Source organism: Phlebotomus papatasi, chromosome 2, assembly GCF_024763615.1.
Source record: "Phlebotomus papatasi isolate M1 chromosome 2, Ppap_2.1, whole genome shotgun sequence".
Taxonomy (NCBI): domain Eukaryota; kingdom Metazoa; phylum Arthropoda; class Insecta; order Diptera; family Psychodidae; genus Phlebotomus; species Phlebotomus papatasi.
The window spans coordinates 43,954,764-44,015,711 of NC_077223.1; the positions used below are offsets into that span (position 1 = coordinate 43,954,764).

The 60,948-nt window shown below is 32.9% G+C and overlaps 1 protein-coding gene across 5 annotated transcripts; it reads left to right on the plus strand.

Moving 5' to 3' along the window:
* Positions 1–47,659: 47,659 nt before the first annotated feature.
* Positions 47,660–59,789, plus strand: LOC129801214 (steroidogenic acute regulatory protein-like). Of its 5 annotated transcripts, none has more exons than XM_055846045.1 (11): positions 47,660–47,830; positions 47,916–48,189; positions 50,439–50,563; positions 50,631–50,791; positions 50,865–51,023; positions 54,266–54,319; positions 54,387–54,665; positions 54,880–55,032; positions 58,251–58,816; positions 58,891–59,014; positions 59,081–59,278. In XM_055846045.1, exons 3-11 carry the CDS (start codon positions 50,503–50,505, stop codon positions 59,156–59,158), a joined length of 1,635 nt encoding a protein of 544 aa, XP_055702020.1. In that variant the 5' UTR covers positions 47,660–47,830; positions 47,916–48,189; positions 50,439–50,502; the 3' UTR covers positions 59,159–59,278. The 5 variants fall into 5 exon arrangements, with proteins under 5 accessions (XP_055702020.1, XP_055702021.1, XP_055702022.1 ...); XM_055846046.1 differs by having other exon boundaries at positions 47,666–47,830; positions 47,949–48,189; positions 59,081–59,789; XM_055846047.1 differs by having other exon boundaries at positions 47,666–47,830; positions 50,442–50,563.
* Positions 59,790–60,948: the final 1,159 nt, after the last annotated feature.

Consider the following 60,948-nt stretch of genomic DNA (forward strand, 5'->3'; position numbering starts at 1 on the left):
GGGCTCACCTAAATAAAATTAAAAATTTATAAAGGGAAAATGGGGAACTGAGGCTGCCACCCTTATATCAACTTCCTGAGAGTGAACTGTCCACCATGGTGGCTGATGCTCACTCACTGAAGTACTGATGTTAATTGCAATAAGCAACAAGAGCACTATATAACAACCTTCAGCACCTACCTTGGGATGATAGGGGTTAGGCGTGTGAAAGAAATTAAGGATTTGGATTGGTGGGATAAAGCCATCGACAGGGTTGACTTGTGTCGAATAGGTCGTACGCTCTACAAAACAGTTTTCAAAGCAAAGGGATTTAACTTAATCTCATAAGGTCACTAGTTTTCAATTCTAAACCAAAAACAGGATTACTAAATTTTTAGAGTCTGAGAGTGTGAAGGATTGATGATTGAGTTTCATTAATTATTATAAGGCGATTTTTCTCTAATGGTGTCTACATACTAGAAGCAATTTTCGTCAAAAATTGCCTTATTTTCAAATCTGACGTTTCTGCCTGTAAGGATAGGGGAAATTTTCTTTAAAAAGACATTTTTTAAAGAAATTTCTACCAGTGTACACACTAGAGCAATTTATGTCCATATTGAAGCAAATTGCCTATGTTTGTGTAGGAAAAGTCTTCAATATGGACATAAATTTCTTTAGTGTGTAGAGGCCATAACGAGGAGAGTCCTCCAACTCGATATTGAGTTGGTCATTGAAACTTGGTACATCCCATAATTTGGACCCAAGGAATTCATTGGTGATAGTCCTAGATTTCAGAGATTTTTTTGTCCACCTTATATGACAAGGTCAAAAAGGTCAAAAATTCGTTTTTTGTGTAAAGACTTTACATGGCGAGAGACCGCAGCTTGAAAAATTCTTCGTATTCCCTCACAAGTTGACCCTAGGTATCTAAATATGATCTTAATTTTCTCCCCACACCCTCCTTTTCTCTAAAAATATGTTTTTTCGAGATATTTTTAGAACGATCCATAGGATTCTGTTCATTTTGAGATGTTAGATAGTATTGTACGTTTTTAGAGGAAAGGAGGGCGTGGGGGGAAAATTAAAATCATATTTCGATTCCCAGGGTCAACTTTGTGGGAGAATATGAAGAATATTTCAAGCTACTGACCCTCACCATTTAGCGCCTTTACACGAAAAACGCATTTTTGACCTCTGATCTTGTCACTTGCTACTACTACAAAAAAATCTCTGAAATCTGGGACTATCACCAATGCTCTTCTTGGGTCCCAAGACCAAATTTCCCTAACCAAATCGGTTTCTAGTTGGAGGACTTTCCTTGTAAGAAGCTTTCTTATTAGGAAAGTAGAGCGGAGAGTAGGCCTATTTTGAGCTGTGGTACTACATTTGCTATACGTTATTTCGGGTCCCGGTCAAAATCCCGAGAGCCAAAATCCGGAAAGGGATAAAATTATATGGGGATAATGTTTAGAATAATTTTCCAAGACACAGAAGATTTCCTTTTGCCTTCAGCAAGCGCGGGTGCAATCGTGAGAGTAGCTATGACACTTTTAAGAATTCGGGATTTTGGCCCATTCGGGATTTTGGCTTTCAGGATTTTGCCGATTTGGATTTTGGCTTTAGGGATTTTGACCGGAACCCACTAAGATATATACCAAGCAATTGTGTAACTATATAAAATAATTGTAAGGCCCAGTTTTGTTTGGAAATATACGAAATAACGGGTCCCGGTCAAAATCCCGAATATTCAAAATCCTGAAAGGTATGAAATTATATGTTTTGTTCGGAAATATACGAAATAACGTATAATAAATGTAGTACTACAGCTCAAAATAACCCTACCCTCCCTTCTACTTTTCTAATAAGAATTTAGAAATATGCGAAAACATCATTTGAGGCGCTCAGAGTAAAAAACTCTAAATCGTATGAATTTCCCTATTAAAATAGCGTTTTTCTGTTCTGAGCTCTTCATATGTCAATGTAGCCCTACAGCTCAAAGTAGCCCCACGTCCCCCTATTGAACTTACACTATGTTTCTTCAATGTTCTCCCGACTAGAAATTTAGAATGTCTGCCAAAAGTTACTAATTTCTAAATAATAAGAAATGGTGTAGTTTTTTTTTTGAACATCTGACAGATCCAGGGACATATCAATTGTCTTTAAATACATTATTCTAATTTAATTGATCTTTAAACTACAACAAACCCTTTTTCTGAAGATCGTGTAAACCCCAGGACGGGCCTGAAGTTAATTTTTGTGTTAATTCTCTTCTGAATTATCAATGAGAAAATTTTCAATTCAGTGTATTTCTGCTCAATTAGTTCTTAATTATTGATTCATTTTGAAGTTATTCCGGAACTTCGATTTAAGAGCCTTGCTGAACTTACTTCAGCACTAATTCATTAGTTAAAAGACCAACTCATTTGTAACGGCCCGTGGAATTCTGTTGCCTGAAAAAAAAATCCTCTAACAATTTGGCAAATAATCGTAAAATGCACCTCATCTGTGCGCTTGTCAATTGTGAAATTCACAATATAAATTCCTCAAGAAATGCATCTGGGCAGTAAAAAGATGCCAAGAGCATGTGCGTAAAATAAGGGAGCTTGGGTGCCCAACAAAACCCTTCTTCCACGGACTATTCTCGGTGTCTCTTGACATATTCTACGTTTTTAGCCATGGTACAACCAGTTGATATAGTCAGTGAAATGCATCAGCCTCTTGGACGACTGCATTCCTGTAAACCACTGACCGATGCTCTGTCGCAACTCTTTGATCTCCAATCTTTGTAACAAAGTGCTGGTGTAACCACTTACCTCTCTCCCCCTCCTATAGAGGCCCAGAAGGAAGTTCACGACTTTTCGCAGCCGTTTTCATTCAGTTGCTGGAAGTTAACTGGTCATTTTCCAACCAAAGTGCCATCGTGAGTTGTGGATAAGCCAATTTGGCGCCTCCACTAGCTCACCCATCCACCAAAATTGTATATAATTTGGTGTAAGCGCGTTTAGTATAATTAATAGACGTCCAATTTAATCACAGCTCATCACTAATAATTAAGTGTTAAATTATCTTTTGGACCTAATTACTTGATCAAACAGTCAAAGTGAAAACAAACCTGTGTTAGATCTAATGGTAAATAATTCAACACTAAATCAAATAATTATATCTTTTCCAATACTTTTTACTCACTAAATGCTCTTTTTCCTCTCTTCCTTCTCATTGTGAAAAGTTTAGCACAATACACAATGACCATATAGAATCTTCTAATAATATACATTCTTCTACACATATCGGTCTCATCCGTCTACTTGGAACTACTGGTGCCATCTGCCCAACAGTAGAATAACCACAGAACCGTGTTAAACTGGTTCAAGTCTCTGCCATTGTATATACTCTGCACGATACTTTCCCATCCAAATCTCCTTCCAGTGTAAGAACATACATTTTCCTACTCTGGGAAGCTTTAAAAAAAAAGCCCCAATATCTCTGAAAATTATCAAAAGAAATTAAGCAATTAGAATGGTGGCGCCAAGATGTGGGATATGTTCATGGGAAAATATGCTAAAAAGAACCCATTTATCTTCCGTTTGCCCAATGACTCGCACGAAAATTCTTCTCCTGGATCCATAGCTGATGAATTGAATGGCTGGGCGCCAAATTGAGGAAATTACTCTGAGAGTTTGTTTACGAACTTCCCGTCTCCTACCCCAGCTCTTAAGTGCAAGTGCCCAATTGGAGCCTAATGGATAGCAGTATATGGTCAATTCATAAAGCCAAGAACGTGCGAATAAATTGTGCTCTTATGCACAATTTGGAGCTACTTTGGCTAATTTGTTAGCACACGGAGAGAAATTTGATAAATTGCAATGTGTAATGAGATTATGAGATTATGGCAATTTACGGTAGACATCGACTTAGAATTTTCTTCTAGTTTCCCAAATTAAATTATATTTTTGAAATTTAGATGAGGTTGTTTGGCGAACCCATTCCAATTAGCTAGATTAAGTAGATTTTTTCTGTGTAAGTAACTCTATTAAACTTTTTTATTATATATATTGAGTCTAACCTTTTTCCGTTATGATATTTATTTACTATACTTTCGTTTCGAGCAAAAATGTTCTATGTACCACTTTACTTTGTTGCGTATCTATTTTACTTATAAATAAAATGACTGGAATATTCTTTGAAGTCTGTGGAGAAAATGACTGAGAGTGTGATTTTTGCACAAAATATAATATTACAGTGTAAAAACGAATTGAAATTCCTCTATTAAATTCCAAAACCTAAAATAATAATCGTTGTAACATTATTGTAAAAATAAAAGAAATATCATGATAAAAGTCGCAGTCATAGCAAAAAGCTACTTTTTTTAAGCGAAAGTTGAATTTTGAATCAATTTTATCATTTTAAAAGTGAATTTTTTAGTGATATTTTTGTGGAATTCACTTATGAATCTCCAAATGGTTTTTACTGTGTCAACTAAAAAGGTTGTATTCCAAAAGGTGCTATTGTAAAATTTAAATTTCACTTCGAGTGATAATTCTTTTATAAAAAAAAATTATTTATAAAGAAAATTCTTTTCAATAGTTTTAAATGAACAAAGAATTTGTACTCCTCGCATCCAAAATTGTTCTTGAAGCACGAAACACTCACTAAGATAAATGTTGGAAAATATTTCAAAAAGGATATTCGAATTTTTCTATATTCCTTTCTCTTCTAATAATAATAATAATAATAATAATAATAATAATAATAATAATAATAATAATAATAATATTTATTGATTCATGCCCATAGTACACATAAGATACATCTAGGACTATAGATTCTAAGCCCTTGAAATTTTGACAATTAAGGAATATAAAGTTTTCCTATTAATAATAAATTTATTCTCTGTCTTCTGGCTTCTCTCTTAAAAAATGTTACAAAAATTATATAAAAAAAGAATATTAGATACAGAATATTGCGTTGAATTCGAGGATGTAAGAATCACAAAATTAAATGTTATATTGACACTTTTTCATTCTGCATTTGGTAATTTTTCTTTCCAAAATCTCATCTGCAAGCATTTCCAAATTCCAAATAAAATACTAAATTTAATTAAAATTAGTTTCATTGAATCCAAGTAGTATAAACAATTTTATAAAAAAATAAAATCAAACTCAGTTGTTAAAATTGTGAAAATTATCCTCTTGTAAGTAATTAAACATGGAGTGGAGGCCCTACATCCGCAAATGTACTGGTTGATGGAAACGACAATATTGGTAAGTCTACTAATATATAATATTTTGAATTACAAAACAAAAATTAATTAATTACAACATATTATATATTGCATTCAATTTTAATTCTTGATTTTCCTAAAATTCCTAAACAAGGAGTGATTGGACTGATTTTCAAAATTTCCTGGACAATGGTTTTATTTTTATTTAAAATTTTCCTGTGAATATAGAAAGATTTTCTCATTCATTGTTAGTTTTAATAGTATTTGAAGTACAAACCGCTAGTATTAAATTATATTATAGTTTTTTAAATTTTATTTGCAGTACTTCATTAAAATCGTTACACATCTTTGATGTTTGCGATGTAATGTCAAAAAATTTGATTTTTAAAATTCTAGACTTGAATAACTCTTTAAGGACAAGAGGATTACCGGTGACTCAAAAAATCATTTTTTCTTATTATTTAGAAGACAAAATACTTTTTAAAGTCAAAGGTTCTTACGGTCTTACTCTCTTAATTAAAATTTTAAAGTGATTATCATTAATTGTCGCTATGTCGCTATTAAACATTTATAAATGTAAAATTTCTTTCAAACACTTAATATTCAGAGTTTGTGACATTTATTGATAAAAAGGTAGACTTAGATCCGCAAAAAAAATTTTAAATTGATTTACTACATTAAGAAAAAACCTAAAAGATTGATACAACTCTTACAACTTTATTGCTGAGTTGAATTAATTCGACAGATATCGATAAGGATATCTAAGTATCTATTACTCTTTTTCGATGTAAAATTTTATCTCGATTGAAGTATACGCTTAAATGTTTTCAATTTTAGAAAATAGTTTTGTCAAGTTGATTTTCCGTTGGAAAAACTTATATGTTACATCAAATAAAAATATTCCTAACTCTTTTTTTAATTTAAGTTTTTGGGCAAAACAAGCAAGAGTTATTCTGAATACTCTTGAAACAACTCTTCTAAGTATTGAATAGAAGTATTATTAGCTCGAAAATATATTTAATAGAAAATCACATCGAATAAGAGTTAATTCTACATCGATTTTAGTAAGTTTTACTCATTTTTTTCTGCGTGTAAATAAACATACTTGCACTGAACTTACTGAATTAAACTATAATAGTTAATTGAAAAGTATACACTTTGGATGAGCAATAATAAGCTCAGGGTGGCACAAATATTACACCCAAAACACCATCTATATTTTTATTTATTTTAAAATGTACTTAAAGTCATTTTACAGAAAATAAAAATAGCAAGAATTGACGGAAACACTAGACCTTTCTTGACTTTCGCAATTTTATTCTACGACGTTTCGAGGATGAATATCCTCTTCATCAGCTATCGAATTTTGTTGGGAAAATCACGTACAGGCGGGAAATGGTTACACTTTTTTTGGACTTGGATCACAGATTGCACTTTGAAGTTCACCATTCGACTGATCGACACAGAAAATAAAACTGATAAGCTATTTACAAGGTTACAAATAACACTCCTGAAAAAAGAAGAAACATTTTTGGAGAAACACATGTTGATCTTAAACTTAACGCTTTAGTGCTACAACGCAATTATGACAAAATTTGGTACAGTTCCTTTAGCCTAATTTTGAAAAATCCAACAGAATTTAATTATATTCAAAAATTTAAAAGCTAAGAGAGAAGACCGTTTTAATCTTAAAATCCTTAATATTTTGAGCTGAGATTATACGCATGTGAAGCGTAAATTTGTTTTTGAATTGAGAATAACAAATATACTTCTGATACCTCTGATACCAAATAACTTGACATAAATCTTCCAGCATTCCTTTTATATATTTTTTGATATATTTTAAATTTTTTGATAAGAATCAAAACTATCAAGCAAATTATTGCATTACCAAAGCTATTAACTAATTTTAAATTAAATTTCAAGCAAGACAATCCAAAGAAACAAAGGTGTTGCTATCGAAGGTGACCTGTGAAAAACATTTTTATTTGGATTGCGAAAATTTGTTTTAAATAACTTCTTTATTATATTCACGAACATTTAGTAAGTACTTTAATCGAATGTAAAATGAATTCTTATAAATATGAAACGCTAAGCGTGTTACATTTCATTTTAATAATTATTCTTATTGTAATTTTGTCCATTTTATTGCTATAAATTGCGTTTAATAACTCAATCTGTAGTGTACTTTTCAATGTTTAAATTTTTGGAGTATCTTTATTAATGATTGTAATGAAAATGAATTTGTAATTTATGTTATTTACTTGTATCATTTGCAATGGACTGAAATAATGATTAATCGAGCATCAATAACAAAACAAATATCAGTGAAGTGTGAAAAACCAAAACTAAATAAAAGAGAAAACAAATTCTACTTCAATTAGCGAGAACTGTAAATTTGCATGCAGGGAAGAAAAATCATTTTGATGGGATTGAAATCACTCAAGTGTGAGCTTTTCATTAGTGTCTGGTGGTTGAATTTATTCGTCTTTTTTTCTTATATTTGCTCCTGATGAACTCACGGGAAATTCTCACGCCTTTGAGAGCAATTTGTGTTGCCTTTTCCTTCCTCGACCTCAGAAAAAAAGCACTTAAAAGAATGGAAAAGAAGTAATATTCCACCCTTAAATTCCAAAACCAATTTGGGTTTTTGTGCATTGAGTGGGTGGTAGGCGTGAAAATCAATTGCGAGACAATTTTCCTAACCTTATACGTGTTTTTTCCGCTTCAACGGATTGATTTTTTTGTCAATAAATTGATTTTAACTGAAGACAGTTATCAATTTGTTCGACATACCGAATCGTGTGAATTGATAGTGGTCAAATATCCTGCAGCTATGAGTTGATCTAGCCCTTGAGAAGTCATACATTTAGTTAGAACGATCTATCAGACATAAATGCATTAGAGCCTAGAATATATGAGCTGTTATGTCTCGACCACGACTCTTGACGCCTTGTGCATATTAAAATGAATAATGTTCGTCAAGAGTTCTTTTCCACGGATGGAAAAATTTTTCGATAGAAAATTCTCATTTCACACGGGTAAATGGTGCTAAAGAGCGGCATTTGCGACGTGTTCGTTTTGTACATTTGCCTTTTGATTAATAACCATAGAAAAGATTGCGAACACAAAATTGCGCGCCAAGATGAAATATCATTTTGCACTGGTGCGCCATTATTTCCCTGGACGCTGGGCTCAAAGGGAAGAGATAGATATTCCCTCCGTGGTCGTCTTTCTGCCATCAGATCTATCATTGCCAATAGCTTACGTGAAACACATCGTTAACGCCAAAAGAAAAGACATAGAGTGTGTGAGAGGATAAAGCTAAATCCTTCGCCTCATCTCACTCTCATACTACCTATATATTGGGCGTTCGGATACTGCAAATATCGTGATTGTTAGTGGTTGATCCGAACACTTGGTAGCATGGTCAGTTTTCATTTCGTAATATCCAAGATTGAACTTTTGGCAAATTATTTTAAATCTACCAGAAAAAAAAGAAAAATGAAAAGGCGGGTTAAAAATTAAGTCCTAACAACTAGGTGGAAAATCCATCTAGTGTAAAAGTATGATAAAGCCTATAATGTGCAGGATAGACTTACCTTTGCTTCAGCCACTGAAGAAGGCTTGGAGACCGAGCCGAAAGCTCTGCGATAAGTTGATGAGTTTTCCCTGAGTGAATTGCATTTTCCGACGATTTCCGGAATCCCCACGTAGATAGATTTACGACTTAAGCCGAAAATGGATTAACGTAATTAAAAACAAAATATTCAAAGGACTACATTTCCATCAGTTTCCCACTAGCCGACTCTTGATTTAAGCCGAGGCGACTCTTTTACCTTCAGAAGACACTTTTATTGCCTATGAGTCAACACTTTTACACAGGGATTAGTTTAAGGTTCATATTCTTTAAGCAAATGAGTTTTGAATAAAAATTCAGTAGCGTGAAACAGCCTCAGCATCGCCCCTATTCCAAAAGTCAAAGCTCTGAGATTTCTTTCATTGGATCAGCAATTATTGTAACAAGTAGGTTAAAATAATTGATGTTTAAACGACGATTTATTGTCATAAAAAATTAAAAATCTAATAAACAAATTCAGGCTTTTTCTGCATATCATTAAGTTATGCTAATAAATTTTTAATGAAAAAAAGACCGTTTTTGTTTCTTGAAAATTTATGCTCATTAGAATCGGGGTCTAGTGTTGTGAAGTTAATGATGTTGGAAAGTGAAATGTTTTTAATAAAATATAGTAATTCTAAAATTCCTAGAAGCGCGGTTAGTGAATTTTCAATGATTTAGTTATTAATATGTATTGAATTTTTTAATATCTATTATAATGCTGTGGTTCTTGTTATTTATACGGATGATAAAAATGCATAATGTACGAGGAATACCTGAATTGAGAATCCAATCGATGATGTAATTATCTCAAGAGTTCAACAGCGAGTTTAGTAAGTTGAATTTTTTTTAGCTTTTAATTTCAACGACAAAGTTGGGGATTCATTTTTAAATTATTGTATTAGATTATGAAAATATTTCCAATCAGTTTGTGTTTTCACTAAAACGAATCAGTACAGGAAGCTTTCCAAACTAACATCGACATCTAGTATATTTTTATAAAACTCAATCTGAAAAGCGTGAAGGGATCTTTTCATAATTTTGTAACAAAAGTTACAATTTTCGTTAATTCGGCGATGGTTACATGGATAATGAAATCAAATATATATTCATTCAATTTGTGTAGAAAATCTATTACTTGTGTTTACTTCTTAAATGACTTTTGGGATTTAAAGTAGAGCTGATAGTAAATTCTTATATTGAAGAGAATTTACCAACATTTTAAAAGAGCACTATAAATTATTCATCTTTGTTGGATGCTGGATAAGCATGGCTGTATGGCTTTAATACTATATTAACGTAAAATATATAAATTAAGGCGAGAATTCCTATTAATTTTTTACTTCCTGTACAAAGGTGACGGTTTTTTTGTTTGTTTTTTTTAAAATTCAACATAATATAATAAAATAACAGAAACATTCCTTTAAATTCAATTTTTTTTAAATTTTTGATTCCTTATGCAATTCATTAAATTAATTTTTACTTAAATATGTTCAAATAATTACCTTAAATCGAAGAAATATTGTTTTTACTGTAAAAGGTTTCTATTTTGAGACAAAATGTGTCTATATTGTAATGCTGCTTTTTCAAAAAATAGAATCACTTTTATTTAGGGTTAAAAGCTTTGAAATTTAAAAAAAAAATCAAAATTTTATTGTAATGTACTTGAAAATTTGTTGGCTTGACTACACTCAGAAAAATAAACGAGTAAAACTTACTCAAATCGATGTTAAATTAACTCTTTTTCGTTGTGATTTTCGATTAACTATATTTTAGAGTTAATTTTATTTCTTTTTAGATGTAATATTCAGAAGAGTTGTTTCAACATTTTTGCCTTAAAATTTACATGACAAAAGGATGTAAATAACTCTTTTTAAGAGTGAAAATAACTCGTTTTAGGAGTTAAAATAACTCGTTTCAAGAGTTAAATTTTTTTTTAGAATTAAAATAACTGTTTCAAATTTCAAAATGAATAGATTTTGCAATTTTGTGTTTTTTATGTTTATGTTCCTCATATTTTGTTAGGTATATTTCTAATCGATGTTCTACATGAACTTTGTCACACGAAAATCTTCTTGACTGAAGTATATTATTAAACCGAAAACATTTAAGCATATACTTCAGTCGAGATGAAATTTTACATAGAAATAGTAATATTTACATCGATATCCGACGAATTAATTCAACTCGGTGGTATAGTTATTTCAATTCTACAGTTTTTTTTCTTAGTGTACCAATTTCAAAATGTTGAAAATGTAAAAAAATTGTGTTAGAGGTTCTGGTAGAGTTTTAAAACTACGGGAGCGTTACATAGAATGATTGAAAGTAAAAAAAAACCGAGTTAAACTGCAAAAATCGAAATTCTATGATGCAATATAATGTTTTTGTAGATGTAAGATTAAAAAAAGAAAACAAGAACAGCTCAGGTTTTTAATCAAATTTACTATGAGAAAACTCTTCAGATAGTTTTTCAAGTGTTAGAAATATAAATTACGGAGATTGACTTAGCCGACAAAAAACGCTAATATCGTCAATATTGCCGACATTCTGAATAAAATCGATAACCATTGAAAAGGTGCTCTGTTTTTAGGAGGTCTGATGTGTTTTTTTTTTTGAAGATTCCCCAATTTCAATCAAAAGTCACAGCAAAATTGTGTTCAGAAATCAAATATTTCCTGCTTGGGTAAAATTTTATAGTAATAAATCATAGAATATTAATATTACTGTATAAAATATGCTACACAGAGGTGAGTGCAGAGTTTTAGTTACATTTGCATTTACTCCTATACTTCATGTGAGCAACTTATAACCATTATGAAATATGTCCGGCTGTGAGTGGTGTCATGAGTCAATTCCATATACCACGAAAATTCTGTGTAAGAACACGGATTTATTAATAAATAACAATTTTATAGTTTTTTTTATAAACTGTCTATAGTTTTTCTTATGGAGGTTCTAATTATTTAAAATAAGTAAAAAAACGACATAAAAGTGTGTTAAGAGCTTATCGGATTGATTTGGCCATTAGTGGTGACAAGTGGCCATATGTGATATTTTTAGTTTAGCTCTATATGCTCAAGCTATTCACGTCGTCGTATTATCTTTAAATGGGAATTAATACTTTACAGCAAAATTTCACGTAATTTCAATATCTTGTAATGGTATTTAGACTTAGGACTTGTAAGATCCTTTAGCATGATCCCTAGTTTGTCCATGCTTTGTTGGTTTCCACACCTCTTTGCGCCCTTTTTAGTGGTCTTCTGTGGGCTTCTTTGGCAACATTCTGCATGCTGCAAATAAACATTGTTGGGCTACACGCAGACTGACAACTTACACAATAAGAAGTAAAAAATCATGGCAAAATTACAGGCTTTGAATGCCGAACGAGTGATTTAACTTTTCCTTTGCATCCTCCCAAGACTGCTCATCGGGAGTGAAGGGTGAAAGAAATGTGTGAGAGAAAGAGTCTGAAAATCGTGAATTCTTCGTGTTTGGCACATATCTCTCTGCAGATGAAATCTTTTTGCTGTTTCTTTCCATGCAACTCCCCTCGAACATGCACTTTTGTGCAATTCCTCACGTGATACCCACTATCGGACAACTTTTAATTAGTTCTTGTGAAAAATGCCTCTTCGCATGTGAAATATGCGAAATGGAGTCATTTGGAGATATGCGAAGGCACAAGATGAATTTATCTAACCAATAGCGTGGTCGCTCCAATGCTTCACCGTGGCTTTCGGGATATGTTGTATGGTTTTAAATGCGTTTTTGACTGTTTTTACTTTTTTCTGTATGCTGTTCACCTCTCTTGTATACCCTCACTAACATTCCTCTCAAAATGGTTGCCGCTCCCACGCCTTAAAGCAACTCACAACTATTGAAAGATACATATAAAATGTATTCACGATGGATATATAAAAAAAGAACGACAACCAGCAGAGCCAACACCACAAAACGTGAACAAAGAGTGGTTTAAACAAAAAGTCTTTCACAACAAAATTCTGATACAAAATGAAGTCCATCAAGGAGTTAATGAAGACAATGGTTAAAGGGAAGCTGAGGGAGGAAAATAATAACCCTTTTACCATTTTAAATGCATTTCAAATGTGTGTTTGATGCATTAGCTCAAGTCCTCGGGCTGATTTAAGTTTTTCAACAAATGCAATTGATAGGTATGAAAATGTATAGTTAAACAGATCACAGACAAAATATACGGGGTGGATAATTCCTAAACTAACGACACTAGTCATCTTCATTTTTCAAAACGTTGTTATTTTAAACAAAATAGAAATGAACAATATTTTTGTACAATTAAATTTTTATTTCTGTAATATTAAAAATACTGTTATGATATTGGATGGGGAGTAGAACCCTTCAACCCTCCTCAACCACCCTCAATTGAGTCACAACCAGAGCGAAGGCGAAATGAGCTCATAGGTCCAGGAAAAATATCAGAATTCTTGTATCCTTTTTACTTAACTACTACACAAGTTTTAATACCCGAGGGCTGAATGCGTCACTTTGGACACCGGAGGTAAAGTGGTCTTCAGATTAGAGGTTTAGCCCAGTTCCCGAAGGTTTCAAAATCATAATTAGCAATATTTTTTTTTTGGTTGTCGAAAATCTTTTGAATAATTTGCTCTCAATATTTATTCGTAAATCAAAATTTTCGAAAAAACCTTGATCGATAACCAATTAGAGAACTTAAGCCATTTGGCTAAGCCTTAGACACCCGTATAATGATGTTCTCCCCAGCGCGATGACTATCAGACAAACTGGGGTGGATCATACACTGAGTAAAAAAAAGATGATGCGATTAACTTTTTTTCCTCAATTTTAACACTTTTTAGGTGTAAAAATATATCAACATTTTTTAATGTTAATTTTACACCTTTTTAAGGGGAAAATTAACATGAAAAAGGGTAACTTTAACCCCTAATACACCTAAAACGCATAATATTTACACCGATTTCGGATCAATAATGCAGGGTAAAATTAACATTTCCGGAATGTTATTTTAACTTTTTCGGATTTCTCTCAGTATAAGGACTTCGTCCACATACAAACCGGAACAGATCTCCAGAATTTTTGTTTTCCAAACCCCAATCTTTTTGAAACTCATTAAGTGAAATATTGCAAATCTTGAAAGCATTTATTAAAGCTTTTAAGGGTTTAATGATAATCCTGTAATTAGTGAAGTTCTTGGAAATTCCACCTAGTATAATACAAAATCTTCTGTCCTTTAATTACGCTTAAATTTTTTAAACAAAAAAAATTCCTGGCCATTCGACCGTACGACCGTCAGGTTTTTCAAACTAAACAACTTCAAAATTTAGATAGATATGGACTTGCGGTGTTTAGAAAAAAATATAACGACTGAAAATTACAACTTGCTGTAACTTGACTCCCCCCTTTGTTCCACAATGAAGAGCTCCTTTTTAAGTTATCTAAATGGTTCGCCCCCATTGATTGGCATGATCTCAAATTTTAGTGTGTTATAACTTGGTCTTGGAACTTTCGATTAAAATACTTCAGCCCTCATGACCCCCCTGACCGAACTAGAAGGGGTCAAAATCTGCTTTTTAGTCATAGCTTCGGTTCTAATTGTCAGAATTCAATTTTCAAGAATAATTTACAAAGGTCTCATAAAATTCCACATCACATTCTAAAACAGAAATTCGTAAAACGACAGCTAAAATGTTAAATTTTTAAAATATAGCGGCGTTTCTCTGGGCTACTGTAGGACCGGAGGGTTTCCGATCAAAATCCCGAACGCCAAAATCCCGAAAGCCAAAATCCCAAAAGCGAAAATCCCGAATAGGCCAAAATCCCGAAAGCTAAAATCCCGAATTCTTAAGTGTCACAGCTACTTCCACGATTGTACCCGCGCTTGCTGGAGGCAAAGGGAAATCCTCTGTGTCTTAGGAAATTATTCGAAACATTTTCCTCCATTTAATTTAATCAGGATTTTGAAAATTCGGGATTTTGTCTTTCGGGATTTTGACTTTAGAGATTTTGGCCTTTTTAGGATTTTGGTGTTCGGGATTTTGGCTGCCACCGGACCGGAGATACGAAGAGTCAAAATTCCAGATATTTAAAACGGCGTATCTTCGGTTCTGTTTGACCGAATTTGATAATTAAGGGTACAATTGAAAGGTCTCATACAATATTACATTTTCTTAGAACGTTTGAACTTTGTAGTACCACCTCTAGGAGCGCCTTTGTTGTGAAAATCAATTTTCGTAACTCATAGGGGAAGATAGGGCTACATTGTTAAACGAGATTTTTGAATATTTCTAAAGGAAACTCGTTTTTAAGATGATGTAATTTGAATTGACAAAACAATTGTGGATCTAAATGAAATAATTGTAAGGACCAGCTTCCTTTAATAGTAGGTGAAAAAACCATAAATCGGTGTAGCCCCACCTCCCCTAATCTCAATCATTTCGACTCCCGCCTAGTCAATTTTGATGATTAACTGCAGCATAGTATGTCTATATTTCGTTCATACATCATTTTTTGCTCAACTACGCCATTTGTCCGATTTTATTGTGACCTCTGCATCTACCAAAGGGGCAGTCGACCTAACCACGTTACGTCTTTTTCCTCAAAACATCAAATACGTAAAATTATTTTAAAATATAATCCCATGGGGGAATATAAAATTAAGAACCTTTTATTATCCAAATGTTGTTACTATTGATTTCTTTAATGATCCACCCCTAGGGAAAGGCCATTTTATGCACGATTGAAAATTGATGAGTTCAAGAGCACATTGCAAAATGCATAAATGTCATAAAATACCTCCCGATAGCTAAAAGCTAAATCATATAAATAAAATCTCATGATTTTACGATTGATTTCCCATCAGATGGGCAGATAAGTTTGCACGGCAGACAAATTCAAAAAGTGCTCATCCGACTCCACTAATGCTAATTGACAAATACAAGACAGGTGCTTTTTCCTCTCCCCTGCACATCAATCTTACAAATGAAGATTGAAAATGCTCTAATTGCTGTAACGAAAGAATAAACTTGCACAAAATGAGTAAAAATAGCAATAAATTACACTGTGAAATGTAATATGTGTATTATGAGTGAGTATTATTAGCATTTGCATGTTTCAAATATTATAAAATAAAAATGTATTAAATGATGTTAATTACTGATTATACATTGTGGACATCGCTCTGCAAATACTATTTTTCCTTCCTTATATTTCAGCGTTTTCCATCTTCTTTTATCCACCGTTGAGATCATTTAATGTTTCAATGTGCTCACCTCTTTGGCTCAATTCATCTAATTAATTTTTCTCTTTACACTATACATTGTTGGAGAATTTATGTCTGTGATGAATGATTGCCCATGATACGAAAAAAAAGGAACTCTACATTAAGAGTAATTTCTTCCAACCATGCCAAGTCACGGTGAAATGGCGGAAAAAATGTATATAATATTCACAGAAACTCGTGATTTTATTATTTATTATTTTATTTTATTAATAACTTTATTATGAGAATTTTCTTATAGGTAAAATACTGTTTTTATTCATTTACAGAGTGAATTTTTATTTCGTATAAAATTGTAGCTATTTATCCGATCTATTTTAATAATGTTAAATGTGCTATGAGCATTTAGTATCGGGAAAATTAAATTTGCATCTAGCAGAAGTGCATAATTTTTTTGTTTTAGCAATTTTTCCCACAAAAAAAAATGTTTCATTTTGCAAAACGTTTAATTGCAAAGCATGTATAGATGTATATATTTCTCACTGGAAAGAGCTTTCAATAGATGAGATGTGCTCCAGTGTTGAACAATTAAATGCCATTCTTGTCAGGAATTTTGCATGAAATCTGTGCGTGTGCAGGAAGATTCGAAGATGTTTTCACGTGAGGATGTGCAAAAGAGTGAGAAGAGGGCAGTGAGAGAGATTCTATAATAACATGGTTGAAGAAAGGGTTTCCATAAGATGGATGTTGAGAAATTCAAGACTCCCGCAAATCATGATTTAGTGGTGGATTTTCGGGATACGCCAGTTTTTCATTTTTAGATGGTATATATAGGCTCCAAAAAATCATAATCACGCACCCAAAAGCTCTTCTGGAATCTTTGGACTGGCGTAGAAACCAAAAGGCGATGTGAATCAGGGTATATATCAAGATATATGTGCCCTTTCGTGTTGGTTGCTTTTTAAATGATGTCAAAATTTAAGATATATTGGCCAAAGAGTGATTTATTTGATAGAGACATTTGCAATAAAAAGCACGAAGGATGGCCAAAAAAGAATTTTTGGCGGGAAAATACACTGTTGACAATTTAATCGAAACTTTTCGGTGTTGTTTGTCTTTTAATTCTTCAATTATTCAATTTCTTATTCCAAAATTATTTTATTTTATATTTAAAAAAAAAATATTGCTTTCAGGTGTAATTAATTTATCATTGCGCACCACTTATTGAACCAACGAATAAAATTAATAAGAAAATGATTTTCCATTGACACAAAATTATAGATTGGTATGTATTTGTAACTGATATTTAAAAACCATTTAAATCTATTTGTCAATTTAGAGTATTGAATTGGCAATTTGCTTGAGTAGGTTTGTAATTCAAAATTCGTTAGAGTTGGTGCATCATTTTACAAAAGTTATTTTTAAGTGCGCAAATAATTCTCAATCTATTTTGTAAAAAATCTCAGTCAAAATTTCCCGAAAGCTAAAATTCCGAAAAGACAAAATCCCGTAAAGCCGAAACTCGGAAAAGCCATGGGGTTACTCCAATTCGGAATACCAACGCATTTTTTCGTTCGAATCTATAGAATCCACGAAATCACTCGTGAGATTCTAATAGAATCTGAAATGATGTTCCTTCAAGAATCACTGAAATCAAATAAAATCACAGAATCATTCTTACTCAATATTCCGCGATAGATAATGATAAGCCATAATACATTATAGATTTTTATGGATTTTTTTTTTTATTTTCCAAAGAAGATTGGACATTTTCCAGTAAAATAACAATCATAGAATATGTCTCATTCGAAAAGAAATATACGATTTCTTCCGTGGCGGATACAATGTGGTTAAGGGAGACTCCGGGAACAAAATTGTGAATTGTGAGGCGCTACATTTTGTCCTGTGTTCAAAATTTTGTATAGATTGAGGTGCCCATTATTTAGGATTGATAAAAGACTCTATTTAGAAGCTAGGATGCAGCTAGAATTTTAACAAGACGGGAGCCAAATAGGACAACTATCCCCAAAAAAAAATCATATTTTTCGAAAGCAAAGAACAAGAGTTACCTCAAAAATTTGTAAAAAAAGCCTAATTATTAGACTTTGAGCTTAATTAAAAGTCAATAAAAGGAAAAAGGAATCCACTTTTATAATCTGTTTTTCGAGGAAATCACTGTGCCGATTTAAGCGATTTTGGAGATTTTAGACAAGCGATTTTGGAGGTTTCATGGATCTGAGTAGCCTTCTGTTCCAGGATGCATTTTAAGTTTGAGGATCCCAAAATGATGTTCTTAGAGACCAAAAAAGCTTTCAATCTTCATATGCTTGTAAATCAGAATCAATCTTATTTTAATCCGTTTTGATGATTTTAAGGGGTTCTGATAGCACGTAATCAGATTTAATTGATTTCCAAAAATAGCTTTTATGTGTTAAGGGAAAGGGATTAAGAGCACCTTCCGTTTTTCTTTAATTTCTTAAGAAGATTTAGACAAGATTTTTGTGTTAAAATTTCACAATAAATTAATTTTTAGATCGTTTTTTGGTGATATAAACTTATTTTTACAGGCGAAAACACTTTACAAAAATTCGAGTGGAAATTCCTATAAAAAATATTTTTTACATGTTTAAAATCAAGAATTTAATTAAGACTTTTCTCTGAAGAAAATGGCGGTAAATTTTGATCAAAAATGAACCGATAATGCTGTTTTTAGAGCTTCAAAAACTTTCTTTCAAAAATTGAATTCTAACCCTATTTTTATTATTTTGAGGCCTGATGTGGAAAGCTTTCTAGCTAGATATTTCCTAAACCTGCTCCATAGCAACGTTGTAGCTCATCCTAATTCGATAAATTCGAAGAGTGGAATAATTGAGAATCACAGAATATCGAATTGATTTATTAAGAGAATCACACATTTGAAATCATTAAAATCACATGGAATAAACGGTATAGGGACAAAAAATTTTCGATTTTGAGTCAAACCCTTGGGAAAAGCCAAAATTCTAAATTTTTAAAAGTGTCATAGCAATTCCTAAGATTGCAATCGCGCTTGTTGAAGGCAAAGAGACATTTTCTGTATTTTGGGAAATTATTCAACTTATTAACCTCATAATTTCCTCCTTCTCAGGATTTTGACGATTAGAGATTTTGGAATAGTGGGACTTCGAGATTTTAGCTTTTCTGGATTTTGGCTTTTGGATTTCGGCACTTAGAATTTTGGTTTTCAGGATTTTGACTCATTCAAGGTTTCAACCCATTTAGAACGTTAGAGTTCGAGATTTTGGTCGGTGTAAAAAAAATCGGTGAAGTAAAAATCATATTTAGTCCATAAAGTAATCTACCGAAATTTTAACATAAATAAATCATACATCAGCCCAATCTCTTGAGAAAATAACCCTCTAGAACGGTTAAATAAAAAATAGGTTGTAATTAGAATTACTGCTACTTCTAAAATAATCAAAGAAAAAGGAAGTTGTTTTTAAAGGTACTATTAAAATAAACCAAAAAACATGGTTTATAGTTGGGTATAAATTATGCTGTGGAAGGAGTGAAAGGAATTGAAACCAGAAATTGTTCTAAAAAAAGCTTAAAAACCTGGATAAATAAAGACCTCACTTTGGGTATTAGAAATTTTTTTAACATCTTCAATATCTTAGATTAGTTTTTTCTCAAGTTGTTTACGTTATGTTATTTGAAAATGGACTTAAAAAGAAATGCATGGTGCAAATGAATTTCCATAGGAAAAACTCTCATTTGCGTCGATTGAGTGGCATTTCTGTGCCTACAGGTGAGATCATTTCATGGCGCGATATCTTCAGGCTAATCGTATGCAAATGAAATGCAAAGTGATTAATTTTCCTTCTCATGTCACAAAGTACTTGGAGCAAGAGTTGCAGAAAAACCAAAAAAAAGCATTTTAAAACTTGGCAGTTGTCACCACAATTGAGGTCACCTCGAGACATGGAATACAATTGGATATTTTCACCATATTGGAGATGGTTCGATCTATAAGTGAAATTTGATTTACTGACTTATTGAAGATCACGTCAAAGTGGCTTAAAGAGTGGCCCGAAATCCCATTAAATAATTATCGCGCAAATTGTGCGAAAGACTGTAATTTTTGGGAGTGAAAATTACCCCAGTTAAGTCATTTGCTGGGGCACACTTTTCGCTGATGCTCAGAATTGGCAAGAATTTCTATTAATTCCGTCCCATTAAGGCAATTTTCATCTCAGCCATTTGTCAACACCTCCCCACGCATCATGGACCGTGCTGTCGGATGGTCTGGTGCTGGCCAAGAGATTCCGAACAAGACGCCCTTTTTTTCGATTAAACTCCATCGTATGGGCGGCTATAAATCATTGACCCGAAGCCCGAATTGATTGATATCGCGAATCACTTGGAGATTGACTGCTTGGCTCGAAAATTGACCTCCACTTTGATCACTTTTGTGACGGAGATGAAAAAGAAATTAACCGTGGCAGAAAGTGAGTCCCGACGATCGATGGCTATTCATAAATCAAATGTGGGTTGACAGTCTCTTAAATTGCACTTTGTCTCGCGAGATACCCAATCGATCCCATCCCCAATACCTATGGGCCTTCCAACTATTCAGCCTTTTATGTGGGACGACCTGATACCCAATAAAATTCTCGATTAAATGCAAATAGCCCGGCATTCTTGGCATTCAAGACACATGAGTCCTTTTCTGGACACGTGAATCGATGGTATCCACCAGACTTTAGCCACTTATACCGGAATTGCATGCGGAATAAATGTTGAACAACAACATAAATTATGTCAAATGGTGTTGTTGAAGAAAGGTAAATTCGAGATATTTTATAATTATTCGCGTATGTGAGAGAGGGACGTGGAATAATGCGGTAAATGTGGTATTTTAGCGTTTTGTAGAATTTAAAAATACGTTTTTAAAATTTATATCATATTTCTAATCTGACAGAATGAAAAAGAACTGTAGTTATTAAGGGCTGCGCACAGAGATTTTCTTAAAAGCATTAGGGTAATTGCTCATAATTTTGGACAGTCTGCTTTTAAGCATCGAAGTTCCAAGTTTGAAGTGCGATATTTTCAATACTAATTGACATTTCTTGTTACTCTCTTTTCAGAAGGGTTGTTTAGAAACTTAGCAAGCTATTTATCGTCTTATTTTTATTAAAATTAGTTTTAATACGTTTAAAAATGAATTGATATGTAGAGGTGACTTTGGCTCTTATTTTGGACAACTTGTTTATTAATTTGTCCAACTTGGCTGTAAATTTGGACAGCTAATCCGCCTCAACAGGATGCCCATTGTTCTTCATTTGATGAACCAATCTTACCAAGTCCTCTTCCTGTTCATGTAAGGGAAACGTAGAATGTCACACAAGCCCGGAAACTTTCCATATCATTTATTAAAGTGAGTTGACTTCGATACTCCAAGTACGTGCGGATTCGCTCATTCCCTGACCTTTCCGGGAGCTTTTCAGGACATTTCTCGCTACATCTCTTTCGTAGAGATGATGCTCCTTTGTTTCTCCAGGCATTTGTCCAACCTAGTCATCAGAAAAGCTAAAACTTCACGAAATTTCGTGAGAAAAACACCTGTCCAAAATAAGGAGTATCACCTCACTGGTAAATGTCTTAAAACATTTCCCATTTTTCACACGAAAAATCTAATTCACAAGGCAAATCTCACTTCAGATCAAATGTACAAATCACCAGTAACGTGAATCAACACAATATTCAATGAGTATTCAATAATATCACTCAAAAAAACCGAAGAAACCTTGTTAGTACTTCACCACAGCTAAATAAGAACTGAAGTAAACACGAAGTTCTGTCATATTTCTCGTAAGCAATTGCTCACACTGAATTTTCAACAAAGCAATTTCAACTCAAATCATATTCAAAATTTAACGTATTTAGTGTCAAAATCTTCCAAAATGAACAAATATTTAGATAGAATTCATTATTTATCAAATATTGGAATAAAAATCCATCATTTTAATCAATTTATTTTTAGTGTCCAATGTTATCCTCAAAGTGTCCAAAATAAGAAACTGGACAAAATTATGAGCCTTTCCCCTATTTCTATTCCAATGTTTCGTAAGATTAAAATTTATTTTATAAAAACTAACCGCGGTACCATTTGAATTTTCTTGTTGGAAACTTTTTACTCGTTTGCGTCAACTTATGCCAGGAAATGTAGGGGAAAGTACTCTCCCTTCGAACGTTCATGCCTTCGAATAATGTGAATTTTCTTTTATATTTTCGAAGAGACTTACGGATTTCTATAAAATATAGTTATCTTATTATCAATTACTCCCAATTATGTGATAATTCTGTGTAAGTCTTTTAGGAAAATACAAGAAAATTCTCATTATTTGAAGGCATGAATGTTCGAAAGGAGAGTACTTTCCCCTACTAATTAGCCGATTACTAAAAGTTTCGAAATGCCTAATTAAATATTTTGGTTTTTGGTTAGTAAGAAACGCAAATTTATTAGAAATCACATTTAAATCCTTTCTCTTTTTAAGGGAACTATGTTAAATTTCGGACAGCCTACAATATCGGACAGTTCTTTTCTTTATCAAAATTAAATCAATTTTTCGAGGTTGTTCAATGCCAAAAACAAATAAAAGCACCTCTACGAACAAGATTATTAGGGGAAAATTAGAATTGAAATTTAAGAAATTTTGTGTTCTATAAAATGTAAAATATTATCTTTTTTATTCAATTTAAAATATATTAAGAATTTAAGAGAGCACAAATGTACTAAATTATCAAGTTTGAAACCTTAATCCAAACAGAAAATCCTGAATAAAAAATAATGAAACAATTTAATTAGTATTAAAAATATTACAACACTGAGAAAAAAAGAGGGTGCGATTAACTTGTTTTCCTCATAACCTCAACACTTTTTAGGTGTAAAAATATATCAACATTTTTTAATGTTAATTTTACACCTTTTTAAGGGTAAAATTAACATGAAAAAGTGTAACTTTAACCCCTAATACACCTAAAAAGCATAATATTTACACCGATTTCGGATCAATACTGCAGGGTAAAATAAACATTTCCGGAATGTTATTTTAACATTTTCGGATTTCTCTCAGTGAATTCAAACTCAAACATTGTGACGTATATGTCTGAAATTTCGCACAGTTTCCCTACAGGAAGATTTTATAATATAACATTAAGCTATAAAAATTAAAAATCATATTTTAATGATTTATTTATAAAATCTGGTTTTTACTAGCACATTTTTCTCGTTTAAAGCAACATCTTAGGTATTCAATGCAAAAATTAAAGATTCTTTTTAAGATAAAAAAAAAGTTTATTTAAATGAATTGTTTATGATTGAAAAGCTCACCATGTCACCAATGATGCTGACAACAGAATAAATATTGAAAAGTATCTGCATAGTGATATCCTCATTTGCATACATTAAAAGCTGTTACATTTTAAAAAGTACAACATCCATGGAAAATCGTGTCGATTCTCTCAATTTATGCAAAACTAATCGGCTAAAATGTACAAAATCGCTCTGCTACTGTGCATTTGTGACGTCTTTCTCATGTTTACCTCAATGTATATACAAGAAGATAAGAAGCAAAAAGAATTCTCCTGGTATTTTGCATTCTTTTTTCCAGCCCATCTCGAAGTTGTGATGTAAATGAGCAGGAATATTGGCAAGATGATGGTGATCGTTGGGGTTTGGAAAAAACTTTGCAGAATTTTCTGTGCCCCAGCATCTCACACTCAATCACACATCATCTTTGCCATCAATCTCTTGAATGGAAAACACCTTGATATCGAAAGCATTCATCAAATGTGCACATAAAGTTTCTTCTTAAGCCATTATTCTATTTTTCCCTTGGATCAGCAAATCCAAAGTTAAACCATCTTCCTCGGAGCTGTGGTACAATGTTTTTGTCTTTCACTCACTTAATGCGTAGATTAATGGCTGATGATAAAAAGAAAAGACTTCCTTCGCAATCTGCATCGTGTTTCTTGGGCAGACAAACAGCCAAAGAGAGACACAGGTGAGCGTTTTTTTTTTGCAGAAAGGTGAACCATCCAGGAGGTGTTGGCCAAGACACAAAAAGTTTGTTAAAAAGAATTAAGATGCAAATACAAGAAATCTCCCTCGGATGAGAGGTGATGGAAAGCAACATGATGGAAATATTAATTGTAAAGCGATGCAAAAGAAATAGCTTACGCATATTATAAAGTTCTGCAAGACACATTTTCTCTGACGTCCGACGCCTCTCGTAAAACAAACTTAAAACACGAGAAAAATGTTGTTTTCCGTCATTCAATACCGTATACACATCACTCTTGTAAAATTTAATTTATTGCGACGATAAGACATTCTTCTCCTGTAACATCGCCCACAATGGTAAGACTTCTTTTGTGATAAATTACAAAATTTCATACAACACCTCTTTCACCTTTTTTGCCCAAATATTTACTGCATAAATTGCCATTTTTGTAAACTGTATTGGGAAGAAATTGATAAGTTCTTGTCACGCTATATGAAGAAAATTCAGGAGGAAATGCTGTTTCTATTTCGACTGTGAATTATATTAAGTTTCTTTGTGGGTTTTCCGGCTAAAAGGCTGCATGAGGTATAGGGTAAAGTGATATAAGTTGGACAATTCGCCGGTACAAGTTGGACATGGCTGTTTTCTTGATAAATACAGTGCAAAATTTGTTTTTAAGCACAAGGAACAATTATAAATTTAAAGCATTAAAAATATACAAATAAAAATTAAGTACTAAATTTATCAAGAAAAAAGGCCTGTCTAAATTGTACCATTATTGTCCAAATTGTTGTCCAACTTGTACCACTTTACCCTATGTATTTAACAAAATGATTCTTGATGAAAACTATAAAAATACTAATGAGCTTCGTACAAAGTTTTTTGCATCTCTGATTCAACTCTCACAGATATGAGTTTGAGTACCGCTAAGTACTAATATCTTAAGATCTGGAGAGGAATTCTGTAAAACCATGACAATGTCACAAGACATTTCCGTGGTAGAATTTCAGGGCAGGACAACATTAAAGCCCAATGAGCATCGAATATCTATTGCAAGGAACTTTATGAAGCTTTTAGTAAATGATATCAAACGGATTTACGAATTATTCTTCCGAATTGAACCACATTAAAAATTTTAAATTTGTCATATAACATTGTCATACTCTTACAGAATTCCCTTACTGGAAGGAGACATTTTCGCATGCAGTGCCGGCCAAAATCCTGAATGTCAAAATTCCAAAAGCCAAAATATTCCATTTTAACTTACTAAATCTTAAAATTTTCCTTATCTCAAAATTCAAGGATATCGTCACTAAAATACTTTGGCAGTTTTTCCCTGTATAATGTATTTGGTAAATTTATACATACAAAAGGATATAAATAATCATTTTCCTTTTATGAGTAGGGTAAATATCCTAATTCAAAACCATTTCCAGGCGCTTTAACTTTGACAGAAAATTTAACACATTAAGTTCAATTCATTTTTGAAGACAATTCCATAAATTTGCTACTTGACTCTTCTGGAATGTTACTCTTTAGTGAAAATTCTTTAAATATAATTTGAAAACTTCTTAAATACAAAAAAATGCACAAGTGTAAAATGTTGTTATTCGAAACATATTAATTCAAATGGAGACAAGGGAAATTTTCAAATTGGAGACAAATAGTGTAAGTGAAACCGCGACGAAAGGCTTCCAAAACCTTGTTGAGTTGCTCTTGAGTGCAGAATTTGTTCTCATTCCTGCAGGGGAATTCTGTAACGATATGACAATGTCATATGACAAATTGTCGCGATGAATTTGGCAATAGGACAACATTAAAGGCCAGTGAGCATCAAATAGTCATTGCAAGGAGCTCTATAAAGCTCTTAGCAAGTGGAATGAATTTGATTTTCAATTAATTTTTCCGAATTTCCCATATAAAAATTCCTAAATTTGTCATATGACATTGTCACACTAGAATTCCTCTACAGTAGCGGAATTCTGTCATTTCTCATTTAAAACAATATAAAAATCTCTCCAGAAAATCATATTTCCGGGGTTTCCTATTGAAGCATTTGCAGACACTTCAGAGAAACCCTTTTTGTTCACGAAATAGGTAATTATTTCATTTGAACACTTTACGTACCGTTAAAAATAAAGATTAGCACTTAATTTAACTAAAATTAGCCAGAAATATGACATAAATGTTGTACAAAATGAATAAACAAGCAACTTTATTGTGTTTTTCATTGGAAACATGGTCAGATATATGAAAAATTCAATGGTGAAAAGGAACACTTTGAATTTTTCTGTGAAATTATCAAATTAAAATTTGTAAATATGAATGAATTTTCGCTTTATTTGGAGCAAAATTAGCTAAATAATGAAACTGAGGTATAGAAAATATATAAATATAGTAATTTAGTACTGTATTTATCATGAAAACAGTGACGTTTCCAATTGGAGTAGCGAAAAATTTTCATTTGGAGCAGATTTTGAATTAGCTTAATTTACCCTAGGGCGTTTTTCTTATCAGATGTGAATTTAAACTTTTGGCACATTGTTCCTAATTGTAATGCTGAAACAACCTTTTACCAATATAATCTCTGCAATGCTTTATGAACTAAGGGAAGATTTTCAGGCTTCGCACACACTTTTGCTTTGAACACTTCATATTTTTCCCATATAATGAGTCTGATCTTTGGCAATACATTTTAGTATTAAGTCACAAATATTCTTAAAAAAAATGAGTCAGATTCATTAGAGCACTATAGGAAAAATATGAAGTGTTTGAACCCAGAATGTGTGCAGAGCGTTAAAGCCTACCCCTACAAGATACAAAATTATTTCATATCATGTATTATTATATGATTATTACAGATTATAATTAATGAATCATAAATATTATTATAGATGGATTATTATATGATATTATTATTTCAGATCAATAATATCTACACTGCACTACTCAACTCCTTTTATACTCAGTGTTTTTATTTGAATTAAATATTTTTGTAAGTTTATCGATTTTATAATGATCCATTTCAATTTTAACTAATTGTGGTTCACAATTAAATATTTTCTTAAAGCGAGAACAAATTTAATTTCAAAAATTATCGAATCTAATTTAATTGCTCTTTATTTATACACAGAAGAAGTTTTGAGAAAAAATTAATGAGAAATGTGTATTAAAGGCAAATAATCTATTTCAATTTTGAAAAATTATTGCAAGAGTTTATTATATAGAAAATTTACAGTTTTTGCAACTAGGCTTCGAACCTCTAATCTGAAAAGACTCATTGATTAACAATCAAGGTGTTAATTGGATAGACTAGCAAAGACATTATTAAAGTTGCTAGACCTTATAAATCACAAATTAGAAAAAAAAAGATTTTTTTAACTTTTCCTTCGATTTACTGGCAATTTGTTGTCTCGGCAATATCAAATGGACAAATTGATTTGTGTCTAAGCCAGAGAGATTTGTAACCATTGGAGATATGGTCGGAAACTTTATGAATGAACTCTCTCAATTGTGAATGAGGTGCAAGGAGCAAAAAGATGAGCGAGGTCTCTAAAACAACGACACATATAATTAATAAGACGCTACTCATCAATTAAGTCCAATGAGTTGCTGGAAGGAACCCTCTGGGTGTTGGGTCTGAGTCCGCATTTGAGCCTCATCATCGGCACCCAAAGCACCATGGATGGTCATTATTGGGCCAGAGAAAACACAAAAACACTCGTACACCCTGGAACATGCAATAAATAGTCATCCCAAGCGTTTGATTTCATTCATAAAAATCCCCTTTGATCCCTCCCCCCTAAACCAAATGGACTCACATCCGCTCCACGCAGTTCCATTTGACGTGTTTGTCTCTCCATGATCATCCATGTCTATTTTTCCTTTATTACTATTTACCATTTCTTTTTCGCCGTCTTTGCCATCTCCTGGAACTCTTCCCGGAGACTTTACATCCCGTTGCTCACCTTCTGTAAGTGTGTTATACCTGCGTAATTATAGAGCGCTCAGCTCCACATCACGTAAGAATCGAATCGATATATTTTGCTTAGAAAAAGGAAGACCAGCCCAGAGACGATCTCACAGCAAAAAAAGAACATCTAGGTTCATGGGCAAGTGCCAGGATGATATATCATTTGAGAAGGACCCCGCCAAACACGCATTTTTGTGGATTTTGCATCCCAAACCTTTTCGCCGAACCATCTAAACTAAACGTTGCATGTCCTTATCACCCAAGAAGCAGACCCTTAGCCCACCTCCACCAATCCATCAAAATTAATTTTCATCATCAATATCCTTTGGAGGGGAATAAGGGAGAACCAGGTGAAAAATGTTAAAATATGAAAGAAAAACATCAACAAAATTAGCAAAACCTAGTTTGATTGACACTGCACGTGATTGTTGTGGAGAAATAGACGTGCAGGTAAATTAGACATTTTCAGGGTGAAATTCACGATGGCGTTCCTTCAGACAAACCACTTTTTCTTTACTTGTTTTAAACCAGATATATATACATATATTATTCTTACCATAAATATTTTTCTGTAAGTTCGATATAGTGGAAATATTTCTTTTTTTTCACAGCAGAATTGCACGATTGAATATGAGGGAGTATTGGATGTACTAGAATTCCTTTAAATTTAAATTGATTTACTTGGTTTATATAAAATTGTAAATAAAACAAAAGAAATATTGTTCAATATCTCTGGAAATCTAAAAAGAAAATACTTAACGATGTCAGAGCAGTTTTGCGATCTAAGGAAATTAGAAAAAAAAATAGGAAAATTACTAAGGAAATTTCCTTCAATGTAAATTCGAGTTAATTTTCAGGAGGTTAAAATAGGTTTCTTCTTTATTTTTTTAATCAAAGAAATTAACCCTTAAAGGACGAGAGGGACACCGGTGTCTCAAAAAGAAAACATTTTTTTGACTATAAAAAGTTATTTTGTCTTTGAAATAGTCCGAAAAACTAGTTTTTATTTTTGGGACACCGGTGTCCCATTCATCCTTTAAGGCTTACAGATTATAATTTATTGAACTAAAGAGAGGTATATTTTTTCATTCACAGGTTCAGTTTATAGATCTACTTCAGTGTTTCTGCGAAATAAATACTGATACCTTTTTTCTACAAAATAGGTATCGATTTCGTTCAGTAATTTAATCTGAATCTTGATTTATAAAAATAATTAACACATCTATCACATAAATAATTTTCAAATAGGATAATTTGTTCTCAAATTTGGAAAACACGAAATAGTTGAATATTATGGGTTCATCTAGGGCATTCATAGCGCTGTCACCAACTTTTCGGTTTAGCCATTAACCCTTTTGATGATTAGTGGTTAAACAATGATCCGAAAAATTTATTTTTCTTGTCTATTTATAGGACAAAATAATATTCTATATTACAAAATATGCATTTATGTTTGTGCTATCTCTGGGTAACTGACTCTTAAAGGGTTAAACCAAAAACTTTATAATATGTAGATTATTATAAATAAAGTTATATAAAAAATGACCACCCAGCTTATTTAAATTTATTACCATAGAGTTTGGGAAATTTTGAACGTTAAACAGTTAAATTATTAAAATGGTTGCCTTAAAAAATATGTGAAAAAAATATATATAAAAAAATTAGCTTCAAGCATTTCATTTGTTTTCGCATATGGTTTTAGAAGTAGTTCAGGTGAACAATTCGACCGCACTATCAAAATCTACCAAGATTAAATTATTCGTAGTAAAAATCTTTAAAATAATTTGAAGTTGTAAGATTAAAAAAAAACATTGAATTTATTTGATTAACATTGAAATGTTGAATTTTTGGAATGAAGGTTTTTTTTCAATTTTGACACTTTTAGTCTGGTTTTGAATAGATCAATAAAGAAAGCTGTTAACAAAAAGCAAATATTTAATTTAAATTACACATTAAAATTGGAATTTTGAGCTGGTAAATTCCTATTTTTTTGTTAAAAAATAAAGTATAGTCGAATTTACCGGAAAAGTAAGATTCCCACCCATTTTTATAGATATTTGAGCTTCTTAATTTCTACTTCTTGTGCCCGACATCCGGCCTTGGGTCATTAATAAAAAGTGCATGTGGAGTGATTTTGGGGTGTGGGTCATTCGCGTCACAGAATCTGTGTCTGGGTGTTTCGCTGGAATTGCTGGCAGAAGAAAAGGGTCCGAAAAAAAGACACAGAAATCCCGACTGGCGCTCATGGCCCGGGGCTTTTATCAAAAGATGCCATCATCAGAGATGAAACAGCGTCCCTTTGATTTTCCTCTCCACTCCTGGCGCGCTACTTTCTAGAGACACACAAAGTGGTCTGGGGCCTGATGATGATTGCCGACCGCCAGAGATATAATATTTTTCTGAGAGTGGAAATTCAAGAATTGATGGCGCTATCTAATTACATATTTCGACGATTTCTTGTCCATTTGTCTGGGATCTCTCCTGGGATCTCCTCCCTCGTCTTGTCCATGGGCGCCTGACGAGAGGAAGGAAGGAAATGGCCCAGAGAGAGAGAGAGGGGCAAAAACTATATATGCTTCGGGGATGAAATTTTGAGGGTTTTGTAAAATAGGCTTTCCCAGCACGGAATGGCGCATAATGTTGGATGAAATGCGTTGGTAAACTTTTCCGGCGCAAATGGCGGTGTTTCTGTTTGCCGACGACTCTTTTGGGCCGGAAACGGATCCTCCCCAGTGCAATCCTCAGGCTAAAATGGCGTGACAGTAGGTCATTGAGATACTTTAGCCAACTGGAGGAAAATCCCAACTTCATGGCATTGGAATATATTCCTTTTATTTCGGTTAGAGAGAGGAATGAATTTCCATCACCAAGCCCGTCTCAGTGCCGCCTCTTCCAGACACCTTCCCGTCCATTAGGCACCCGCCACAAAACGCGACGCAGTCAATTGGGCGCACTCCCAGACATACGCTTTTAATACCAATCACTTTGGTGGGAATTGTAGGGAAAAATAAGTATGAAATTCTATTAGGCAAAATTTTAAGGATGGTTTTATTGTCATTCAATCACCGTCGGATTAATCTCTTGAGATTTTGCCAGCTAAATTCTAATATCCGTCGGTGGTCAATCCTCAGCTTAGTCCTTTCCAGACCAATCCTTAGAATTTTCCTCAAAAACAGTTGAAGATCCCAGCTTTAATTAAAAATTCCCAAAAAAAAATGTCGGTAGAGGAACTCGTGAGCCTGCAGGAGGATGGAGAAAAAGAACAAATTCCAGCGAAATAATGAAACCACATCGACATGACTTACAATTCGACAAGAGAATGAAGCAAAAAAAAAACAAGAAGTAAAAAGAAAAACACAAAAACGCAACGTATTTTTCTGAAAATTCTCAAACAAACTTTAACACGCGATGTGGTTTTGTATTTCTATTTTTTCTGCTGTTTGCTATATAAAATGTAATTCTGTTACCTTTTTTTCACCTCTACCATCAATTTTATATATATGGGAGAAAAAGAGTCTCAGCTATGGTTGATTGCTGTCCTTATGACTTGGCCTCTTGCTTGAACTTTTGTCTTAGCAATCACCTCGATGGATGGAGTAGCTGAAGCTCACAAGGGAAATTCATGAAATGAAGAGTTCTCCTGAGAATGTTTTTATGCTACAATTTGATTTTCTGAATGAAAATTGTTAAAAGTGATTTTTTTTATAAAATTGATCTACTGTTATTAGTTTATTCAATACATTAGCGTAATTGTCTCTCTTCTCGGTGAAATTTAATTTTAAGCAACAATTATTCAAGTAGGACTTCTTTTGTGATCACTAACAAACTCTTATGAGCACTTATACTTGTCTTGAAGTTAGCACTATATCAACATAAATCATATTAAAAGGATATTCCTACACCGAGAAAAATTTGGATGGTATTTTCTACAAATCGTGTCTTTAAATTCTACTATCTCAAAAGATAGTAGAAAATACCATCCTCCATAGAAACTTTCCTTTAGAATCTACCATCTTGACATTTTAAAATTTACTACCCTTGAATTCATGTTCTTTGAGAGACAAATGGTGAGTTTTACATTTCTAAAGTTTGGAATGGTAAATATATGCATATAAAAATGGTGAAAAATAATAATAAAATTGTGTAATTTTTGTTACATTATAATTGGGGTTAAAATGGCAAGTTACTAAAAGTTATAAGATGGGACATCGACCAGATACAACTGCCGAAACGAATCTGAGTCATCAATTGTTGCCAAATTTATGGAAAACCATGACAGGATATATATAAAATCGTTAAAGTGAATGATAATGAGACACGAGTACATCGGGAAAGCGCTTCTGGCAGACCAACGTTTTCGATTCAGTAGGTTGGTATCTTTCATAGTGACCTCAAGATTATCTGCTCCAAAAATTCAGAATATGTTACAAAAATCAAACGCAAATTGAGAAAAATAGTAAGAAGGCTTGGGTGACTTCCTGGATGTCATGAATAAGCAATTCCAATCTGAATAAAAAGTTGTAGATTAACTTAAGACACGTTAATAAAGTTAATCTGCAACCTTTCAGTCAGTTAATCTTATCTTAATGTGTGCCCAGTACTCCCACCTAAATTCAATTCAAATTCGAAATTACACGCATTCCGAGTTCCAAGGCATTTCGATTTCGATGTTGCCTGTAAAGAATCTTAGCCACTATAAACTTATGTGGGCCTATCGTTCGTCATTGTATATCTCAAATAGTTTACGAGCAAAAATCCAACATAAGAAACTAAAGTCCATAGGAATCGGTTAAAAAACATTTTGAAATATAATAGAGTCCGGCATATTTTGGTACAGTAATAGGAATCGGGGTACAGAAGTATGGAGTAGGGGCTGATGTAGTTTCGAGTTATTAAGACATCGACTTCATCTATAATATACTATAATCTTATCGAAACCGGAAATGAGGATTTTGTTAAGATATTCAAGATCGAATTTTCGAAAATAAAATTTTCATTTTAACGGCTTCTAACGGTAATCATATAAAGTTTTAATATTCTAAAGAGTTATGGCATTTAACGAAATCTTTCCAAATCACCAACCGGAATCAAATTTTCGCAATTAGAAGCCAAACTATAGCCACTTTACAGGTGAAAATAAAAGAATCAAAATGGATTATATTTTATTCTTTTCAACAGAATGGATCATACATATTTGATCCTTTGAAAGGATCACTATTTAAATTTTGTATGTTCATTTATCACTACAGATTATGTTTTATCGCAAACTTATTATTCATTTCATAATTCTCTCATCTGAGCGATTACCAAAGATGACTTTTTCATTTTTTTTATTCGTTTATTCCGGATTTAAATAAGTGCCAAAACAGGGATACTTTTAAAGGATACACGGTGATCCTTTCATTTTCACCAGTGTATACGATTCATTTTTCGATCCCTTTTATAGCTCGGGTCGTAGGATCCTAAGCTTTTTTTATTCAAATGCTTTAACGTTCAAGCATAACACTAAATTTTGAGAAGGATTCAGACCATATAGGGGTCGAGTTATTGCAAAAACAGAATTTAGGAGTGTTGAAAAATGACAAAAAGGGGTGAGGAAGAGATATCATATCACCATTGTCGTCCACTGGATATTTAACCATAGCTGAAAACCGCATGTCAATATCTCTTTCTGTTTTCTCTCCAGAAGCCTTTTTCTTCGGAGAAATGGACCGCCGGACGGTCGAACGGACGACAAGTCGGAAAAATCGAATTTTAGCTGTTATTGTATTCATTATGAATGGCAAAACATGTATATAAGAAAGATTGGGCTAGATCTGAAGAGGTCGGATTTCACTTCGGATTGCAAAAGCTGAGATTATAAAGAATCTCAGATGTAATTAAATAAAGTCAGCAAAATATTACAGATTTGAGAAGATCATAAACTCAAATTAAATTAACATTGTGCTTCGGTCTTTTGGGATAAATTGCATAAGCCAAAATAAACTCGTAAAATAAAGAATCTCAGCTAATTTAATAAAAATAATGTAAAAAAATCAGCTAATAAGCTGCATAAAAATTTTCTGGAGCATTCGAATTGATGTTTTTCTCAAAATAAATAGAAAGACAATTTAGTTTATGCTTTGCAAACATGTTTTTTTTAAATGACATAATTATAAATTATTGCACAGGATTTTCTTTCACTGATAAACTAAAAAAAAATTATGTTATTTTAGGACATTAAAATCATAATTTATTTTTCAGGATTTGCTTCTTTAATGATCTTGTCAAAAGTCGAAGTCACATTTTTCATAACCGAGAATTGCACTACAATTTGCAATAATCATACGTATTAGGCTTGCAATATAAAATATAATGTGCATTTTATGACACTTCTATTGGAAATACTTGATATTATCTAATACATACAGAATATAATTATTTTTATGTTTTCTATAAAGAGGTTTCGTAACTTTTCAATTTAAATTAATCAATTACGAAAGTAATATTCACCCGGAATTGGGTATCAAAAATAAATTGATTACGTTAATGGAAGTTGAAACAAAAATCCCAATTAGTATTGTTGACATTCACTAATTAATTCGATTGAACAAATAAATCAGTCATGCGACTTTTCTTTTATAATTCTTAATGGAATTGGTATTAAGAATTACCGAATCGTGTAAATTGGTGTAAATTGACGTAATTACAATTACTCAGAACAAGTGTATGAAAATGGATACTTCTTTTTTTATTGCCGAGACGACATGAATGGTAAATAGATACCGATGGTAAGATTATTGTTGAAGTAAAATCTATTTGAATTTTCAATTAAAGTCCAATTATCATGACAAGAATATTATATGGGAAAAACGGTAGCAAAACAAAGTGGATGATGGATAATGTGGGTTGTGAAAAAAAGGTGAGAAAAATATTTATGAAATTTTCTACTTGTCTGATCACCTTAATATCTTCATAGATAGAGTCCACCTGAGATTGCTGTTCCTTGGCGAATTAAGAACATGGTGTGCAAATAATTTGTATTAATAGTGTGAAAAAAATAATAATTTGTGAAAAAAAGCGGGTGCAGTTAGCAACTTGGAGAAGACACTTGAATTGTGCTGAGGATATATTGGATAGTTTGCACTTCTTCACACTGTAATTGGTATGAATTTCCCATATAAATTTGTCTTAATCAGATTAAAGTGGCTGGTGTCCCATTAAAAAGTCATTCATCATTTAAATTGCATTATTTAAACAATTACGCGAGCAAAATTGCTCAATTGAAGAGACTATGTCTAGAGCACCTTCATGCACTTGTAAATCTTTATGAGAGAAGTCACCGAAGGAGTCAATTTGTGATTAGATTTTCCATCAGAAAGATGATAAAGTCAGTGACAGGGAGCCTGTTCTTACGCTAAATTTATGTCTTATCACAGCACATCATCCCCTTTAGCATAAAATTGACATGATGTGATGCCAATTTGCGTATACGTAAATTCTCCACCTGGTACACTTGACCATCATCCACAGAGACACCTCTTTTACTTCACCAGAAGAAAAGAAAAAAAAACCACTTTAGGGAATTCCACAATTATACACCGAAAAAACCAAAAATGTCCCTTTTTACTGAGGAAAAGTGTGACTCGTCAATGGCAACAGAAAGTTATAACTGAAATCCATCTCCAAGAACTAAAGACGATGGTGCATAAGAGTTATGGGGAGAAATATCAAAATTGCCAGGAAAATTGCACAAATTGATTAAAATTATGCTCACGCAAATTTTTGGCCAAACCCTTCTTGGGTGAAAGAATTTTTTTTATCCAACTATCTTCGCAGAATTCAAGAGACAAGGTATTTTTACAGTAAAACCTCAATTGACGTGAGAATTGGAATTCATAATTGAACTTACAAAGGTATATTAAGATGTCTTTCCTTTTCGAAAGTGTCTCAGCTAAGTTGTTTTTCGATTGTTAAAAAGGTTTGTTAAAAGAGTCTTCACATGACACATTCTATGTACTCCCAAATGCAGTTTGATTCGCTAAAAGTGTCTCTACTAAAATGTAAATACCATCCTGTTGGCATAAAATGTCGTTGATATTCGAAAAATTCAAAATGAGTTTCGAATTTTTAAACTAAAATGTGTGGAATTACCACGAATCAGGCATATTATACTTCTAATTGGTTTAATATTCCTCAATGCAAAGTGAAAACTGTTGCATGTTGACAACCGAGACACTTCAAAATTCAAACAGAAAATTACATGAACCACCTAGAAGAATTTCGAATAAGTAAAAATGTTTGTTTTTCGAAACCGGTTTTCGGATTTTTAAATACAAAAATTTACAAAGTTCTATGGGTGTACAAATCCTCAATCATATAAATATGAGGAATTTTCTATGAAAACGGATTTTTACAGTGATTGATTATGAGATAAGACAGTATGAGCAATATTCTGCTATGATTGCTTTCAAATAAGGAATAGCAAATGAATGTAAAAAACGAAAGGAATAAAAAAGTATTTTACGAACTTCATATTACTATACTGTCAACGGTGTCTGTCATCATTCATCATCACCATAACTCTGTTGTAAGGACAATTAAAGCAAGGAAGTAGTAAAATTCTGCTTCATTACAGTAGAGTTCCTCAAATTTGAACATTTGGGGGGTATAGATGACATTTCTCACTCCTCAAATTTCAACAATAATTTCAAAAACGTAACGGAATTCATGTGATATGCACTTTCCCTAAACTAAGATAAATAACTTTAGAGAATATATCAATGTAATTTGTTGTGAAATAAATGGAATTTGATAATATTGAGGAAACACCAGAGAAAAATGGTGCTCAGTCAGACTCCACGCAAAACTTTCTTCACATAACCTCAAATTTTACATTTTCAACTCAACCGTCGCGTCGTTCAAATTTGACGAGTTCAAATTTGAAGAATTCGACTGTAGATGTTTCGGCATAAAATGATCAAGAAACTCATTGAGAGTCGTATTTTGTGCAAAAATTTAAATTTCAGACTTTAACAACAGCAATATTTTGTATCTTCATTTACCTTTTTAGCTGAAACATATGAAAGTTACGACACTTGATGCAAACTGGTATCACTTTTGACACTCTTTATACTTCGAAATTAGAAAGCGGAAACATACGAGCATCATGCAAACGAAACGAGAAATAAAATACCTTTGTTAGAATTTCGAATTTTTACTCGAATTTCCTACCTAAAGACAAGATTATTCGAATAGAATAATTTCTCCATTTACATTTTTTTTGTAAATCCTTTGATGATACTAAATTAATTAAAATACATTGTAAAATATTAAACATAGGAAAATCACGAAATAGATAAAAACTAACAACAAAGTATGAGTTTTCCGATCATGATTCTTATTATTTATTAGATCACTAAACAAGTTTATAAAACTAAACAAAGGTACAATTGCGACTATTTCTTAAAACTGGATGCTTAAAAAAATCAAAACCAAGATCAAAACTCAAAAAAATTGGATTAAAAACAAAAAAAAGTTTTAAACACCACATCAGTTAATGGCAAGTGTGATACATGTTATCTTAACCCATCCCTTACCACGGTGTTATACATCATACGCAAATTGAGTAATTTTACATGATTTATATTAAAAAAAAATTCTTTTGAAAAAATTCATCTATTAATCTGTAGGACACTAATCCCAAAATATGAACATTCTATCTCAAGCATTTCTGGCACATTAACTGAATGGGTTAAAGATTTCACGACGCTTCGCAATTTATGCAAAGTAAGTGAGGTAAGGGAATCAGTAAATGATATTATAAATAATTATGATTCTCATAGAAACTCTAAGAAAAAATAATTCTGTAAATTAAACATTTTACAAAAGCAATATATAATATTTTGCACAAGATACTTGATGAAAGGTAGTAAGTAATTTTTAAAAATCCATTTTATTTCGGCTTGGCTAATCTAACGATCAGAGCTGCACTGTCGATACGTGCATTGTCTTTCAACAATGAACCTTAATTGCAGAGTTTGAATGAATTTTTAAATTTCTAAATAATTGGACTTCATATTTCAAAATTAAGGAAGAGTTTTCTATAAAGAATTCAAGTTCGTAAATTGCTTGATCTCTAGCGTTAAGTGAGATCAGCCTGTTTATACCGATTTTGGCGGAACGCGAGACGCTGTGCTGATCATTCTCACTCTCATTTTCCAATCGTAATTTCTTTCATCGTCATTAGGGTGTCTGAGTATCCTTTGGCAGAGCCCTTTGATGAAATTGATACCTTCTTGTCCCACCTGATTATTGGCCAATGGAGGTCAATATCAGCGAGAAAATTATGCCTAATGATCATGTAGGACCTCTGAAACACAACTCTGTTGATGTTAAAGAACAATTTTGCTTTCTTACCGTTATAGGTTCATGACAAAAAAAAAGTGAGTCTTATATTTAAATTTTCAGTAGTTTGGTAGGATGTTCAGTGGACGGAGAAGAGGCTCAACTTTCGTGGTTTTTAATTGCCCAGCTAATTGATGGGTTTGTGGCCTGGAGGAGGATGCGCTGGCTGCTGAAAAAATCATAGAAAATCTCAGAATGTTGTGTATGTGTTTTAGGAGTGAATTGTGGAGGGCAAAAAGATGAGTGGAGACTAGCCGAGAATAACGCCCTGAGGTATAGACTGATCCCGCGAGGAAGGGGTGATCTTGGGCCTGCAAAGGGCCTCAACATTTGGACGCGATCGACGATCCACTTTGGCGGCGATCGGATTGATACGTGATGGAATTTAGCGGTGGAATCGTTGGTGAAACAGACGCAGAAAATGGTGAATTCTGAGAATTGCAGACGATGCGTCTTGGTGGTGATCGATGAGTGCAATTTGTTGATCTAAAATGGCGTTGATTTATGGAAAAGCGTCTCTTTTTGCATTTCCTTTTATGCTCTGAGTTGGTTGAAAAAGAGTCAAGGGGGATGTATTTACTCGTTTTCAACAGGACAGAAAAGAAAACTTTTCAATTTAAAATAATCAAACGAAACCCAGTGAAGTCATTTGCATATCACTCCTTGTTGGATAAAATTAAATATAATTTCATAAAAGCAAATCAGTTCTTTTCACTAATTTTAGGCAATAACTCTGAGGTCTATTTCGCTTTTTGACTTTTAATCCAGTTAAATAGATGTAGAAGAATTCCCCCGAATTCTAAAATAAATATTTAAGCATTAAATCTCTAAATTAAACTTTAACAGCTGAATGTTGAAACGAAGAATAACTTCAGTTGAACCTCAGATTAGCGTTAATCTAGAGTTAAAATTAAGCTAGGTTTAAATTTTTTTTCGTATGCAGAAACGAGGAATAGTGCTTTGGCGTAAGCTATTTTTGTCATACGGCAACCCCATATTTTGTCTTTTCTGGCATGCCAGAAAATGTCAATTTGTCAATGTTTTCGTTCGATTTAGCAAGATTCCACGGCTTTTTCTCGTTATTCGGTAATCTTGAACCACTAGACTTGCTAAAAATTCTTTAAAATAAAATAGGAATCAATATTGTGGATGTGAAAGTAATGAGCATGTTTTCTGAGTGCAAAAAAGCGCGATTCCCACGACTCCTACTTCATTGGCGACTCATTGAAGTTGCATATGGTGGATGTTTCTTTTGATTTCAGACAAAATTGGCTTTTTTAGAAGCTGTAAATAGAGTGAGAGCCTTATTTCTTTTCATTAAGTCCACTAAAGTGCAGATTATATCAATTTGGTATCATTTAACAGTATTTTCGAGAAGAATTTACGGATAGATATGGACAGGTTTATTCCATCTTTAAGCCAAAAATTATACCTCCGAAATCGGGGGTCTAATTTTTGGCTTAAACGTTAATCCACTGTTTAAATTTATTCTATTTCTCGTTCAAACATTAGAAAACGGTGGATCATCCTAGAATTATCTTTATACTTCGATTCAACATTCAGCTGTAAAGGCTGATTAGGATAAACCGGATAAACATTTTTAACGTATCAAGTGCCCTTAAGTTTTAAAATAAAAATATGTTAGCAGATTCAGTCAATGTACTATAGATACTTAAAACAGAAATGCAAAACTTATTAATTTCTTGCCGATCGATAAGATCGATTTTGTGACAAGTTTGAAATAAATAAAACGCCATTAGGAATTAATCTTTTATAGTCAATTTTTAATTATGATACTAATAATAATAATTTAAATCTTTAAGTGCTCTTTGTCTCAGAATAATTTTATTATTCAATTTTTCAATATTAATTCTTATTTCGATAGAAATAAAATAGAGTAAACTGTTGCCTGTATAAAAATTTGCCTAAAATAGTTATGATTGTGATACAGGACTTGAGGTACAAATAGAAGCCACATGACTAAATATAAGTCTCATTTTTCGCTTTCTATGGAGGTAATTCCAAAGAATGACACTTTATACAAAGAAAAAATTACAAAAATTGCGACTCCCCTGGACTAGGCGCACTGTGACAGACAGGAAGACCTGGTACAAGATCCAGGATCTGCAAGCTCCACAAGGTCCATCATACAAACTTGAAGATAGGAGAACAGATTATTTTCATTTCCCTCAAAAATTTCAAGGATTTGAATTATACACAGTTTGATTAAAAAGTTATAACAAATTAAAAATAAATAAATGATAAAAATAAAGGAGTAAATCATATTCATTAGCTTCCAACCGGTTGAGCTTTTCTTCAATTGCTCTGAATAGTCTCATGCACATCTAATGCGTACTTTTTATACAGGACTGTCAGTCCTATTAATAGATAGATAGATTGTATAGGGAGCATGGTACGATCTGTGGGCTGCAGACACCTAGGCTCTATTTGAGCCCCTTATGTCTACCCAACAAACCTTACTCCAATTCTTTTAAAACGTGGCTGAACTGCAGAATATCCTGAGCTGCCGCTCTTTTGATATCCTCCAGTGTCAGCACTTCTTTCTTAAAGATCTGAATTCTCTGGCTTGAGAATTTGGAACAATAACATAAAATGTGTTCTACTGTTTCCAGACTCTCTCCACAACCCCTGCAAGCTGAGGTAAAGTCTACACCCAACTTTGCAAGATGTGAATTTAGCCAGTGTCCTGTGTAAATTCCTATAATAACCCTCAAGTTCCCCCTGTTAAGATTTAACAAGAGTTGAGATCTATTTAAATCTAATCCATCTATTACGGATTTCGCAAAACTACAGCCTTTTACGTTATTCCAAAGTGCTGTATGCTCTATTCCTGTAATATATTGGAAGTAATCTTTCCGTAATTCTTTCTCAACTCCCAAGACTGGTTCAGGGCCTATAAAGTCCTGATATACACCAATCTTCGCGAGTTTATCTGCTATTTCATTTCCTATAATATCGTTATGACCAGGACACCACAGAAGAATAATATTATTATTCTCTGCTAATCTACAAAGATTAGTCCTGATGTCCTTAACAATTTTAGATGTTATAATACCCTGATATGGCGAGGAAAGTGCCTTTTTGCTATCAGAGATAAAATAAATATTTTTCCTGTGGGATTTTCGTCCACTAACATATTCGTTGCAATCAGAATAGCTCCGACTTCTGCCAAGAAAACTGTTGTGAACCTTCCCACAGAAAAATAAAATTCATCACCTGTATCTAATCGAAATAAACCTCCTCCAGCTCTCTCCCCTTGCACTGACCCGTCAGTGAAGATTTTAATGTCATCTTCACCTGCTACTGATGACAGTGCATTAAAGAGAAAGGAATTTTCTGTATTTAAAAGTAAAGTACAGTTTGGGATCTCAGCGAAACACTGGTGATGTAGAGTCACTAGGCATTTCTAGAAAAGGATATTTGTTAGATATCTCTTTCAAGGCCAAACAGTGCCCTACAACACTGCCTTTCAGTGTCCACAAATCGAGATCGCGTAATCTTAAAGCCCCCTTTGCAGCTTCCATTTCAATGAAAAGTGGAAGAGGCGGTAAACCTAATAGTATCTCTAAAGCAGCTGTTGGAGTCGATCTTATAGCACCCGTGATTGCGATGCAAATATGTCTCTGAAATCTGGTTAAAGTATCTTTGATGCATTGCAAATTTACCCTAGGCCACCAAATTACAGCTCCATACGTCACAATAGGCCTGATCATCACGGTATATATAAAATACACCATTCTTGGTGATAGACCCCAGGTTTTTCCTATAATTGATCTGCACTGCCAAAAACTGCGAAATGCCTTGTCAATTTTTTCGTCCAAATGTTTATTCCAAATAAGCTTCTTGTCAAGGATCAAGCCTAAATATTTGACTTCATCCTTAAGATCGATTTCATTATTAAATAAGATAGGTTTTTTAGTTATTTTAATTTTCCTTTTACGCGTGAAAAGTACTAAATTGGTTTTCTTTGGGTTGACAGTTAAACCAGTGCCTTGACACCATTCTTCAACATGTCGGAACACCGCTTGCATTCTACCACAAATTGTTTCATAATCGATACCGCACAAAACAATTGTGATATCATCAGCGTATCCAATTGTGAAAAAATAATTATCATTAAGCGTTTCAAGGAGATCTTCAACGGCTAAGCTCCACAAAAGGGGTGATAATACCCCTCCCTGTGGACAGCCTCTATGAATAGAGGCATTAACCGTTTGATCTCCAACTTTAACGCTTATTTTCCTGTTAGTTAGAAGAGCAGATAACTAACTCGTACTCTCAGAAAACCGGATGGGAACTTTTGCAAAAATAACTCAGAATCGATAAATTTGCTAATTGAGACGCACTTTCCTGACAGCACATTCTCTATTAATTCTGAGAATGTGGTGAAGGAGTATAGTGCGGCTGAACATAATTGGCAAATTGCTAAAGATATCGTTTCTGAGGATAGAATACTTTGGGCTTTTAAAAGTTTTAAGCCGTTTAAATCAGCGGGAATAGATGGCATCTTTCCTGCATTATTTCAAAGAATTACGTATAGTAAAAAACTTTTCCTGGAGCTGTTAAGGGATATTTATACAGCTTGTCTTGCTTTAGGTTACATCCCTAGTTTATGGCAAGAAGCCAAAGTTGTGTTCATTCCCAAGCCTGGAAAAGCAGATTATAGTGAAGTTAAATCATATAGACCTATAAGTCTCACCTCCTTTCTGCTTAAAACCTTAGAAAGGATCTGTGAGAGATTTCTTAAGGAAAATATTTTAAAAACTAATCCACTACATCCTAGTCAACACGCGTACAGATCGGGAAGATCCGTAGAAACCGCGTTACATAGTGTAGTGGGTAGAATTGAAAAGGCCTTGTCCTATGGTGAACTATCATTAGGAGCATTCTTAGATATTGAGGGTGCTTTCGACAGAGTAGGCCATGATATTATAAATAAAGCAGCTGAAAGAAAGGGTATACCCGAAACAGTTAGTCCTATTAATAAATAAAGATTATTATTATTATTATTATTATATATAAAAGGAGTGAAAGAAATTCTGTGCAAAAATCTTTATTTTTCAGTAGAATATTACAATAAAAAATTATTTCAAGTTCAATTGAATTTATTATATTTGTTGAAAATTTAAAATACTTTTTTATGTAGTTTCTTAATTCCGAAATATCATGAGCTTTATATTTTAAAAATTCAGTGAAAGAATTGAATCTTCAATTGAGGACTTTTTTTAGAAATCTTTATACGGCTTTAATTTATGTATAAAAACTTATTTAGGTTCTTTTTTTTACTTAGAGAGTTCAATTTCAATTGAGAAATTTTGAAATCTAGTTTAAAATCGAAATCTAGAAGATTTCATAAGTTATCTGTTTAATAAAAATTATAAATTTAATTAAAATTTAATTTTAAAAATTTTGTTTCGTTTTAGCCAAATACGACTTTATGAACGAAATTCCAAATTGGAAAAATTTATTTGTTTTTGTTGGTTTTATTGTAAGACAAATCGTAAAATTTCAATGATTTTGTTTTGGATGTTTGGATTAATATCAGAGGTGAGATCAAGAGCCTTATCAATTATGTCATGTGAGTTGTTTATTATAATATTAAAAAATATTTTCATATGTATTGGACAAATAAAATAATAAAGGGTTTAAGTTACACAAGTCCACAAATTATGCTTTTCAATTCATATACGTCCCCCTTGCATGGTTTTACAGAAAGAGGATGGCCTGAACAAATGTGGAACTGTCTGCTCTCAATTCCTCTGTCTGTTCGCCAACAAACAGAATTTCCAGCTCGATTTGCCGCACAACTTTAACCCGGCGGCCACAAACATTGCAGAGACGGAGAGAGGATCGCGATAAAAATCGCTGCTTTGCCCACCGGCCATTTTGCGAACATGGCGTGTGGCCGGACTTGACATCCACCTTTTTCTCCACTCAATAGCCTGACTGTTTTTCCGTTTTCACGATCGATCAACGATCGACGCCACAATCTATCCATCTCGATTGAATGTTACTCTAACTGACGCGTCTCGATCACACAGCCCTCCATGCCCGCAATTTGTGTAACCAAAGAGACGTCCAACAGTCCGGCACTTTCTACACGGTGAGCTCTCTGGTCAGAGCCTCGAGCTGAGAGGGAGACCCAGGAGGTGGAGAACTGACATTACTTTTCGAATATTTCCAACCATTCATGAAATACCTCCCCCTGAAAATGCAACATCCCGAGTGGCATAACTTATCTGTAGATAAAGATTTTATTTATTGAGAAATTATGTAAATAATAAATGAATTATTTATATTAACGACAAAAAAGAGTTTTACTTAGAATTTTAAATGCTTTTCACCGAAAATTCAAAGAAATATCTTTTTAGATTACAAAAATGAGGTTACTAATTTCAATTTTAATGTAATAAGGACACTATTTAGGTACATTCTTGATATTTTATTAAAGTATTCAAGATACTATAAATTGAATTAATAATAGAATCTGAAATTAAATAATTTTAAGACGATTATTGAAATTATGAGGTAAATCTTGGAACTCATGGTTCTAGACAAATCAATTTGGATGTGTAGAGTTTGATAATTTAGTAGTAATTTTAAAATATTTTAAGATTATTTAAAAATTATTATCAAGTTTAAAATGAGTTGCCTGAACATAAAATTAGTGTATCCAGAATTTAGCATTTAGAGAATACTAAATTTTACCCTACTAGAATTGGTTTTTGAGGTCTGGAATTTGATTTGACAAGTTTGGATGGATAAATAAAATTATAGGGGGAAGTAGGAAACCTTTGAAAGTGGGCTACCTTTGAAATTGGGATTTTTCTCCTATTTTTAAGTGGAATTAAGCCATATCATAATGTAATTCAGCTTCTCAATCGGTTTTTGCAACTAAATTATATCACGAAAAGGCTCAATTTTATTTAAAAATAGGTGAAAAATCCCAATTTCAAACGTAGCTCACTTTCAATGGTGCCCCACTTCTCCCTACAATGGTTCGCCATCGATTTAAACCGACTAATAAACCGTATCAAACCCTGCAATTAATTTTTAATTATGAAAATTATTTTATGTTTTAATACATTTAATATCAATTCTCAACCAGTTAGAAACATTCGAAACTCACTGAGGAAATTCTGGCAATCAGAATCTTTTCTGATAAAGCAAGTCTTGTTCCAATAGGTTATGAGTTTAATTCTGTAGAGCTAATAAACCGTTGAATGGATGAGTATGGATGAATTGTCTAGCCTGTTGACTTATTCACTTAGGGGAAACTGGGGCACCACCAAACACGGGGTACCACCAAACACTGCGATTCTTTAATCGGATATTGGATATCAGAGGATAAAACCGATAGGAATTTATAGGCACTATAGGGATGCTTGTCCACTGAAGGAATGGTCGAGATTGTCCAAGTAGTTTAGAAATAAAAATTACTGTTTGGTGGTACCCCGTGTTTGGTGGTGCCCCAGTTTCCCCTATTAAAAATTTTAATGAAGATCACATAATTGAGGCTTGTTAGGGTCAACTTACGTGGAGATCTTTTGAATTCGATAATTAAGCATTTCTGCTAATGGTTAGACGAACAAACGGACAAATGTATTAACGCAATTTTCAAAATATTTAGGTTTATTGTTAATCTTTTCAGAATATAGAAATATATTCGAACAATTGGCTTATATAATATAAATAGCGAACCGGGTATTTGCCCCCTTTATTAGGAAAAGTAAATTTCTTTTTATTAATTTTATTAAAACTTTGTTTCGAAAACCACTAATGTATGAAGAAAGTAAGGACTCGAAATTTATATGATCGTATAATAGTATAGTATCGATTAATAATATCTCTCATTAAATTTTACAGAGACACAATTCTATATATTTGTAAAAAAAAGTTTACTGTTCTTTTACTATCGATCAATCTTTGTTCCAAAAAAAATAAAAGGAAAGATAGGGGAGACTGGGGCAAAAAGTCACAAATCGAAAATTTCAAAATTCAATATCTTCCAAGATAAATAAGATAGCGGCTTAAAATTTTTTCCATAGATAGCCTCCATAGGTTTTCTTCAATGTCGTAAGTTTGTTAGAATTTGAACAAGGAATTTAGAAAATAAAACATATCGAAATTTTTAGCCCTATTTTTGAAATATTTTCCGTGCAGAAGATATCAATTATTAGCTACTTATATTAAATTTAATGCACTACTGGTGAATATTTCCCAAATTATCTCGATATTCTTTGAATACGAATCCGCTATCTATTTTAGAACTCTCTATGGAATTCGAGTAGTAAAAGGGTTTGTTCGCTGGAAGACAATAATTGTGAATTTTGTTTTTTTTTATTATTATTTTTTAAAATTAAGCGTGGAATAATTTATACCCAAGTAGCACTTATTGAGCAGTAATTACAAAATAACAGTGTTTTTCTAAAAATAAATAATTATAAGGTGTTGATAATGTTTTAAGATAGATAAGAAATAGTATAAATGGAGACAATAGATTTTGAGTTAGAAAAAGAAAAAAAAAAGATATAAAATTAGTTACAGACCGAAATTACCGTCAAAATAACGTAAGAATAACCAACATATGAGAGTTACTATGAAATAATTTCGATTATGGCTATTCCACTGGCTGTAAAGTTTAATCTATTTCCTTGTGAACAATTTAAATCTGTGGTGGATGTTACGGGATTTATGCACTTTGTCTGTGTCGTCTGTGGCTTCTGGGAGTTGTTCTTCATTCTCGCGAGTGAGGCCAAAGATGAGAGCCAGAGATCTTTCTAAACGGTAGCCCTGTCTTAATAACAGGTCTCTATACCTCAAACCAGTAATTATAAATTTAAAATTATAATCATTTTTCAAATCGAGCATCGTCAGTTGGTGGCTTGGCAGAGTCCCAATGTATTTTACATATTACTTTATCTCTTCACAATGTTTGGGATTATGCATGATTTTCTGTACCTTCGTCTTGTTGTGAAAATGCCCCAAAGGATGATTGGAACTCTGTGAAATTTCTTCTCTGGAGAATTGAGAAACCGATAAAATGAAAGATTGGGAAGTATAGATAATAGAATTCAAGTTTAACGTATTTTTTGGTAAGTTTGCCTACTTTTGGGCATTTTTCCCCACCATTTGCTAAAATATTTTCCCCTCCAAGGGGAATTGTTGACTTGACGATGTTATGTGACAGCTCGATATCTGAAACTGTCATAGTCACAATGGTTGAAAAATCATAATAAGCTTTTTTAAATCTACAATTCATTGAAAATTCTGAGTAAAATTAATAAATTTTAGTGCATAAATTATTAGTTTAGTGATAAGGCAAGACAAATCACTCATAAATTACGGAAAATTCTCTGTAAGTTCAAAGCAAAAGCAAAGTATACTGGCAAGTTGTTTTTTGACGTATGAATTTGCAATATTTTCTCAACATTTGTTTATAGTAAAATTCTGTTCAAAGGACCATTCTTTCGCAGTGAATAATCTTGCTGTGGTGGGAAATCATGAATCTAAGTTTCATCCCCTTAATATTGAAATACATTCTACTAATAAGTTTCCTGCTTATCTTTGGAGTCTTCAGTTTTTTTGCAAGACTCCTCTTCGTATAAAAAAAAGAACGATAGAGAGTGTTTGAGTGTTTTTCCTTGCTAAGAGAACATAAAAGAACATGATGAGAGATCCATCCCAATGAGCAAGAATTTTTATGTGATAAAAGTGGTAATTATCGTGACGTAGAAGTAGCCTTATCTCATTCCTTTTCTGTATAGTTTTTCAACTTTTATTCCTCAAGTTTTCACACTCCATTTAATTTAACTTTTCCACAAATTTCTTCTCAGCTCAAACATTTATTTTGCCCAAGATGATCACACAATATTGCTGATAAAGCGATAAGCCAAAAAGTTCATGAACGAGAGATTGTGTGACCATCTTTACACTGACTGTATTGCTCTTTGTTGGAAAATTTCTTTCTCTGGAAACCTTATCATTTCTTTTCACAAAGATTGATAAACTTTTTCCTGGAATACCTGATGAAATTTTCTTCTATAAGTGAATTAACATCGTTTTGTTAGTCTGTTCATCCATTTATCAGCGATATTGTACTTACTTTGCAATCAAGGGGTTGTTCATTGTGAAATCATAATTACTAAATTTAATTAGAAACATGATATCAATCACTTTGGGGAAACTGGGGCACTACCAAACACGGGGTAGTACAAAACACTAATTTTTATTTTTTAACTACTTGGACTATATCAACCACTTCCTCAGTAGACAAGCATCTCCATAGTGCCTACAAATTCCTAGGTCTTGTCCTTAGAAGTCGAATATCTGATTAAAAAATTGCAGTGTTTGGTGCTACCCCGTGTTTGGTGGTGCCCCAGTTCCCCCTATGTCTCAAATACGCTTGAATAAAAAATAAAGAATTGTTTTATAGGTTTAACTAAGTATAATATGGAAGTAAATCTATCGTAAAAAAATTAGTAATGCGCCGATAACTTTAACCAATTTTATATTATATTTTAGACTGAATAAAAGTCAGGCCCAGCGAACACCAAATATGAACCGCTTTCAATTCAACTCAAAACATATGTATTTTCAACTTAATTCTGCTAACTTAAAAGCGACACTAGCGAGGCAGTGCCATTTCCATTTGGTTAGCACTTTTTGTTCGAGAACTGCTAACAAGTCAGCATATTTTTGCTGATCGGTCCGCAAATAATGCTGAAAACGCTGCTTTTTCAGGCAACTGTACTCGCTGAGGGTTGGCGTATGTAGCGCTTAATGCAGAGGTAAGCAAGAACCGTTTGAAACCGAATAAACGTCAAAATAAATTTGTTCAGGTAGCGTTTTGACTCTTATTGTACAAGTTTCATTTGACGTTTGTTCGGTTTCAAACGGTTATTGCACGCCTCTATCTTAATGGACCAAGATTGGTTTGAAATAATAGGTTTACCCTGTTTTCGGAAGTCCTTAATTTCTAAACAAGATAGACCATTATATTTCTAGAGTTTAATAAGGCAATTGTCGTTATTCCAGTATTTTAGGCAAAAATTTTAATCACAATCTTACTTGAAAACTGAAATTATTCTATATAACAAATAATAATGTAGATGTATGGAGAAATTGTCTAAGAGAGAGTCAGAAGGAGCTTTAGCTTAGTTTAGTTTACTTTTGACAAGTGGTGCAAGCACACACACATTGTATTCCTAAATTATATTTTATAAATTATATTAATAGCAAGTATTTGATCTTACTTTTGTCGCTAGCCTTGGCACTTCGTACGGCGAAGGTAGCATTCAAAGTTGGTGGACATGAAAACTACTCGAAAACTACGCGAAAAACTTGGAAAATTGCTCAAATCGCTTAACTTAATAGGCTTCCTATGCAAAAAGTAATACCTGGCCGTAGTACTTTAATAGTCTTTCAAACATGCATTTTCCCTTTTGAAATATAATTATCTTATTGTTTTTATTAGTCTTATGTTGTATGAATAAAAATAATATTTAACCGAAAAAAACAATATATTATGCTACTTGGGATTGATTTGAGCATGAAAATTAGTTTTAGCTTCTTTATATCTCAGTTGCTCAAAAACTGTACTGAATCGACTAAGGCACGTAATATTTGTGCCAATTAATATATGTCGTTCTCCCGAATTATAGCCTTGAGATGAAAATCATTTATTTGAACTGTTTTTGGAAGAAAAAACCATAGTTAAGGGTCGGTAATCACAATATTTTTCTTTACAAATTTAATACGTTCCTGAATACACTGAATAAATTAAAAATGACTATAATAATCGAATTATAATACGTGTTTAATACATTATCAATCCCTTTTACATTTCACGATTTGTAAACATTGTTTTCGACAATGAACAACCCCTCAACATTTTATATTTTGAACATTGCAGTAGATTTTTAAACTGATTTGTAATAAAATAATAAAATAAATTCCTTTTCCAGAAGACTCGTGAAAATCTGACAGGATTTGAAGAATGTGAGTGGAACGGAAAGCAAAGGAAAAACCATGGCTCAGCGGGGACTGAGAGATGTTATGTACGAGAGACAATATCCTAGTCTAGAATATAGTAAGTTATTTGACTTTTGGGTTACTCAAGTATGTTTTTGAATGTTTTTTTTTTATCTTCTTTACAGTAGGTAATCGTTCGCAGTCCCACTCCATTAATTTAATTACTGAGGACTTCATTTCTGGATACCAGCATGATGGACGGATGTCTGTCATTCGGCGCTTCTTCTGCCTCTTTGTCACTTTCGATTTGGTATTCATTGCTCTTTTGTGGCTCATTTGTGTCATGGTTTGTTATCATTTTTATTTATTTGATAAGGAGTTATATCAATAAATTTTTATCTGCAATGTTTCTTCTTCAGATTACAGGTGATAACATTTATAATGCACTACGGACGCAAGTTGTTCACTACACTATTTATACGTCACTTTTCGACATTGTTATGGCTGCAATTTGTCGATTTGTTGTCCTCATACTCTTCTATGCCATTCTCTACATCAATCACTGGATCATCATTGCGGTGAGTTTAATATAAAAGTGATTCTTCCTTGGCATTCTCACAAAATTCACGAACAAGGTTCCTATAATTTCATACCGTTGTGAAGAGGTGGATTACTTCTTAATTAAATCTTTTCAAAGTTTATAAAAATCTTACGATATTAAAACGATTTTTAATTGGCTCCTTGACAAGAATTCAAACTATTTCATTCGAAAGAGTATTTCTTCCTTATAAAATAGAATACATTTCAGAATCGCAAAAAAGTTTGTAATGCTAAAATTTGAATATACGTTTTATACTAAGTAAATGACGTGGTTTTATGAGAAGGTAAATTTCAATTTCAATTTATTAAATTGAACTGTTTTTGAACATGATCTCTCAAAAGATCACGATGCTCAAACAGGTAGCGATCAAAATTAATCTTATCAACACTTATAAAAAATCACTCCGGTTTAAAAGCGGTAGCGGCCAAAATCGTTAAACTCAAAATCTCAAAGCCAAAATCCGGAACGCCAAAAGACCGAAAAGGCAAAATCCCGAAAAGACAAAGTTCCGAATTTGTCAAAATAAAATGATGACCAAAGATAACCATAAGCCAATATACAAATTCTGGAAAGGTTGATTTCCTTGTCTTCCGCTTTCTTTATCCAATTTTCAAAAATTTCTTAGTAAGGAAGCAAGTAAGGAAGTAATATTCTCCAATTCCTCTAAACATTTCATACAATAAAGCACCCGGATAACAATGTACAATTTTAATTAGGATGATAAGAAGTGTAATAAAAACACCGCGCATTTTTGTGATTCAATTGGGGAAAGCAAAAACAAATCTGTATAATTCATACAGTTTAACTGACATCAATATTGATTTAAACACAGACTCAATTTAAGGTTTTCTTTTTATTAAAACGCAATTTATTACTCTATTAAACAAAAAATATAACAAATACCACAAATACAGAGCCCGCTTTGTAATCCGGATGATTGGGAGACAATATGACAGACGTCCGCTTCGTAATTCGGATGGATTTTTTGAATTTATTCAACGTCTCGAAAATATAATACAAGGTTTTTTTTTTTGTAGAATTAGAATAAAAGTTTTAACCCTTTAAGGACGATTGGAACACCGGTGTCCCATGAAGAAAATCATTTTTCCTGACTATCCCAAGTTATTTTTTTCTTACGTTTGTACGTAGTTGCAAAGTAGAAGGTTGAAGGAATCTAGGATATTTTTTACAAGTCTCCAGCTATTTGCTATATAGTAAATATTTAAGCTCAAAACTTACGAACTTTTAAATTCTGATATTGAAAATGTTTTTAATTATTTTTTATACTTGCAATTTTTTAAACAAAACTGTTTTGGAAAAAGAAACTACAATACTCATACATAATATTTTTCATTACGGCGTTATCACACTAGCACATTAAAATTTTAATGTGATTCACATTAATTGTCGCTTGTGAGCGTCCAAATATGTTATTTGTGCCTTTGAGTCACTTAATATTTGGGTTTTTTCTATTTATTGATAAAGAAGTGGACTTGGCCTGCAAAAATAAGTTTAAATTTACCTAAAGCATAAATATTTTTTACATTAAAAAATTAAAGAGAAAATCGCATTAATTTTTCGCATTAATGCTATAAATCAAGGGTCAAGTCTACCTTTTTATCAACAAATAGATCAAATTTTGAATATAAAATGATTCAAACACACAAATTACACATTTGGACTCTCACCAGCGACAATTAATGTGAATCATATTAAAATTTTAATGTGCAAGTGTGATAACACAGTTAGACTAAAAATTATTATTCGTTAGTTTTGCCAGAAAAGTGATTTAAATTTTTGGGCTATTTTTGTCCCAATTTGTCGTAGAGATAAAATATGCACCGAATCAGATTCTGGTGGATTGTCCAAAGTCAGATGTTTCATTGATTTTGTTTATCGGTTAAATTTTTATAGTTGATTTTCGGTCCGTAAAAAGTGTCTCGTCGTTAAAGGGTTAAAGAAGATAAAAAAGACATTTAGATAATTCTATGCTATTATACTTCATTTATTAAACAAAAACATTACAGGATAAATCATTTTCATTGGTGAAGACACATGCATACATGACCTCAAAATTATTTTAAATGTAACCGTCGATAACTCGTCCGGATTACACCGATTCGGATTAGAGAGCGGGCACTGTAGAAGATTTTTTATTTGCTAGAAAATGTCAAAAAAAAATATCAGAATTAAGATTGCGAAATTATTTTTGTATAGAAACATTGGTAAAGGTCTACCAAAACTCTTTTATAAAGTATTACATTTAAGCTTATACTTCAGCCGAGATGAATTTTATTTAACAAAATTCGTATGGTACTTAAAAAAAAACAAAATTTGTGAGTATTTCATGAAAAAGATACATCATAGAATACCATATGCGGATGTCCAAATTGAAAATAGTTAAAAGAAATAATTAAATTTTACTTAACGAAAAGAGCGTCTTCTATTTTGAAGTAAATTTTGGGATCATAAAAGTAAGGGCTACTCTAAAAAGATTTGGAACAACTCTCTTTAAAATTAGTACACCTAAAGGTTTTAGGTTAGGTTAGAATCACAAAAACAGAAATCCAAAATGGGTCGAAATCCCGAATAGCACATGACAGTATATAAATAAAACGTGGATATATAATGTAAATGCTTAAAACCTAGTGAAATATTCTTGACCAACGGAAAATTAAGAAATTATCCATCATCTTGAATCTTGAAATTTTCAATTTGCTTTTCTAATTTTGACCTATTCGAGATTTTGGCTTTTCAAAATTTCGACTCATTGGGAATTTTATCTTTTCGGAATATTGTTGGTTTTACGATCTTTTGGCGTTCCGAATTTTGGGTTTAACGGTTTTGTCTTATAATGCACCTAAATTGGAGTGCAATTATTCGTTTTTTTGTATGTCAAAAAGGTTAAACACGTTCCAAAGATTTATGTCTTCCACTCCATTTTTGAGTATTATATGATCCTTTTTTAGAAGGTATAACATTTTAATGCTTACAAAGGATCGCACTGAGATATTTTGTTTTATATTCGTCACGTTCGTCAAATTGAATTCAATTGATTTTTTCTGCTTTCCAAAACTTCTATAGCTGTGTAAAATCCTAAAACGAATTCTTTTTTAAGAAAGGCTATTCGCTGTAAGATTTTTCGTCCAAATAGAAGAGAATTGAGGCATAATTCTTACAATTAAAAAAATTCTTATCTTGACTTTTACTTTCTTACAGGCTTCCACATCCGGTTCATGTGCATTTCTTATTTCGAAAGTCTTTGTTTACAATGTGAGTTAAAAAAAAACATCACAGGGTAATAAAAAGTCCTTTAACATTCAATTTATTGTCATTTTAGTGGGCAGATTCGCCTGAGCCAGTGTTTCAAGTACTTTTGATTGTGATTAGCTTCGTGATAGCCTGGGGTGAAGCTTGGTTCTTGGATTGTCGAGTGATTCCACAGGAGCAACATGCACAGAGTTATCTTAATGCAATATCTTCAACATTTGACGATCGTGGACCTCTTTTGGCGCCCTTCTTAGCCACTTCCACAGGAACAGGCCGACGAACGGAGAGTATAGCTAATTTCTATTCACCCTATGAATCCATTCACAACAGTGACGATGAAGGAGACAAGGTGAGAAGTAATCTTCATGAAATATTTATTGATCAGATTGATATTCAATCAGTCCCAATTGCTTGATCTCTTACATCCGAAATCAGTTGGTTTGGTACTTTAGATTGAGTCATTCCCAAGGAAGAATGTCCAAAGTTTTTGTGAATTATTTGGTGAAAAATATTAATTTAAAGATAAGATCTTTAAGTGATGAGTTTTATTTGATCTATTGCAGGATGAGGAGTATAAGAGAATGGCTCTGGAATGCGTAAAAAAGGCTTATGAGCTGCTCGAAAGTGAAGATTGGGAAGTGGAAAAAGTCACACCAAGTTCAGACACAATTCAAAGTATTAAACGTGATAGATTAGGAAAAGTTTATAAATTAACGGTAAGTGGCAACTAAATTTAATCATGTGCACATTGCCCATAAATATCAAAGTGATAATGAAAGAATTACCTGGACACCCTTTTTCCACCAATTTTCATACCTGAAGAAGGAGCTATTCAGCTCCGAAACGTTGGCTAGAGAATAAAGGAGGAGAAGAACCAGGTTGAACCCTTGTGTTTTCTCTAAAATTATTTTTGTTGAAAAAAAAATTACATAAAATAAGCTATTTTCCAGTCTCTTTGACCCACGTAACCCCTCCCTTAAAGGGAATTTGGACATTTTTCACGAATTATACGGGCTTCTGTACTAAGTCTTATGCCTTAGAAACACCTATGACTTAACCCGAGAAACGACTTATACGGGCTTCAGACCTAAGGCTTAGCTATATGGTTTAACTTCTCTAATATCTTATCAGTCAAGATTTTTTAGAAAAACTTGACTTAGAATTGAATTATTAAAGTCAAATTACCAATTAGATTTTGAAAAATCAATAAAATCGGTTGGTGTTTAAGGTTTTGAGACCCTCGGGAACTGGACTAAACCTCTAGTCTGAAGACGGTCTTAGTGGAAAATGATGGAAATCTAGTTTAACCATTATTTCTAATATAATTACGCTAAGCCGCCGTCTCTTGGCTAATCCTCAGGTCTGTCAAGGCCCTTATACGGGCTTCAGGCCTAAGGCTTAGCTATCTGTCTTAACTCCTATAATTCCTCGTCAATCATGATTCTTTAGGAAACTGTTGTTTAGGATCGAATATTAAGGGCAAATGATTCATTAGATTTTGAAAAATCAATAAAATTGCTTGTTAAAGCGTGGAATCGAATGAATTTCCCCATGGAAAAATGGCTCTCACATCTTAGTCGCAGTAGATAAAAAAAACCTAATGCAGATTTGGAAACCATTTCTTTGTGTTATTCCAATGACCGGTTAGAAAACTCCCGCACCTTCTTCTTAATTCCCCTCATCAGGTTCTTGACAAGCTCTTCTCCATGGGCTCTGACGGCGTTTTTCCATTTTTGATTGAAATCAGGCAAACTATTGGCTGGTTTAGCCTTTTTCCGGAGATCCTCCTTCAAAATTCCCCAATAGTTTTCAATAGGACGCAGTTCCGGTGTGTCGGGCGGATTAAACTCTTTCTACACATAAATGACTCTATTCATTGTCGTTGAACCACGCAATCGTATCCTTAGCGTAGTGGCTTGATGGGCTTGATGCTAGATGTGGCCAAAACAATGGTGGAACATCATGTCTTCGATAGAGCGGCAGAAGACGTTTTTTGAGACACTCTTCGATGTAAATCTCTTTGTTCATGATCCCGGTCATGAAAAATTCTTGACTTCGAAAAACACAACGAGCAAATTGCCATCCAAACCAAGTATTTTTTCTGGAACTTGCTGTTTACACCTGGTGCGAGTCTTTTTCGCATAGTATTGTTGTCCAGGCAATTGGTGGAAGTCGGCTTTCACGTTGGTTTCGTCGTCCATTAAAACACACCTTTCAAAACCTTTAAGAAGGTGATCATTCAGCTTTGTGGACCTTGTTTTGGCGGACTGTCGTTGCTTATCTGTACGATGAGGTTCAGGTTGGGCTTTATAAGTCACTGAATCATTCTTCTTCTTAATTTTATGAACTAGGTATTGTGAAATACCCGTCTTTTTGGCCACATTAGAAATAGAGAAGGGTTCCTCTTAAAGTAACCCAGCACCTTTTTCTCCATGTCGCGGTCTTGAATTCCAGGCTTCCTACCACCAGCTTGCTTTCGGACAATCGTCTTTGTATCCTTGAATCGCAATACTACCTTTCGGACTGTTGAGCGCGACTTTCCGGTGAGTTTTCCTATTTCCGCATAAGTCGCATTTGGATTTTGTATCTCCATCTTCTTGACATATCTCAACCAAAAATCAATATTTTTTAACGAGAGTGGTATCAAAATAAAACTAATGAAATGGACTAAAAATGTTAACTAACAAACAAAAAGTAAACAATAGTTGAAACTATCAAAACCATATCAAGTGTTGGCGAAATTCAAACGATTCCATGCTTTATTAAGATTTTTGAGACCTTAAGGAACTGGGCTAAACCTCCAGTCTGAAGCCGGCATTACGGGCTTCAGACCTAAGGCTTAGCCATATGGCTTAATTGCTCTAATTCCTTATCAATCACAATTTTTTGGAAAAATTTTACTTAGGATTTGATTGTTAATGATAATTAACCTATTAGTCTCTCGAAAAGCTATAAAATTGCTCGCTATTTAGGAATTAGAGACCTTCAGGAACTGGGCTAAACCTCTCGTCTAAAGACCGCTTCACGCCATATGACTTCACTTCTGCAATTTCTTATCAGTCAAGATTTTTTTTGTTGGAAATTACGACTTAGGATTGGATATTATGGGTAAATGATTCATTAAATTCTGTAAAATCAATAAAATTTATTGCTGTTAAGTATATTGAATCCTTTTGGAACTGGGCTAAACCTTAGTTCTGAAGACGGCATTAACTTTTTATACTTTTCTCAACAGATTAAAGTGGTGAGAGTAGTTTAATTTATTTATCAATAGGACCTATTTAATTCGCGTTCTTTGCCTTAAGGCCTCTACACATTGAGACCAATTTACGTCAAAAATTGCATTTTTGACAGAATTTTGACGTTTCTACCTATAGCACTGCGGGTAATTTCCTTCAGAAATGCAATTTTTGACGAAATTGCTCCCAATTTGTGGATGCCTTTAATTAGCTTTCTTCAGTGATTTTCATTTCTATATTAAGATTTTAAATAGTCCTAGTAAAATACAGAAAAATCTTTGAAAATAACTCGCATTTGAAGTTTCTAAAATACTTAAAAAGAATAAGTGATTGTACATTCCCATAAGTTTATAAAAAATTTCACTGTTTCTCGCAGATGGGTTAACTCTTTTAGAATAAAACAATTTGAATTGCAACAGTCAATTGACATTCACATATTTGGTATTCAATCAGTTCCTGGAAAGAAACTGAAAATTCAGTGAATTAGTCTTCTTTACAACTTATATTTTTATTGATTTTAGAAGCTAGTCAAGTAAAATATGTATTTTCTATATTGCCGATTGATTTGAAGTTTATCACCTAATTCCATCACTGACTCAGCATCATTGAGTTGTTCCAATGACTTTTGAGAATTTTGCATGAATGATTGCTTGAGATTAAGGAGCAAAATTCTTTTTTTCACGCATGATTTCCAGGGGAGAGTAAATAGCAATGCAAAGAAGTTGGTTGAGGATCTCTTCATAAATATTGAGGAAATGCCCAAATGGAATCCCACCCTCCTGGATTCAAGGGTCATCCATCGAATCGACCCACGCACAGATATCTCGTACCAAGTTTCAGCTCCAGGTGGAGGTGGTTTCGTCAAGAGTCGCGACTTTGTAAATCTTCGCTCATGGGAAACTTTTGAAAATGGGAGGATGATCCAAGATGATGAGGAGAGTGAGCTGTATCCCAGAGGACGATTGCCGACAGTTCAGGAACAGTCTGAGGGTGAGAGTTCTGTTAAAAGCGAGCCGCCTTCTAAGCCACGTATGGATGAAGCATACCAAAAGAGAGCTCCCATGTCACTCAGTAAGAGTCTAGGAGCTAGAGATTTCAGTGCATCTCCTAGCATTGCTGAGCAGGAGGAAGCTGAAAATGAGATTGGAGATGTAAAGTTCCAAGATGCTGAAGATTGGCCCAATAGGTCTCTGAGGGTTTACGTAAGTGCTGCTGTTGCAATTGAATATCCAGGATTTGGAGCGACGACAAAATACGTGAGGTACGGGTATAGGGAAACAAAGAAACTTACTGACCAAATTTACGAAAAAAAAAAACTATTTCACTATTTTCTAGGGGTGAAAACCTAATATCTTGCGTGGTAACAAGAGAGATTCCTGGTGAGGAAAACTGTTGCATTTACGAATGGCTTTTGTGTCTTGACTTGAAAGGATATATCCCAAAGTCAATTCTCGAGACGGTAAGTGCTGTCTTTTCTTTTACGGAAATTATTGACCAAAAACATCTAATTACTATTCTCTTGAAGGCCTATACGACCCTTATGCAAGACTACATGAAGTATCTTCGGAGTCACTGCAATGAAATATCAAAGCAGAAACATTAAGTGCCTCAGTATCCAAAGACGTTTTAGTTCTTCCCATATTAAAGGAAAAAAAAATCATGAAAAATATTACAAAACATTTTATTGGTATACTTTGTATAATGACAATTTTTATTTTGATATACATACACTGGTAAAAATAAAAGGGTCAAATTGACCCTTTTCCAATGGATGGATCATATTTGACTCTTTGAAAGGGTCACCAGGTACTCTTCGAAAGGGTCACGGTTTTGACATCTATTTAATTCCGGAATAAACGAATAAAAAAACAATGAAAAAGTGATCTTTGGTGTTCGCTCAGATGAGAGAAATATGATATCAGTAATAAGTTTACAATAAAACATGATTATTCGTGATAAATGTGCATACTAAATTTCAAGAGATACAAAAGTGAACCTTTCAAAGGGTCAAATACGATCCATCCTTTTGAAAAGGGTCAATTTGACCCTTTTATTTTTACCAGTGTACCATGAGTGAACATTTGATTGTGATTCGTGTATCATAGGAAATGCTTGAAGTACAGACCTTTAAACATCTCAACTATTGTATAAACACACTGGAAAGAAATTATTTACAGAAATATATTGCATTTGATTTTTATTTTCGAATAAATTGAGATTTTCTGGCGCATGAGTCTAAAGACTTTGTTTGCTGATATTGAAACCTTTTTTTCTGCTTTTTTTCAGCATTTTAGATCATACCTCATCAATACCAAGTTGGATATTTCGAATATTTTATTAAAAATTAAATTTGAAAGGAATTATTGCGAACTACTAGAAAACAATAAAAATTTGGCTAGTAGAAATGCAATTTTTATCAACATGCAACTGAGAACCTAAAAATCTATGACATTTTCATAAAAGTTTTAAGAAAAAAGTGCGAAAAACAGTTTTTTCTTTAAACAGAGCTATTACCGTTACTTTCCCGACCCATCACCGATTATAACTGATGCAGTCGGGTTCAGAATTTCAATACCTTTCCAAAAAATCCATATTTAACCAAATCGGTTGAAAAATTACCCTTCCAAAGTGGTTAACTTTTGACCTTCAATAATTCAAAATGGCGAATTTTCCGGTCATAGGTATGTTTGGGCGAAATGGTCGCCTGGACTAGCTCTAAAACATAACCGAAAATCATTGAAAAAGCTTGGGCCAATTTTTAGAAAATCCAAAAAACATGGTTTTGGAGGGGTTAGAGGGGGGGGGGTGAGAGGAAAAAAACGTCGAGATTTTGTTTTTTATTGGGGGTCATCAAAGACTGGAAGTCGATATCTCTTACCGTTTAAGCTCCACAGAACAGTGAAAAGTTGAAAAAAAAGACGATTATATAACTGCTCTCTCTTTGAGTTTGAACAGTAAAAACGTAATAAAGAATTGCAGGAATCACAGAACCAAAATTAAAATTTTGCTGACCATATTTATTTTTTAATGCCTCATACACATCTTTCAGATTAAGAAAATTTCACGAAATCAAAAATTCGCATTTTTTTTCTCTCATACTTTTGGATATTTATCTAAAACTTGAACTTGTAGTGATGTTCACAGGAATAAGAAGAAGAATAGGAAAGAGTGGAATAGACATATGATATGCAATACCTGAAAAGAAAGGAATGTGAATTTTGATTTCACGAAATTTTTCGGATTTAAAAATTGTACAGGATATTACTAATAATTTAATTTTTATTGCTCATTTATTTATATAATCAAGAAATTTTGAAACATCTTAATATCTCAGGCATAACCTAATGTGATTTCTAATAAATTTGTGTTTTATAATAACGTACAGTAAAATCA

Bases quoted from the DNA above. Each gene is read 5' to 3' on its own strand.
- LOC129801214 (XM_055846045.1), top strand. From the start codon at position 50,503: ATGGCTCAGCGGGGACTGAGAGATGTTATGTACGAGAGACAATATCCT. The intron at 54,320-54,386 runs GTGAGTTAAAAA...TTGTCATTTTAG, and splicing joins CGAAAGTCTTTGTTTACAAT to TGGGCAGATTCGCCTGAGCC. The intron at 55,033-58,250 runs GTAAGTGGCAAC...CATGATTTCCAG, and splicing joins GAAAAGTTTATAAATTAACG to GGGAGAGTAAATAGCAATGC.